This window comes from Sciurus vulgaris, assembly GCF_902686455.1.
Source record: "Sciurus vulgaris genome assembly, chromosome: 8".
Classification (NCBI taxonomy): Eukaryota; Metazoa; Chordata; class Mammalia; order Rodentia; family Sciuridae; genus Sciurus; species Sciurus vulgaris.
This window is the reverse complement of record NC_136468.1, coordinates 17,068,915-17,141,003: the sequence shown is the minus strand read 5'-3', so window position 1 is coordinate 17,141,003 and position 72,089 is coordinate 17,068,915. Positions and strand designations below refer to the sequence as shown.

The window sequence follows — 72,089 nt, the reverse complement described above, 5'->3', positions numbered from 1 at the left end:
TAATCTCATCATTTCACACTTCAAAGATTTTCTTGTGTTTTTCTGAAAGAAAGAATGAAACCGGGTATTCAGAGTTCTCTACCAGTCCCTTCCCGAATTGTACTTTTGTTTCATGTTATGCAACTTCCTCAGGGTACTCTATGAGTCCTTCCCAGGATCAGACATTTAGTCTGCCTCATATTGCCATCCTTCACTAGGTACAACCTTATGTCTTCCCGTCTCGTGTCTTACATCAGCAAAAAAGATCCAGCATCCTCTTACTTTTGATGGACACCCTTGTTTTCAGGTGTCCCCAGACCTCCAGGATACTTTTACCTTGCTTGAGGTCCCACATGAGAGGGCCCTTCGAAAAGAATGTCTCTCAGATCTCCAGTAATCTAAGTGGTCTTGAGAACTTAAAATTTTCAAGACGGCCAGGACACAAAGACCTTATAGAGAGTTTTAAGAGGACTTAAGTACATCCTGGGATATGAAAAAGTCAGTCAAATTTCAATAGAAGAATATTTACATTTGATGTCTTATACTAAGTAAAAAATTAAAATCACCTAAGTCTATAGCATCTTAAATTTAAGAGACCCTTTTTTCCCTTTGGTCTCAAATGAATTTAGGAAGTAACTCACACATAATTTATATTCTACCTTCATTGAATTAACACACCTTAGCAAAGTCAGCTACCAGGTATGTAAAGAGCAGAGAACCCCTAAAGTTAATCTAGCAATTGCAATATAAGAGAAAAGAGGAAAAGGGAAGAACTTAAAAATGTGAGTGATCTCCTTCACAGTTTTAGAGTTCAAAGATTCGCACCAGATCCCAAGAATGGTCAACTATCACCTTATTGAATCTGCACACTTGGAAATTCCCCAGTTACTCAGCAAGTAGGCAAGCTGGGTTTACGCTCTGCATTCTCTGAAAGTGAAGGAGGCAGGGGATATAGATTGGAAGCACAGAAGCATACATAGATTAAGCAACAGCCAAGGCAAAAAAGAAAGTGGTCTGATCAACCTGTCAATTCAGTGCCTCAGAGACCCCCATGTTGGGCCAAGGAAAGATACCGCCAGAGGAGTCCCAGGAGTTCCCAGAGAGGGAGACCACAACTCAGGACAAATGGGGTTCTTGAAAAACAATGCAGAAATCAATTTAAGGACATGTCAGTTAGAGGCACAGACAGAAATTTAAGAAATCAGAGACATATTCAAGGGAGAATGCGAGGTACCTCAAGAGTGAGCTACTCTGGGGGTAAAGCAAGGAATACACATTCAGCAGAGAATGCAGGCCATACTGAGAACAAGAAACATCAGCCCTTTGGTACGGGGCACTGATGTTTATAGAGGGACAGTACCTAGGGGCTGAACTAGAGGTGGAGTCAGGGAGAGGTTACACAGTTTTACCCCAGTTTTTCTTGCACTCAAGCCTTGTCTTCCTCACCATATTACTTTTTGTGGGCCAAGGATGTGGGCTATGGACATGCACTGCAGTGCTTACACGTTGTTTGTTTTACATTCTTATTTTTCATGGGCACTTCCTACATTGCAATAGTTTATGGGTGCATTTCTTTTGAAACTGCATATCTTTCTTTTTCTGTTTCTCCAAATTCCTATCTCAGAAGGAGCTAACAGACAAATTCACAATTCTGAAGTACAAAAAGTCTCAGAAATGCTCAGGACTCCACCCCAGGTTGGGTGAGACTGGGTCTCAAAACAGAAGTATTGTTGAAAGTTTGTTTTTTAAAGTAATTGGGGAAACAAGGAGAGCCCAAGATGAAACAGTAGAGACCACTGTGCTGAGTATGCAGCCATGGCTCGAGCTACCTGGCAGACAGCAACAGGTGATTAAAACAGCCCTGAGCACCTACTTTTAGACATCCATAAGTGACAGAGCCCTGAAAAACTACCCTTGAACCCATGCTAAGTCCTAGTCCAGGTCCTACAAAAGGTGACCCCCAAAAGGAAATCAATGGAAGATTTTGTGACTGGAAAAACAAGGAACATGTCTGATTTCCATGCTGATATGTAAATAGCTTAGAAGTCATCATACCCTCCTCAAACAAGAAAAAAAGCTTTACAAAATCAAAAATCATTAGAGCCATCACAGAACTGAGTTCACAGGACAAACTCCCACATTAAAAACTGGAGAGACAATGCTTGTCTATGATCCTAGCTACCGAAGAGGCAGAGGCACAAGGATCCAAGCTAAGGTCAGCCTGCCAACTCAGTAAAACCTTGCCTCAATATTTCAATAAAAATGTAAAGGGCTGGGCATGTATCTCAGTGGTAGAGAGCCCCTGGCTTCCATCCCCAGTACTGCATTTTAAAAAAAGGTGTAACTCCACATCATGTTTAATTACAAGAATGGGATCCTAATTAGAATGTTATACTCCATGTATGCATAATATGTTTTAAAAAAATTCTACTGTCATGTATATCTAAAAAGAACAAATATTTTTTAAAAAATGGAGACACTGGTGAATCAGTTTACTGGGAGCAGAAACTGATGGAGATGAAGACGATAGGAACATTCAAACTATAACTGACTAACTGCTGAAAGTTGAATGTGGATTGGTTTGAAAGTTAAAAGCTCTTAAGGACCCAGGCTCAGGAGCTGCCTAATAATTGCATGAATTTACCTCTAAAAGTCCTCCTAGGTTCTCACAGTGAAGATCACAGAAAAAATTTTCTCATGCTTAAGAGAAGAGGGAAAGTAACCTCTTCGAAATAAAACCAGAGAGGTCACTTTCCATCACAACAGCCTTCTTACAAGAGACACTACTTTTTCAGGACCTAATTTGACCTTGGTAGGGCAATCCAGCTTTCTCTAGCTTTCCTATCTCCTATAAAGAAGGGGCAGGGAAACACTTTTGAGGGGCTCTGATGGAAAAAGTAGACAATATGCAGGAGTAGGTGAGTCATGGACACGGAGAGATGGCAACTCTAAGAAAAAATCAAAAGGAAATGTTAGAAATTTTTTTTTTAAATACACTATAACAGACATGAATAACACCGTAGAAAAGGCTGGAGTGTAGCTCACTGGTAAAACACTTGCCTAGCATGCTGGAAGTCCTAGGTTTGAGCCCCACCACCAAAAAATATTAACAAAACTCTGACCAGCCAGGAATAATAGCATATGCCTGCAATCCCAGTGACTTGGGAGGCTGAGGCAAGAGAGTCACAAGTTCAAGGCCAGCCTTGATAATTTAGTGAGACACTGTCTCAAAAATTAAAAAGGACTGAGGTGAGCTCAGTGGTAAAGCACCCCTGTGTTAAATCCCCAGTTACCTACCCCACCCCCCCACACACACTTATTTCTTGATGGGTTCACCATTTGACTGGACATTGCCAAGAAAAGAATCAGTAAACTTGAAGATAAGTTAACATAAACTCCTGAAACTGGAATGTAAAATGGGGGGGGGGGGATGTAAACAAAAATATAATCCAGGTATGGTAACGTACCTTATGATTGATTTTGGTTTGAGGTCTGCTTTATCAGTTATCAGAGTAGCTACCCCTGCTTGTTTTCAGGATCTATTCTAATGGTACATCAATTTCCAGCCTTTCACCTTTAAGCTATGGCTATTTATGCCTGTAAGGTGATTCTCTTGCAAACAACATATGATTGGGTCTTGTTTTAAAATTCTTTCTGTCAGTCTATACTTTTAATTGGAGAGTTGAAACCATTGGCATTCAATGTTATTATAGAAAAATATTTATTAATTCTGCAATTTGATGTATTTCTAATGTTTAGTTTGCTTTGGTTCTCTTTCTCATTTGTTTATTTACTCTTCAAATGAGATTTGTTTGTGAGCTCTGGAATTTATTTCTTCTCTGTGGAGTATTTCTTTAAGTAAATTCTGTAGTGCTGGCTTAGCATTCATTTAGTCTTTCAGTTTCTGCTTATCTTGGAAAGTTTTTGTTTTTTCTTTGATTTTAAAGGATAATTTTGCTGGATAGAGCAATCTTGGTTGGCAGTTATTTTCTTTCAGGATGTGGAACACATCATTCCAAGCCCTCATGGCTTTTAGAGTTTTCAATTGGAAGTAATTCTAATTGGCTTGTCCCTAAGTGTGACCTGACATTTTTCTCTTAAGATTTTAAAAAGTCTATCCTGATTCTGTATGTCAGGTATTTTAATGTCAGACAAATTTTAATGTGTCTTGTAGAGGTGCTTTTTAAAATCTTGTTTATTTGGCACTGTGAATTCCTTCTGTATGTAGACGTTCATCTCATTCTCAAGGTTTGGAAATTTTTCTATTATTATTTCCATGAAGAGGTTATCCATTCCATTAGCCTGCATCCATGACCCTCCTCAATTTCAATGATACTTAAATTCTGTCTCTTAGTGTTGTCCCAGAATTCAAGTACATTCTGATCCTGGTTTGTCTCTTTTCTTTAATATTGTCAAATATTGAAGATTGGCCACTCTGTCAGTTCTGAGATTCTGTCTTTATCCTGGTCTACTCTATTAGACTTTCAACTGAACATTTTACTTAATTTATTGTATCATTCATTTCTAAGATTTCTGTTTGGTTCTTTTTAAATATCTCTGTCTCCTTATTAATTTCTCTTTCATAACCTGTACTGACTTCCTTAGTCTATTCAGTTTTTTCTGTTTTCTCTTAGAATTCATTGATTTTTTAATAATCATTCTATTGTGTTATTTTTCTGATATATTATCCACTTTAATATCTTGGAGTCAGTTGCTGGTGAATTATAAACTTTAGGAGGCATTTTGTTACCTTGGGTTTTTTTTTTTTCTTCCATATTTTTTGTATTCCTATGTTGAGTTTTATGAATCTGTTGAGATGAATTTCTCTTCCACTCTTATCTGTGGGCATTTTTAGGGCAATTTCTTCTCTTGCCTAGAGTAATCTAGTTTGAGACTTCCTCTTAGGTGTAGTATCCACAGTATTTGTGTTAACTGTTTTTGTATGCTTTGGAGTGAATGTCTGTAAGTGGGACCTGAAGGCCCCGCCCTAGCCATTTCTACTTGAGTCCTGTCAATTTATAATTTTTAAACAAATTTAAATGTTAAATAAATAAAACATAAATAAATAAATAAATGTCAAAAGAGCAAAATCACCAAACTAGAATTACACATCTAGTGAACTTATGCATCAGAATTCTTAAAAGGGAAATTAAGATGTTCCTGTGACCATAAAGGGATTGGGAGAATTCTCCAGAAGCAGAGGAGACTTCTACCCTTCCAAGCTCTTGACACATCTGAGAAAAATAATTCAAGGTTTAGCAAAAAGGAATTGGTTTATTAGAAATTGAAACTTGGAGATTCACATTTTCAGAGAAGAATGTGACCTATCTCAAGAGTAAGAAGTGTACATGTACAAACAGAGAAACAACATGTATCCCATTTGTTTACAATAAAAAAAAAAAAAAAAGAGTAAGAAGTGCTGCTAGGACTTAAGAGTTGTGCTTTTTTGCTTACTTGTTTTGTTTATAGTTTGTTGTTTTTACTAGACCTTTATGGCTCAGCCTCTCATCGTGTGTGTGTGTGTGTGTGTGTGTGTGTGTGACTAGGGATAAAACCCAGGGTGCTCTATCATTGACCTACTGCCTACCCCTTTTTATTTTTTATTTTGAGACAGGGTTTCTAAGTTGATGATGGTGGCCTCACACTCATGATCCTCTTGCCTGAGGTTCCAAACAGCTGAGAATACAGGCATGTGCCAGTGCCCCCTGCCTAAAGGTCTCTTTCTATTGAGCTCTTATTCCTACTTTGCTACATTCCAGAAAACTTATAGGGAAGTGGGAAGTTGCAAAGTAATTTATAGGTTAAACAGTGCATTCTTATATCCTGTCCTACTTCTGTCCTTTAGTCACCTTTGTCCAGCTCATGAACAGTTCACAGGCTGTCCATTCCACATTCCAATGGGGACATTTCCTCTTTAAAGATCTGGAGTCTTTTTTGCTTTATCCCTAAATTTCTGTCTCATTCCCAGACATATCAAAAACAGGGATACCAGTCATGGTACACATCTGTAATCCCAGCTACTGGGGAGACTGAGGTAAGAGGATCACAAGTTTGAGGCCAGCCCCTGCAACTTAGTGAAATCCTATCTCAAAATGAAACATAAAAGGAATGGGGATATAGCTGAGTGGTAAAGCATTCCAGTACAATAAATAAATAAACAACCCAACCAAATGGGGAGTGGAGAGACAGGGTACTTGTTACTTATAGATCCTCTTAATAAAAATTAGCAGAAGTTCTTTAAAAAGAAATAAATGACTTAGGCCAGGGAGTCAGATCTAAATAAGGGAGGGAAGAATATCAGAGAAAGAATAAATTAAAAGAAAATTAAAACCTTTTCATTTTCTTTTGGGGCATGGTAACACACACCTGTAACCCCAGCAACTTAGGAGGCTGAGGCAAGAGGATCACAAATTCAAAGCCAGCCTCAGTAATTTAGCCAGGCCCTGAACAACTTAGCAAGATCCTGTTTCAAAATAAAAAATAAAATGGGCTGGGAGTATAGCTCAGTGGTTAAGCACCCATGGGTCCATGGGCCCAACCTCCAATATAATAAAAAAGAAAAAGAAAAAAGAAGAAACCTTTCATTTTCTAGATCTTACTTGAGGGAGGATAGATTAGGGACCCTTGTCCCAGGCCCCACCCCACTTCCATCAGTAGAATCAATGTGAGGCCAAGGTCTTCCTGTTCATCCTGTCCTTGGAATTATCAGAAGAACTAAAATCCCTGAAGTGTAAACAAGAAGATCTTGCTTTTCAAGATTGCCCAACCATCCCAGGGATCATGAGCAGAGGCTCCCAAGTTGGATCTAAAGTTACCTACAAGGGAGAATGTCCTACTTAAGACCTCACATTCAATACTTGCATCTCGTGTACATAATGTAAAACCTGGAAAGAAGCATTTGGAGCATGCACAATAAACATTATGGCAAGATACAGAAGTCTGTCAGTCACTCCTCATTTAGCATAAACCACACTTAGCAGAAGTCCACCAAAGGTAAATGAAGAACTCAGAAGTGCATATAAGCCCAGATCCCCTCTGAGTCTATGGACAGATGTTTTGCTGTCTCCCTGTGCACCCTTGCATATCTTTCTTCAATTAACTCTCCTACCTGCTCCTCTGTGTCTTGGTGAATTCTTCTCCCTGTCCATGCACCAGCCAACACCCAGTCAACCAAGTCCCATGAAATTACTGATCCAATAGGTCTTTGTTCAAAATAATAATAACAGCAATGTACTAGGTGACTCTACAGCGTGGATAAGGGGAGAAATTTGGAATACTCTGTTATAATCTATCTGTACTAAGAGTGAAGCAGAATAGTGTTCATTGAAAGTGAACTTAGATTAGTTGTAAGTATATTATAAATTCTAAGGTAGTCAACCCCTGAAACATTTAAAAAAATAAGTACAATTACTGTGTTCAGAGATGAGAGAAAATGAAATCATATAATGTACTCAAATCATACCCAAGGATAAAGTAAAATACAAAGAAAGAAACCAAGTGTAATGAATATAAAACAGTTATACATATGGTAGATATTAACCTAACAATATCAATAATTGCTTTAAATGTGAATGATCTAAACAAACCAATGCAAAGAGTGTTAAAGGGAATCAACAAACAAGACCCAAGCCAGGTGCTGTGTTGTGTGCCTATAATCCCAGCTCTTCAGGAGGCTGAGGCAGGAGGATCACAAGTTCAAGGCCAACCTGGGCAACTAAGCAAGTGCCTCTCTCAAAAAATAAAAATGGCCGAGGATGTAGCTCAGCGGTAAAATGCTCGTAGGTAAAATTCCAGTACCAAGAATAGAAAAGAATAAAGGATGCAATGGGAGGCCCTGGGGCCAATGAAAACAGAAAGAGACAGAGAGGGAGAGATATTAATATTGCTTTAAACTCTGGACTATGGATGCTAGGCAGAGTTGAGGATGCTATCTAAATTAGAAAAAACTAAGTAATATTCTACATGCATCTGGCACTCCTGAATAACATTCTGCTTGTCTTACAGAATTGTAACCTGTAGTAGGCAGAATACTGTCTCTGTAGAGATGTCTGCATTCTAATCCAAAGACTCTGTTGAATATGATATGCTACCCGGTAAGGGGAAACTAATGTTGCTAATAAACCTGAGTTGCATGGAGAGTTGAAGCACTCGCAATGGTCTTGAGTGAGAGAGGGAGGAAGGAGTGAGGAGCTGAGTGGTACAGGAAGAGAAAGATCCCCCAGACCCCGAGGTCTTTCTGGAAGGTGGAAGGGGACCGCAGCCCAGGAATGCAGGACAACCTTTAGAAGCTGAAAAGGGCAAGAAGAAGATGCATCCCTAGATCCTCCAGTAAGACTGGTGTCCAACTTCTGACATCTGAGGCTATAAAAACAATAAGCTCCTGATGTTCTGGGACACATAGCTATGATAATTTATTACAGAAGCAATAGCAAACAAATACAGTCCCATTTTCCGACAGGCAGGCTTCCCATCTCTCAACCCTGATCAGTGCAAAGGTAAATTTATACCAAGACTGATATTTGAGGTCTCCTGAAAAATAGCTAAGGGCCCCACCCCATTATCCCACAGTGAAATCCACTGTTGAAAAGTGGACTCTTCCATTCATTGCCTGAATCTGAATCATAAAGGAACAGCGAAGGATCTTCAGACACTTGGAAAAAGTTCTTAACATTAGAGACCCAGAAAAATATACCAAATGAAGGAATTAGAACAAAATAATGTTACCAAAAGCTTGGTCCTTGTCTCCAATGCCAATTTAATGAGAAAGACATGGTTTTGAGAAAAAGGAAAAAGAAGCTTTCAAAGGAGAAGCACAGGGGATTCTGTCCCAGAAGCTGTGATTCTGCCCATCAGGGAGAACAGGGAGGATTTTTGTTTTGTTTTGTTTTTCTTTTATTTAGTTGAACTTTTTTTTTTTTATTTAAATTTGTTTTTGTTTTTCCAGACTGCATTTTGATTCATTATACACAAATGGGGTACAACTTTTCATTTCTATGGTTGTGCACAATGTAGGTTCACACCATTCATGTAATCATACATACACATAGGGTAATACTGTCTGTTTCATTCTACTATCTTTCTGTCTCTCACCCCCACCTGCCCCATTTTTCTCTACACCTTACAAAGTTCCTTCATTCTTTTCTTCCCTCCCCACCCCCGCTCCCCATGATATACTGTCATGCACTTATCAGAGAAAACATTCTTCGTTTGGTTTTTTGGGCTTGGCCTATTTCACTTAGCATGATATTTTCCAACTTCATCCATTTACCAGCAAATGCCATAATCATATTCTTCTTTATGACTGAGTAATATTCCACTGTGTGTATATACCACAGTTTCTTTATCCATTTGTCAACTGAAGGGCTTCTAGGTTAGTTCCACAATCTAGCTATTGTGAATTGAGCAGCTATGAATATTGATGTGGCTGCATCACTGTAGTATGCTGATTTTAAGTTCTTTGGGTATAGGCCAAGGAGTGGAATAGCTGGGTCAAATGGTGGGTCCATTCAAGTCTTCTGAGGAACCTCCATACTGCTTTCCAGAGTGGCTGCACCAATGTGCAACTCTACCAGCAATGTATGAGTGTGCCTTTCTCCCCACATCCATGCTAACACTTATTATTGCTTGTGTTCTTGATAATAGCCATTCTAATTGGAGTTAGATAAAATCTTAGGGTAGTTTTAATTTGTATTTCTCTGATTACTAGAGATGATGAGCACTTTTTCATATATTTGTTGATCACCTGTGTATTTTCTTCTGAGAAGTGTGCCCAGTTCCTTAGGCCATTTATTGATTGGTTTGGTTTCTTTGTATTTTTGGTGTAAAGTTTTTTAAGTCCTTTACAAACTTTGGAAATGAGTGCTCTGTCTGAAGTGCATGTGGAAAAGATTTTCTCCTACTCTGTAGACTTTCTTTTCACATTATTGATTTTTTCCTTTGCTGAGAAAAAAGCTTTTTAGTTTTAATTTATCACATTTATTGATTCTTACTTTTATTTCTTGCACTATGGGGGTCTTATTAAGGAAGTCTGGTCTTAAGCCAACATGCTGGAGATTCAGGTCTACTTTTTCTTCTATTTGGTGAAGGGTCTCAGGACTAATTCCTAGATGCTTGATCCATCTTGAGGTGGGTTTTTTGCAGGGTGAGACAGAGATTTGATTTCATTTTATGGCATTTGGTTTCCAGTTTTGCCAGCACCATTTGTTGAAGAGGCTATCTTTTCTCCATTGTAAGTTTTTGGCACCTTCGTCTCATATGAGATAACTGTACTTATGTGGGTATTTCTCTGTGTCTTCTATCCTGTACCATTCGTCTGCCTGCCTACTTTGGTGCCAATACCATGCTGTTTTTGTTACTATTGCTCTATTGTAGAGTTTAAGGGTTGGTATTGTGATACCTCCTGCATCACTCTTCCTGCCCAGAATTGCTGTGGCTATTCTGGACCTTTGAACAGGGAGTTTTAAGAGAGGATTGAAAGGCTGCATTCCAAGTGTGCCCTGCAGGGGTCCCAGGTGCACCCTGTCGGTGTGTTGAAATTCACTTCTTTAGTCCCTTCCTAGATCTTCAGGGGCAACATCTCCTTCCTGTGTAAGGGTGTGTGCTCAAGGACAGATAACAGGCCTAAGATGGGGAACAAAAGATAAACCTGGCTCCCTAATCCTGTTAGGGACGGGGAGAGGGAGAAGAGAGAGCAAAAGCATGTCCCTTTAAAAGTAGGCTTCAGTGGCAGATCAGCAGGGGTATATTTAAAGCATGAGGTGGACCCCTGTTACAGAGACTTAAGTAACGAAGGGAAAAATCATTTTGGAAGCACAATCATTATCTTCCAAGCAATAAGAGAAGATATTGAGCTATGAAATACAATATAGAAGCAACATAAAAAAGTCTGATTATCAAATCAAACTCATAAGAATCAGAGATATTAATCAACATCAAAATTTACTAATTACTCAAAGAATACAGGTAGTCATTACATGCAATAAAACACAGAAAAGTCTCAAGTGACCAGAGCAGATACCCAGGTCCTTTCTTGCCACTTCAGGATATTATCTACTTTAAATTTAACACATAAGCTTCTAGGTCACCTACACAAGACAGCAGTTACACAAGCACCATTTTTTCACAAGTTTTTTTCATATTCTAACAATTGTATGGCAGAGACTGACATTTTCACGTTGCCATAAGCACTCATTTTACATAAGCACTCATTCCAGATTTGCTTATCAACACCCTCCTCTTCAGACCATACCCATCCTGGTTAAGGCATTCCAAAAACAATGTCTTTTTTTTTTTTTTTTTTTTCTTGCAGACACTAGCCCATTTGTATCTACAATTTATAACAAGATATGACTTCGTCATCTTTCTTACTCTTTCCCCCTCTCCTTGGCAGTTCCAGGCTAGGTAGGATAAATTATAAATCATCTACCGACCCTTTTCTTCCAAGATTGTATAAAGAGAAACATTCAGAAAGCTACTACAGAGCCGGAGATAAGGCTCAGTAGTAGAGCTCCTGCAGAACGTGCCCAGGGTCCTGGGTCCAATCACCAGTACCACAGACACACACACACATCACAGAAAGCTATTAGGCACTTAACATGATCCTGGAAGCAAATATTTTAGTAGAAATGTTGGGGGGAAAAAATGCCCAAGAAATCTCCTGTAAAGTAGAGGAAAAGGCAAAGAAGTAAGAACACAATAAAAAAAAAAAAATTAAAAGATGGACTCAGGAGGTAAGCTAGGTAATAAGAATTTCTGAGAAAGGCAATGAAATTTTCGCCTGAGGAAGTGATGCTTAAAGTAACTGCAAAATTTCTTCCAACTGAAGGAGAGGGAGTTTCCTTAGAAACCAGCACAATGAAGGTGAGCTGGGGTGAAAATTGCAGCAAATCTCATTGCAATGACATTTCTGAATCCAGGATTCAACAGAGATCCTAAAATCTTGTGAAGAAGGTGATGGGGGACCACAAACACAGGAACTGTGCATCGGGGTGGTATAAGACTTCAAAGGAAAGATGATTGCAGAAAACAATGAAGTCAAGACTCTTTACAACCTACAGGCACACACACACACACACACACACACACACACACACATATGTGTAGGCACGTACTCTATGTTTTTTTGTATATACACTTTTATATATATAAGGATGGATAGATGGATATGCAGAAAGACCATGGGGGGAGATTAATTTATATTTAGCAATAGTTATTTTAAGGGATAATCTCTGTATTTTCACACGAATGTACTAAGTGTGAATTATACTAAGTATTACATTCACCTAATTCCAAATATAGATCAAAATATTTATTTCCATCCGTAACTCTATCCATCCTGATCACCCCAGACACACAACTATTTTTTATTAGTTTCTAATGTGTTCCTTAATTTAATATAATGAAAAAGTGCACATACTTATATATACACATATAGGTATATATATCACTTTAGACATATTTCATATTATATATTTAAATATATTTTATGTTACACAGTATGTTTATATAACAATATGCAATGTATGATATTTTATAATATATACAGTCTATATAATAAAAATAAAAGTATTGGAGTAATAAGAATTTCTTTGGGTTGCTACGGTTTGGAGGCTCATGTGGTGAAAGGCTTGGTCCTCGGGTGGCGGTGGAACCCACGAGGTGGGGCCACGTGGGAGGTCATTAGGTCACTTGGGGCACTGCCCTCAAAAGGAACTGACACAGTTTTCATGGGACCCTGAGTTAATTCTCAGAAGAGCAAGCCGTTTCTTTTGTTGTTGCTGTTTCCTTCTTTAAGGTCTTTTTTGAAGGTTTTTAAGAATTCTGTCCAGATGTGCGTGACAGTAGCGTGCTCGACACACCGCGCGCACATGGAGTGCACATGATTGAAGTTCCTGTGGTTGCACATGATTGGAGTTCCACTGGAAAGTTCTGTCCAACTCACCCCACTGTCTTTCCCATCCCCAGCCCCACTCCCTTTCCTGTTGCTTCCTTTCGATTGGTTCTTTTTAGTTCCACATAGCAGCAGACTCCATTTTGACATGATCATGCAAGCACAGACTATACTTTGTTCTACTTCAAACCCCAGTACCTTCCTTCTCCATCCCCCTCCCCGTTCTCTGCTCACTTCCCTCCATTGATCTTTTTGTCATTTACTCAGTTATTTTTTTTAAACTAATTTCTTGTGGGTGAACACCATGGTGAGATTCACTGTGGTATTCCCATATAAGAACACAAGAAAATTATGTCCGATTCATCCCACTGTCTTTCCTTTTCCCATTCCCCCTCCTTTTCCTTTTCCCCTTTGTCTACTCGACTGAACTTCTATCTTCCCCTCCTGCCTTACTGTGGGTTAGCTTCCAAATATCAGAGAAAACATTCAACCTTTGGTTTTTTGGGAATTAGCTTAGTTCACTTAGCGTGATAGTCTCCAGAGTCATCCATTTACCAGCAAATGTCATAAAGTCATTCTTCTTTATGGCTGAGTAATACTCCATTGTGTATATATAGCACATTTTCTCTATCCATTTGTCTATTGAAGGACACCTAGGTTAGAGCCATAGCTTAGCTATGGTAAATTGTTCAGAAGAGTAAGTTATTGAAAGAGCAAACCCACCTCCAATCTTGCTTGCTGTCTTCCTGTCTGGCAAGGTGCTCTCTCCCTGTTGCACATGCTTCTGACACAATGCCATCTGCCTTTAGTCCCTCACCAGAAGCCAAATACATGGTCAACTTGATCTTGGACTTTCAGTCTCCAAAACTATGAGCCAAACAATTTTTTTCTTTAAACTTACCTAGTCTCAGGCTTTTAATTATAGTAACAAAAATATGTTTAATACAAAGGTATTTTAGGGGTGGGATATTTCAGTATCCCAGAGACACAAGATATTCTTCCTATTCTTACTCTTAATTACTAGGAAGGAAGGTTTTCTTGGAATTAAAGAAAACCCTAGAACCCAAATCTAGGTGTTTTCTTCCTGTTGTGTTGCAAAATGCAAGTCAAGAAAGAAATGCCTCTGGCGGATCCAGGCGTAAACCCAACATGATGCCTCATTTCAGTCTCCCTTCTACCTCAACGTGTCAGCCGGGCCATCTTCTCCCTGGAAGCTCTAGGACAGGCTCCTTCCTTGCCTTTTCTTATTCCCTGGTAGTTCCCCACTTCATGTCCCTTGACCCAGATACATCACTCCAGTTACCTCCAGGAGTTCTCCCTGAGTGTCTTCTCTGTGTCCGGTCATTATGTTGCTGTGCCCCTCTAATCCAATGTAACCTCATTTTATCTTGATTACAGCTGCAAAGATACTGCAGTATCTCCCAGTAAGATCATATTCATAGGTACCAGGAGTCAGGACTGCGACATACCTTTTTGCGAGACACAGTTCTACCCACAGTGCCTCTGCACTTTGATCACTTTGTTTATTCTGGCATATCTCTCCCTTGCTTACTCTGCAATTCACCTTCGCCTGCTTCTCTGAAACCAAATGAGGCTATTTTAAGTTATGCCACTGCCTCAGAAAGCACCTCTTATGAATATGCCCTGCCCAATCCCATGTGTCCCAGAAAAACTGTGCACCCTGCAGAGCTAACCTAGTTCTCCAAGTGGGAAACACCACCAACCACATCTGGTAGCTGCCCACTGGACTTGATGTCCAAATGATGTAATGATCCCAGCATTAGAATGGGCAGAAGAAATAACGGTGCAATTGACAGTACAGCATTTGAGGAGAGAAAACCTGAGTTCCAATTCCAATACAGATAGCCAGTAAAAAACCAGACTAACCCAATTCTAAATCCTACAATCAAACTCTGCATCGATTCAAGGCTAGAAAGCTCTGCACATGACCCAGATCAAAGGCTGCATCACTGTTAAAATGGAAACTCCTGAAGAGCAGAAAGGGGAAGGAAAAGATCAGGAGGAAGAAGAGGAGAGAAAGATGCAAACAAGGAGGAGGCAAAGGAGAAGTCAGGAGTAGTCAGCAAAACACAGACAACCTCCAGGAAATCTGCTTTAATAATTGTTAAACAAATACACAGGAGAAAATAAAATCCCAGAGGGAGACTCTGTCTTCGAGCTTCCCTAGAGATGAATGAAAAAGAGACCTTGGCAGTTACCAGCAGGCTCTTCCCGCTATTTGGGTTATTGGGTGAGTCACACATGCTGGGTAGTGAATTTCCCAGGCTTTCACATTTAAATGGGAATCATGCAAGGCCTGCATTTGAGCACGGAGAATCCATTGTGTTATGATTAGGTCATGCTTGACCCACCTCAGGAACGTTTTCAGAGCGACAGAATATTTATTTCTCAGAGACAGTCTCCAGGGTTCAAGGAGGTCTGATCAGCATATGTACAAAGCCCGTGTGATCCTCACAGGGTCTGAGAAGTCTCTGCCCCCGCCTTAGGAGGCGGCTGTTATTGTTACTGCAGCTGCACTTGAGTGAGGACGCCCACCTTCTCTTTCTAAACATAGAATAAGAGAGTCATTAATAGAGCCTCATCACACCAAGAGAAAATTCTGCTTTATGCAAAACGTAATAACAATTTTGCTTCAGAATAATTGAATTGTGCTTCACGCATTTTGAACAAAAATTTTAGACCAGGATTTAACCTTAATGCTAGTAATAAAATGCCATTTTTTCCCCAGCCTATCAAAATTACTCAATAAACACATTGATTTTGACTTTGAAAATTACAAAATAAAATTATTCATGCAAATAGATCGTACTTTCTGATTAAATCACTGCAGGCAAATATTGGATGCCAAAACTTTCATGAACTCAGCTTTTGAAAGTCAGCAAATCCAGTTCCAAACAAAGGCACCATCCGGGCCTCGGCACCAGTTTGCGTTTTAACCAGCGCTGGACAGCTGCGGGTTTCTCCTCGGATTCAGAGTCCAGGGGACCTCAAGTTAAAGACCGAATGTCTGAGAAGGACAATTGGGTTATCCCTTAGGGATTGTCGACTTGGGTTTTCTTTCCATTCAAATATCAAATTATAAAAATTAAGATCTTTCTTGAGACAACTAACAAAGCTTAGCTTTGAGGAATATTTAGGTTTAACATCATCAGTTCACGCTTTAATTGCTCATGAGAATTCTTTTAGACGGAAGTGTAATTAAATAACAAGACTTCGGGTTGAAGCTTGTGGGATAAAGCTTGCCTAGCGTGTGCAGGGCCCTGGGTTCAATTCCTAACACTACAATAAACAAACACACAAAAAAAGAGTAACCATAAAAGGAATCTCTCTTCTGCTCTACATACAAAAATTATAGACCAAAGTGGAGTCAAAACATCAGCATCTTTGGTTTTTTTTAATAACCAGTGAAAATTATTTACATTTACCAATCAAACAAGGATTGCCATCGACATTGCTTTCCTAAGAGTCATTGCAAACTAACTCATTAAAACCTAAGATTAAAAGGGAAGTGTTGTGGACTGGGATGCAGCTCAGCAGTAGGGAGCTTGAGTAGCAGGCACGAGGCCCCGGGACCAGCCCCTGACATCACACACGCATACACACAAAGTGAAGTGAGAAGCCACAAGTGGAAAGGCAGGGTGTTGAGGGTCTTGATTCTCGGTGCCAACTTTCCTACCCTATCCATGGCTGCTTACCTACGCTCGATTCTTTACCTTTCTTACAGGAGCAAGAGTGAGACAACCAAAGACTCAGGCAAACCACGCTGGAGGCTGCAAAGGCAGGGGGAGCACCCCACACCCACACGAGCTACCTTTGTGGTGAGGGGGCAGCTCTGGTGTGAGGCGGAGGCTGTGTCCTGCTTGCGCTGGGACCCACAGCATCTGTCCATCTGCCACTCCCAGGTGTACTGGTGAGTCCCTTGCATAGATGGCTCCCATCCACCCACCCCCTGACACCCTGCATCCTCCCCGCTGTGTGAGCTAATCTGTGGTGCTCACCTGTAACTCCTCCACTGCACCACTGACCTGCCCAGTCCTGCCACTGGTGAACCCACAAGATGGCTGTTCTCCACCCTTGGGATCTTTCAGGACTGTGAAGAGCTACAGTTTCCTCAGCTGGTGGTGATTCACAGAGGGGACAGGTCCACACCCAAGGAGCAAACAAGCTACCCCATGATATAAGTATTTCAAATTCTAAATGAATAAATAAATTAGTTTTTTAAAAATATTTTTTTAGTTGTCAACAGACCTTTATTTTACTTATTTATATGTGGTGCTCAAAATCGAATCCAGTGCTTCACACATGCTAGGCAAACACTCTACCACTGAGCTACAACCCAGTCCATAAATTGTTAAAATACATTTCGAATAAAGTTGAACAAAATAGAAATTGCCACTGGAGCTAGGCACGATGGTGTAAACCTGTAATTCCAGCTATGTAGGAGCCTAAGACAGAAGGATGGCAAATTAAAGGCCAACCTGGGCTACCTAGCAGCACAATTTACAGTAGCCAAGTTATGGTGCCAGATTAATAGGTGAAGAAAACGTGCACATATACACAATGGTGTCTTATTCAGTCACAAACAAGAAAAAAGTCATGTCTTTTTTTTTTTTTTTTTTTTTTAGGCTCTTGTGTATGAAATAGTTTCCTTGATTTAATTCTCAGCAGAAATATTATTGGAGCATAGGAAAGTTATTAAATTTTGTATGTTGATCTGATATCCTGCCACTTTGCTGAATTCAGATCTAGAAGTCAGTAGAGGTTTGGGCCCTGCTGAGCATAGGATCCTGTCATCAGCAAACAGAATAGTTTGACTTCTTTTACTATGTGTATCCCTTTAATTTTGTCTTCATGGTTTTAAGGAAAGAAAATTAAATCTTTTTTTCTACTTATTTAATTATGTTCAAAGTCTTCCCAAATCATGCTCAACTCCTCACATTTAATTATTAGAGTAAATCAATATATGAATAAATAGCAGTGCCCCAAGTCCCTATCTGGACACATATTCCCCAAGGAAATTGTGCACACTGACACCAGGATATTTATGCAGGAACTGATTAGGTGTTTGCCTGTGCCACAGGATTAAAAAAATGACATAACCAGACTTAGGTCAAAAGACTAGAAAGTACCACCCAGGGAAGAGAACAGCCCATGCTTCCAAGTGACTGAGAAGTAAAATACCTGGAGTCAAGCACTCAATTACAGCAAGAGGAGTGAGTACACAAGACCCAGCTCCTTGAATGCAAGGTTTCCAATGGCCAGTGAATCCACTCATCCCACACCTGGTCAGTGGACACGCACACAATCTACTTCCAGCTGTGATAAAAGGACAGAGATCCTTTGCTCCATGGGTTCTGAACTGCAGAAGCTGGGACTGTGTCTGAGGGCCACTGATGCGTTCACAGCTAAGCAGTTGAGAGGACCTTACCTGCGCCCAACACAGGAGGGGACAGGGACAGATTGGTATGCTGTGAGCTTGTTGTGTGCAATTTAGTTGGTAAGCTTGTCAACACTTTCTGTACTGAGCCATGGTTCTTCCTGGGAACACTGGGGAGATTCCAGGCTGTCCTTAGACTTTTCCTTCACAGGAATATTTGACTTGTACAGAGATCTAGATATACTTGATGCTGTCTGCAATAGTCCCACAGTGGAAAAACACTGGAACAGGCAAATTATGGTACATTTATATAATGAAATACCACACATGCACAATAATTTAGATAAATCTTAAAATCAATATCATGCAAGCAAAAGAAGACACAAAAGCATACATACTAATTCATCTACATAAAGTTCAAAAACAAGCAAACTAAACCATTGTTTAGGAATACATGCATAACTGGTGAAATGCTAAAGAGCAAGTTGACCAACAGGATACAAAGTCAACACTGAAGAAAACAATGCCTTTCCTATACACCAATAATGAATTCACTGAAAAAGAAATCAAGAAAACAATCCCATTCACAATAGCCTCAAAAAAAAAAAAAAAAAACCCTAGAAATAAGTCTAATTAAAGAGGTGAAAGACCTCTAAAATGATTATAGAACACTGAAGAAAGAAACTGAAACAGACACTGGAAGACAGGACTATCTCCCGTGTTTGTGAATAGGACTAATTAATATCGTTGAAGTGGCCGTAAGACTGTGGATGTAACTCAGTGATAGTCTTTGCCTAGCATGTATGAAAATCTGGGTTCAATTGTCAGCATCACAAAAGAGAGAAAGGGAAAAGAAAAAAGAAATCCATATTATAAAAGTGATATACAGATTCAATGCAATTCCCATCAAAATTGACAATGACATTTTTCACAGAAGTAGAAAAAACAATCTGTCCTAAAATTCATTTGGAGGAATAAAAGACCCAGAAGAACCAAAGTAATTCTGAGAAGAGAAGAAAAAGGAGGAGGAGGAGGAAGAGGAGAAGAAAGAGGAGAGAGAAAAAAAAGAGCAATGTTGGAAGCACCATCACAATACCAAACTTCAAATTGTACTACAGAGTTTTATTGACAAAAACTGCACAGTACTGACATCAAAACAGACACATAGACTAATGGAACAGAATAGAAGACACACAAACACACACATACACAGTCATCTGATTCTTGACAAAGGTGCCCAAAAGATGCATTAGAGAAAAGATGGCCTTTTTATTTTTCACCATGAAACATTTATTTGTGTTTTAGAGTAGTAAGCATGGTTAAAAGCAATGCAGAAAAGTACAAAGTTTATTGGGTAAAGGTGAGCTAGCTGTTTCAGTGTTTGTGTAATCAGGTTAAAACAATAAGCATCAAGACAGCATCACTAACTGAAGGATGCAGCTGAAGGGTGAACATGGATACCCTGTATGCTTTACTGGCCTCCAAAGGCATTCAGGGGATCATCAAATACATTGGACTCCTTGTGTTCAGATCTTTGTCCAGGCGCTGCCTATGCAGATCAGCTTTTGGGTTTGGGAAGAACTGGCTACCATATGTGGAAAAATGAGGCTATACCTCTATTTCCCAAACAACATAAAATCAACTCAAACTGGCTCTAACACCTAGAAATTAGGCCAGAAACACTGCAACTGTGAGAAGAAAATTTAGGGTCAACTTTCCAACATATAGGCCCGAGCAATGATTTCTGCAGGACTCTCAAAGCTCACGAAATAAAAGCAAGAGTGAATGAACAAGATGGCATCAAATTAAAAATATGCTGTACAACAAAGGAAACAAGAATGTGAAGAAAGAACATACAGGATGGGAGAAAGTCTTTGCTAGCTACTCTTCTGACAAAGGATTAATATTCAGAATATATAAAGAACTCAAAACTCTTATCACCAAAACCCCAAAATACCCAGGCAACAAATGGGCAAATGAACTAACTAGACACTTCTCAAAAGAAGAAATATGACCAGGGATGGTGGTGCATGCCTATAATCCCAACTACTCAAGAGGCTGAGGCAGGAAGATTGCAAGTTTGAGACAAGACTTGGCAACTAAGCAATATCCCATCTCAAAATTAAAAGGGCTAGGGAAATCATTCAGTTGTAGAGTATCCTGGTCTCAATCTTCAGTACTGAGAGGGGAGGGAGGGAGGGAGGGAGGGAGGGAAGGAAGGAAGGAAGGACGGAAGGAAGGAAGGAAGGAAGGAAGGAAGGAAGGAAGGAAGGAAGGAAGGAAGGAAGGAAGGAAGGAAGGCAGGCAGGCAACTGGTCAATAAATTTTTTTAATTCAACATTTTTAGCAATTAGGGAAATGAAATTAAAACTGCACTGAGATTTTATCTCATTCTGGTTAGAATTACAGCCATTAAGATTATAAACAATAGTAAATGCTAGAATTCTGCTTCCTGGTTGCCATGGCCTGTGCTGCATTTCTTCCCCACATTCTTCCAAATGATATTCTGCATCACATTGGATCCAGAGCTATGGAATCAGTAAACCATAAAATGAACCTCTGAAATCATGAGCCAAAATAAACTCTTCCTCCTGTGTTGTTCTTGCCAAGGCTTTCAGGCACGTGGATGCAAAGAAAACTAAAGCAAAAATTGGCACTAAGAAGTGGGGCCATTCCTCAGACTGACCTGACCATGTGGTTCAGAAACTTTTGTATCTGGCTTGTGAGAGAGGAATTTTGAGAAGTTTAGAGATGCAAGCTGGAAAAGCTTTAAAATGTTGTAAGTGGAGTTTACTAGGCAATTCTGGTGGGAGCTCAGAAGACCAGAATGCCAATAGGACTGTGGACAGTAAAGACTGGGCTCATGAGCTTTCAGAGAAGGACTCCATTGGAAATTAGACTATAGATCATTTATGCTATGCTCTGGCAAAGAAGTTGTCTACATTTTGCCCATGTCTGGAGACTTTCTGTGAGGCTGAATTTAAAGGTGATGGACTAATGAATCTGGTGGAGGAAATTTCAAGGTTGCAGAGCATTCACGGAGTGGCATGGGTATTGCTGATGGCTTTTAGCCAAGTTTTCTGTGATCATCAAGAGCAGAAAACAGAGCAGAAAGATTTGAAAAACTTGCAATTTGGCCAAAAAACTGTGAGTAAAGGTGAAGCTAAGGAAGGTGTGATTGTTAAAGGGATTATAACCATTAAAGATATGCCAAAAAAAACTTTACCAAGAAACAACAGGAAAGATAGTTTGAAGGTAGCTCAGGAACTGGCAAGACCACACCCACCTCATGCTCAAAGGTGTGAAAGTAAAAATTTCTTTGAGGATAGACCTGTGGGGGCACCCTGCTTACACAGGGTACATAGGAAGTTATTCCACTGTGTTCAGTCGCTCACTCAGAGACTGCTGCATCCATGGTCCCAAGAGACTTGGCTGCTCAAGATGATACTGGACTTTGGCAACAACCACTTGGTGCTAGTTCTGCAGGAATGCAGGGTACTGAAGTTAAACAGTCATGGAGGCTTCCATTGAGATTCCAAAGGAAGGCCTGAGAGGCCAAGCAAAGTGTAGCAAGGATGGAAAGTGTAGCAGGCAGTCCCTGAGACAGCAATGCATGGAGATGTGAAAAAGAACCTGAAGCTTCAGAGGAGACTCCCAAGATTAAGAGATGCCAGTAACGTTGGATATCTGCCAAGGAAAGCTGCAGGAATTGAGCAGAAACAAAACGAGAGAGGCCATGTAAGCTGTAACTAGCAATGTCATAGGGGAACAGCTACCAAGCTCTTTGGAGAAAACATCATGATGCCATGTGCCCCAGATGCTGGGCATGGAGCTACAGGACTTATTTGCCCAGTTGGATATTGATCTTACTTTTCACCTCATTCTTTCTAGTCCCTAAATTTTCCTTGTAAGATGGAAATGTTTACTCTTTGCCATTATAATTTGGATTTGATCTTTATATGGGAAAATATCCAAGATTTGCCTTGAGTTTCATATGAGCTTTTAAGACTTAGATTTTTGGGAAATGCTGGAACTCTTAAGACTATATGAACTCTTGAAAATGGAGTGTGTTTTGCATTGTGAGATGGGCATAAGCTTTTGGCAACCAGAGGCAGAATGCTATGATTTAGATGTGAGGTGTCCCCAAAAAACTCATGTGTGAGACAATTCAAGAATTTGAGGAGCAAAGATTTATTTTGGCTAATGATTTTAAAGGTTTCAGACTCCATTGTGTCTGGACCTGTGATGAGGCAAAATATCATGGTGGAGAGCATGTTGTGGGGCAATGCTACTCATGTCATGGCATCCAGGAAGCAATGAGAGGGGAGTGGACAGGAACAAGACATGCCTTGAAGAATACACCCTCAGTTACCTACTTCATCCAATCAGGCCCCACTTCCTAACGTGTTCACCACCTCCACTAATGCCATGAAATTGTGAATTCCTCAATGAATGGATTCCCAAAAGCCTCACCTCTTATTACTGTTTCATCAGGGACCAAATCTTCAATACATGAGCCTTTTGGGGACATTCCAGATCCAAACCATAAGAACTGGTCAATAATCATAAGTGGTTTGTACTGATCTAACTTCTTGACAGAAAGTCTTGTTTTTCCAATCTTTAAGGTAAACACAAGACTGAACATACCAATAATGGGGAAATCCTTTGTACAAATTCCTTCATTTGTTTCTGCATACATTATTCAAGGGATCTTCACAATAATCCTATTATTGTGTTATTGATTCCATTTGACCCCTGATGAGGAAACAGTCCCAGAGATATTAAATGATCTGCTTATTACCAATCTCCTCACCAAGAGGGACAGCCAGAAAGAAAGGCAATATCTTGCACTTACAGTCCTAGTGCTTCTGTTTCTTCTTTCAATGGACACTTCAATATTATTACTTTTATATTTGAACTGTGAGGCTACTATTAAATAGAGCATTAGATCTGATAGAATGTTCCAGAAGCCTTAGCCTTCTTCCTGGGCTCCAGTCAACAACTTGGCATTAGGCATCATAGAGCTTATCTTACTGGCTGTAGGCACACACACCAGACATTTTCCAAACTAGAAGAGCTCTACCAGGATCCCTGGCATGAGCAGACCCATCTAGTACAACGAGAACAGACAATAAGAATAAGAGAATAAGGAAATAGGGCCCTTTGATGACCCAGCTACCCATGGCAGGCTCTACTATCCACCCACTAGCCACACTTAAAAAAGCTTATCCCATGGGGAATAATTATGACCACAGATGCCCTTGAATCTAGAGTGTAACCACAAGTGCTAGAGAGAGAAAATCTGTTTGAGCCAATTCTGCAGAAGGAGATTAAAGGCTTCCATCAGTGAAATCTCTATTATAAACCTCTCCTAGTTGCTCTGAAGACAGCTCCAGATTTCCCAGTTACATTAACCATTAACCCCAGTCCCCTGTACTGCTCGATAGGTTTTCATGTCACATCCTGCATCCTCAGTGGCTATGTCTCAACAAAGGCAATGAGTCAATGTCTCAACGAAGTTTGCCACCACTCATTTCCCTTACCCACAAAACTCCACTCTGAATATTCTAGTGTTCCAGGAAAGGTGGAAAATTCACTGAAAGAGTCCATTTGACCTGAAGGGAAACTATGTAGACCTGATCATTGGAAAACTGCATTAGACCCAGTAAACAGCTTGGAAGTAAAGATTTAAATACTGTCATGACAGAAATAAAATGTTAGATATAATGAATATGGTTTATTATAAAAGAATATTTCTTTGATCTTTGATGGATTGCTGTTCATATTTAGACCAGAAGAAAAATGTAGGCACTAAAATTGAATTGAGTGTCACAGGGTACATTTTACACATAAAAAGTAGTGCCCTCTGTACATACATTTTTGGAAAAGAGGATGCCAAGAGATCCAGTATTTGACAGGGTAATCTTTACTGGAAACTTACAGACAGAAATATGGTTAAGGGTGAAAGCAAGACTAGTGAATGCCCACAACTTCAATCAGAGAGAGCTTGTAGAGTGCTCAGGACAAAAGTGGCTTTCATTCAAGATAAAATGTAGCTGGTATATCTCAAGCTAGCATGGAGATGTCAGGCACATCTAAGTGTACCAGGGTTCAGGTGTAAAGCTCCACATACTGTTCCACTGGTTTTGTCTATAGTATACCATAAGACTCCCAGATGAAACAGGTCAGGGTTACACAGGAGGATCCTAGTGACCACAACTCAAGATGGCTGCAGTCAGGTCAAGCTGGATCCCTACAAAGCTCCTGTGCAAAACCTGTTCCTAATTAATAGAGGGGACTGAACTCTTAATTCCTCTAACATGCTCACAGATACCAATGAGTTAGGGTAGTCCCTTTGAAACAGTTTGGGTTTCCACGCATACATGGTATATTACGTGAAAAATTAAAACTAATAGAGTTACATATCTTCATTCAAAGTAAGAAGAGGAGCCAGCTCTGGGGAATCTGAGATGACCAAAGCAGTTCTTCTAAGTCTTTTTACACCAACCATGCCAGCATCCCATAGACAAGAATGCTCTATGTTCCTTTCTGAATTAACGTTTCCTACACAATTGATAACAAACAATAATACAAATCAGGATAAGAATATATGCTTGAGCTTCTATTCGCCTCAAGCAGAACACTACCTTATGATGATTTGAGTGACAAAGCAGAGAAAATGTGAAAAAGCAGCAGCACAGGTCTGGTGGAGCACTTTCCGAGCACGTGTGAGGCCCTGGATTCAATCCTCAGCAAAGAAGAAGAAGAACAAGAACAGTAGGAGAGGGAGGGGGAGGAGAAATGAATTCTTCTTTTTGGAAGGAACCCCAGAACATCTAAACCAGAGATCTCCTATGGCTGATTTCCCATGCTGAAGACTGTTCTCTTCCCCTCCTTAGTAATTCCACGAACATCTGTTCAGCTGAGAACCACATGCTGGCTTCACATTTAAAGGAATGCTGTTCTTACCATAGGCATCATTGAACTTTTCTGTTCCTGTGCATGTTTTTGTTTATGATTTTATTGACCCTAAAAATGGATATTGTGACAGATTTTTGGCAGATGGCAGTAAAATGTCTTATGCTAACAAAATCAGTATATTTGATGTTCCAAAAAATGAAAGTAAATGGTCCTCGTCTAACTGGTTCAATATGTGTCACTCTACTTCAGTTAAAACAGGAGGAATAAGTACAATAATAGGAAGATCTTAATGATCTAAAAACAGTAAGACAACCTGTCCTTCTCCACAGAGGAGACACTTTGCTACCAAACGTATTGATTAGGGAGTATCATAAAAATTCAAAACAAATTCCCCTGCTGGCATCAGGGTACTGGCTAAACATTTTATATAACAGTTCATATTATCAGTTCATATTATATATTTACTTATTAAACTCAAAAGATGTTATTAAATGTCTCTAAGTCCTTTGATCATGACATGGATTGCTGCATATTAACTAATATTCATTTACCCAAAAAAATTCAAAAAGCAGTAAACCAGAAATTGTTCAACAATTATCTACTATCATTTTAGCAATTATGTATTTATTATGGAATTTTACCAGTATAAAAAGAACTTCGATTAAAATTTAGAGTGTAAAATGCACACTGCTTTTCTTTTGTGTGTGTGTACTGGGGGGGGGTGGTACAGGAGATTGAACTTGGGCACTCAACCACTGAGCCACATCCCCAGCCCTAGTTTGTAATTTATTTAGAGACAGGGTCTCACTGAGTTGCTTAGGGTCTCACATTTGCTGTGGCTGGCTTTGAACTTTTGATCCTCCTGCCTCAGCCTCCCCAGCCACTGGGATTACAGGTGTGTACCACAGTGCCTGGCTTTTTCATTTATTTTTAGTTTTCAAATTTTATTTTTAAATGATATCAAACTTACAAAAAAGTTGTAAAAATGGCATAAAAATTTTCTGTGTATACTTCACCCACTTTCCCTAACATCAGTGTCACTGGGGTCCTGGGCCAGAGGCCTAACTTTGGCATCCAGTGAGTCAGGTCTAGACACTTGCCTCAAAAACTGAATAAAGAAGGTAATGGCGAAAACCAGGAAAGGAACTTTAATTAGTTTAACTACACTGTTGAGGGCAGCTGCATCCTTAACCCTGTCTTCAAGGGACTGACAATGATTTTGAGGTTTTACAGAAAGAAGAATGAGGACAAAGTTTGGGGGCTGCACATCTGGATGGTTTACATAACTGGTGAACCAGGTGATCTTGCTCAGGCATGGTCTGGTCCATTACATCTCAAGATTGGTCAAACATGATCTTGTCGATCACCAGAAAGTTTCTATTGCCTGGGGTGGGGGTGAGAGTGGGGGCATAGTTTCAACTCATCACGAGATGAGTGTCAATCAGACCTGTTGCTCCTGGTATCCAGGAGATGAATGCAAAATGTAGGCAGAAACGTCAAGTTTTTAATCTCATTTTTTAGTTACCTTTTAGACAATTGCTCACAAAAGTGAAGAGTCTAAGTCCCTGTTTCATTAACATCTTATATAGCCATAATGCAATGATCAAAAGTAGGAAACTCAGTGGTAAAATGCTTGTCTAGCTTGTGCAAGGTCTTGAGTTTGATCTCTAGCACCAAAAAAAAGATAGGAAACTAATATTAATATGATACCATTAACTAATCTAAAGACCATATTCAAATTTCACCAATCATTCCACTAATGTTCCGATCCAGGCTCCCATGTTGCCTTGAGTTATCATGTCTTCTTAATATCTTCCATTCTAGGACAGCTTAGGTTTTTTATTTTTATTTTTATTTTTCACAACTTCCACCATTTTTAAGAACACTAGCACCTTATTTTGTGAAATATCCTAGAATTTGGGGTTATGGTATACTAAAAATTGTGCTTTGTCTTTGGCCTCAGATCCTGACACTGAGCTCCTGAAATGGTTGGAATTTCCTGAGTGACAGGAATATCTTAGTTGTCCTAATGAGGTTAATCCTAACTCTAGATAGCTTCAGAAAACAGGGCTTCATGCCAGAAAATTCAACCATGTAATTAGTAGGTTAAAATTTTCAGCCCCATCCCCCAACTTCTGAGGAGAGGAGAGAGGAGCTGGAGATTAAGTCCAATCATGAATGACCAATTATTTTATTAACCATGCCACCCTAATGCAACTTCAAAGGAAAAAAAAAAAAAAAAAAACCTTTGAACTATGAGGGGTGTTTAGCTGGTGAACACACTGATGTGCTAGAAGGGGGGTCTCACCTGGTGAGAGGAGGGAGCTCTGAGCCCACCCTGTCCCAATTCCTTGCTTTATACATTTCCTCCATTTGGTTATTTTTGAGTTGTTAGTTTTCATAAGACTGTGGTTATAACACTCTCCTGAGTTCAATGAGTCATTTTAGAGAAAAATTAAACCTGAAGTAGCAAGAAGGTTGTTGGAACCCTTTCATCTCCATATCCATTAGCTGATGAATTCCTAGAAAAACTAAAAAAAAAAAAAAAAAAAAAAAAAAAAAAAAATCCCATTAAACCCAGTATGTCTTGTCTTCTGTGGATTTTGGTGTGATTCATTTAATTTAAACAAATGGATAATTACGCACTTCAAGTTACAGGTAATAGTTTTTGGAAATGCAACACAAATTCTTCCAAATGGAAAAAACACTAGTCTTTTCCATGTCAGAGTAGTCTGCATTTTTGTCTTTATCTCAAAGTCTTCGTGAATAAAAACAAAAGTACAAATTGGCAGCATTTATCATAGTCCTTTGGTAAACATGAAGAAAATTAAACACATTTCAATAATAATGTTGAACATTTAAAATCAAAATGTAAAAAAAAATAAAAAATAAAATCGAAATGTGGTTTTTAAATATAGCTACATTTATCAATACTGCAAAACAGTATACAAAAATAAGATAAAATAATAATATGCTATTTTAAGCACCTAATATAGATGACTTCTCATTTTTGTAATGTTAGCATGCAGAAGACCTCCAAGAAGTTTCTGAGCATAATAATAGGAATTTTTTTCATTTGCCAGAACTACAACAAATGATAACATTATATGGAGAACATTTTCTTAGAGTACAAACATCAACATCAAATCATATTTTATTTAAATAAAGACAGACATCCTAAATATCATTTTGCCTTTCACATGCAATCCCTTATGCAAATTTTATGGAATAGATAATAATTAATACTGATTACCGAGTTTCAAAAAGGCAGATATCTTTTTGGGGGGGGGTATTGGGAATTGAACCCAGAGGTCCCACTGGGCTATACCCCGAGTCCTTTAGACTTTTTATTTTGAGACACGGCCTCACTAAATTGCTTAGGGCCTTGCCAAGTTGCTGAGGCTGGCCTTGAACTTGCCATTCTCCTGTCTCAGCCTCCTAAATCACTGGAATTATAGACATGCACCACCACACCTGATAAAAAAGATATACATCTCTAATGGTGAACATTTCATGAGAATTTGTTTCTATTTACAGAAAAAGACTATGTGTTTTTAGCAGTGTTGACTATTTTCTCCTCCACAAAAACCACCATAATAACTGTTAGTCAAACAAAAATGAGAGCTGAAGAAATAGCTTGTTTCAGAGAGCACTCGCCTAGCATGCACAAGGGCCACAGTTCGAATCCCCGGCTCCTCAGTGGGAAAAAAAAAAAAAAAAATGAGAAATGAGTGTACACTGCTGGGGGTCAAACCCAGGGCCTCAGATATGCCAGGCAAGTGGTCTATCACTGAGCTATGCCACACCAGCCAAAGCACTGCCTTAATAGTCTTTCTTGTGTCCCAGCAAAGAAAAGTCCCAGGGTCTGGTAATTCAAGTCCTTCAAGCAGGGAACTGGTTGGGATTAGGCAAAGTTTGGGAAATAATGGTATAAGATTGGTGCGCAGAAAAGTCTTTAAATAAGTGTGCAGAAACCATCTATTGTCCTGATGAGACCTCCGGTTTGTCCAGGTGAGTACAGTTTTCTTGATAAGAGAGTGGCAACTTTTTGTCTTGATAACTTGGTTTGCAGGAGCTCTCTAAAGCAAATGATAAATTTATTTAGTGGTCCACAGTTTTATCTTTCCAAGTTAGAATTTCCTGGGGTGAGGGTAGTGTGTTAACACAGTTAATATCAATTCTCAGAAGCATGCCTACAAAAATTGAATCTAGAAAAAATAATTTGATGACCAGGGATATGATAGTGCCACAAATACACACAGAAAGCATATGGAATGATAGCATCTAATATCAGAATACAATATTCCTTGATTTGCACATTCTTTTAATTTTATAGATGCATACAACAACTTTTTTGGCGCTATGGTTGAGATTCATTGAAAACAATTTTAGGAAATAGAAATTGGAAGCCATTTTTAAAAAAAAAATGAGAAAGTCAAGTTGAAAATATGGCAGTAGAAACTCAAAGGAAGAGTTCAATGTTCTGTTAGAAATAATTGTGATTATAACAGCCAACAAAAGAAATTATTGTGAGTTTTAATACTTACATTTTTCTGCACAAAAACCAAAGCTATAGAATTTAAAATAGCCATTTTTAAGTTTATTTACTGAGTACTAATGTGGTATAATATCTTAGGTAAAATTGACGTTGTATGTAAAATGATTCAGGAATAAAAATTCAAAGTACATAACACATTTAAAAGCATTAGAGGGACTAATCAATTTTTTGAAGACAAAGCAGTTATATGTAAGAAAAATACACTTATACTAAACAAATCAGTCTCTGGACACTGACAGTTCTCTCGTATAGGCAATACTGAAAAAGGACTAAGACATTTCAATCCAACTGAGATTCCAATCTGGAATCCAAACTAAATTTCAAATTCAATTTGCTGTTTTCTATGCTAGACACAACAATACCATCTTTAAAGAAAAAAATTAAAATACCAAAGCAATATCGTGGCCTTTCAGTGTCCTAGATGGTAGATATAATTTAAAGAATTCCCACAGACATGAACTACTACCACAACTATGTCAAAACTAATAATGAAAACTGACCCATGAAAAAAGTAAGGAAATTTATACAGATAGGATTTCAATGTATATGGAACTAAAATCTACATTTATATTCATCCAGTTGAAGTACTGCATCATATTTGCTAAAATAATTTACTGGACACATTTCCAATAACTTTTATGGTTCTCAAGATAAAGTTTACCTTTTTCTAGCAACTTCCAATAGAAGATTTTATAGTTTTATCTACTAATGTTTATCAGAGGTATATGACAACATAAGAAAAACTACATGCTTCCTTAGAAAATCAGACACTGGAATAAGTCAGCACTGAAACTATCACTAAAAAAATTTCTGTCTATGAAAGTAAGATTTTTAACTCTTTTATCACAAATTATTAAAAACTAGGATGGGTTTGTTTAAATCCTTTAAATTTTTAAACTACTCTAGTGAGTTTTAATTTTGATTGAAAAGTTATTATAAATTCAACAATTTAACTTATAGAATATATATAGAATGGCATCAGGTTTACTGTAATCTTTGTTATCAAGAAATAATACACTCCTAAAAATTATAAATTTGAGGAAAAAAGAACTGATTAATCTCAAGGGAGGGACACATTTTTCCTATTTCACACAAAGTATACATATGAACATATACTATGAACCAAAGCATAGTCCCCAAAATGTTAAAAATATTAATTATCAAGCAAACTGAAAATGAATCTATGCCAAAGTTCATTCAACTTATCAATAAGGAGCCCAGCAGGATGATAAACCATTTCAAAAGAGAATTTATGAAACTGAGATTTTTACAATAAATGAGGAAAAGGTAATACTAAAACAAAGTAGGTAAGTTAGATTGAAAGAATGGATTTTTTTTAAGCTGTCTGTTTTATCTCAACTCCCTAAGGTCTCCCTCCCAGTGATGGGAACAAAGCTCTTAAAGCTGTTCCAGGAAACAGCCCCAAACAGAAAGTAAAAGGATAAATTGAGCAAGATAGTGCTCAGACAGTTAAGATATATAGGATATAAGATTACCAGAAACTGTTGACCAGAATCTATGCCCTGTTCTAAAACATTGTGAAACATGTTGTATGTTATCAGCAAACCCAGACCCCCTTTGGAATTTCCCGGCGGCTTTGTTCCCCTTTTCCCTTCCGTGTGCGACCCCTCCTGATGTGTGGTTTCTGCCTTTATAAACTTGTAAGATTTTCTGCTAGGGACTCGACTCCTCGACTCCTGCGTGAATCACGAGTTGGGTCCCAGCGCACTGGAATAAAAGCCTCTTGCGGTTTGCATCAAGTGACGCCTCCTGCGGTTGATTGGGGTTGCCGTCGATCCGTGGGACAGAGTTAGGGTCTCATTTTGGGGGGTCTTACAAGATAAATACACATAATGGTTACAGGCATAAGTTGACCAGACTCTTTCAGTTTATCTTTCTGAAGAAACAAGAAAGAAAACCATCGCACCAGATCAGCTTTAGAGAATTACAAAGTCTCTGGGTTTTAATGCATGATACAGAGAGATTTAAGTTCTCTGAATCAGATGATCCTTAGGTAGGCTTGTTAGAAAATGTTCTCAGAGTGATAATAGTCCCCTTTTGCCATATTTTCAAGTTTTCAACAAATTTCCTTGACAAGGGGCCAGTGGCAGTCTTGCATGTTCTCATGAAAGCAGGATTCAGCACCTGGTTGTACCAGAAACAAAGTAAAGTGAAATGGACTCAAACCTACAAAGCCCACATGAGGAAAGATTTTATCAAAGATACTGCAGTAACATGGCAGAGAGTGAGTTTTTCTCATAGTAAAACTGTTAATAGCATCCTAAAGTTATAGGGCTGGGGCCTTCGGAGAAACTGAGGCAGCATAAAGACCCCCCTCAAACCCCAATTCTTGCTATCAAGTCACAAAGATTTTAGACATGTCACTCAGAGTAATGTTGCCGTCTAGCGGGACATAAAGACACATACACCTCAGATTGTCATGAAGGAGCTTCTTCTTTATTCAGATCCCAACAACCCCCCAAAAGCAGTCTCACCCTCAATATATAAGCAGTCTCATGCATAAGCAATTTCGATGAGATATGTCCACTCAATCCTGTTAAAGGTCAAGCAATCACAAGCTCAAGCATACATGTAGCCAATTGTAACAGCTTCCTGTTTTTCTCCAGGCATACCAAGCACGCCCTTTGGCTTCCTGCCAGCCCACAGAGTAACAAGCAATGAATTTATTGCAGGGATAGGAAAAGGGAAAGGGAAGGGAGAGAGAGGGTCCTCCCAGAGAGAAGAGGGACAGTGGGCCTCTCCTGCACTCCAGTTTTACTGGTTGTCCCAGAGAAGTTTCCAGAGACTCTTGCCCATGTCCACCTCTTGACTTTTGACTGACAGCAGATGACATCAGACTTCCAAGTCCCCACTGCATGACAACTCTAGGTCACCTTGGCCCATGCTGACTGATTCTAATTGGATGCTTAACCATAAATTCTTACACATTTTACGGGTAGGAGGAATTATCCTTATCTCCCTGAGTTTCAGGATCTGGTCTGTAAAAAGGGTCACAAATCTCCCCCTCAGGGTAACTTGGGTTCCTCTTATTGACATTGTTTCAGGCCTGTATTTCTCCTGCAGATAACAGGTAGTCTGCCGAGGGATGCGACATATCCTGCCCACTTCAACCAGGCAGGGCTGCAGGTAAATTGCTTCTTGGAAGCGAAAATGGGGGCTGGGGGGAGTCAGCACAGTGGGCCCATTTTATGAAATTATTCCCTTAACCTCCTGTTCCCATCATTGCAGTGGTCTGTCCCCTAACAGGAGACCAGAGGTCTGACCTGGCATTCAACAAATCAGATCCAGTTACCTCAAAAATAACCAAACAGAAAAGGTAATGGCAAAAAGCAGGGAAGGTACTTTAATTGGTAGAGCTATGATGGGAAGACAAGGGGACCCATGTCCACTTCCTGACAGTTACTGTGAGGTTGTACAGAAGAGGAATGAGGGCAAGGGTGGAGGGTTTGCATAGCTGGAGGCTTTTCACAACTGCCGAAGCAAGTGATCTTGATCAGGCCTGATCTGGTCCAGTGTTATTTCAGGATTGGTTAGGGGGAGCCTTGTCTTTGCTGTTGCCTGAGCAATAGTTTTGACTCATCTCCAGCTGTTTACAGATCAGGCCTGTTATTCCTGGAATCCAAGGTGACTCAGGGCAAAGGAGATTAATGCAAAATAGAGGCAAAGATGCAAGACTTTAAGCTTTTAGCCACCCATTAGACATTTGCAGGCAAAACATTAAGGAGTTCTGAGCTCTGAGCAGCTGTATGGGCACGGGGCATCAGGCAGCCCCGCATGCGCCAAAGAACAACAACCAATCAGACACTGGCAGATAAACCCTAGCGGTGCTAGCAACCTCCTGTCAATCAACAGAGTCCCTAGCCAACCCCAGGGGCACACTAAACCCTCAAGCCTTCCCCTGCCAATTCCGGAATATAAAGGCCCTGGTCAGCCAGAACCACTCGTTAATTCCCCAGCCCTCCACCCTGGTCAACTGGTGAATCTTGCCCGAGGGTCAAACCCCTATAAAGCCTTATTCAGCTGCTTTTGGTCTGACTCCTTTCTGGTCACCCGCATCTGACCTTACCCTAAGTCCTTGTTACTAAAGAACTTTTGAAATTCTATGAAATAATCTTATCCCACACTTGGACCAGCTTTCCTAGTGAAAGGAGCAGACTTGGATGTCTGACGAATAAATGACAAGCCCCTAGTGGACGGCAAGCCAAAAAGACCTAAGTGTCACGAGAGCGCTACACCAAGGAGATAAGACACCATCTGGACCAGAACTGGAAACAAGCCGAGAAGAAGGGTGTATAAACGCCCCTTTCAGACAGCTCCTCGGCTCAGCCCAGATCTCCTGACCAATCCACGTCAGCCAGGTTCGGGAGCCCCACCGATCATCCATCCAACGAGACTGCCGAGACTCCGCGGCTCTGACGGCTTCACGACCAGCAGAGCCTGCCCATCCTCATTCTGGACCATCAGCCTGTGGAAGTTCTCCGAGACCAGCCGTGGTCTGCTCTCCGACTAAGATAACGAGGAATTCGGGGTTGTCGGAACTGACAAGGCAGAGAGGACTTTGGACTATTTGATTGAGGTGTGTTTATTTGCCATTCGATTTGATTGATGTGTGATATTAGGAATATTAAGGTTTGTGTTATCCCGAGTGTATCAAATAAAGCCAACTTGTTTGGAACCAAATTCTAGTCACTCGCCTCTCTGCCGCTGGCGACACCTGGCTATGACCCTCCTCCATGATCTCTCCCCTACACCTTCTCTACCTCTCTCTCTCTCTCTCTCTCTCTCTCTCTCTCTCTCCCTCTTTTTCGTAGTGCAAAGAAAGAGGGCCTTCTCTAACGTCCATTCTCATATCTAGCACTGCCTAACTACACAAAAGGCATTTCACACTTTCAGATCCAAGAAGAATGAGGAATTTCAAATCAAATGTGTTTAGATCTTTAATGTCTCCCCCGGTCAAAACTGACCTACAATGCTTCAAGAAAAACCTAAAGATGAGGAAAACAGGCTTATTTGTTTCAGATATTATTTCATGAACACTGACCTCTAGTCCCATGTTTTTGAGACAGAGACCAGAACTGGGAACAAAATGGTGGATAAACTCTCAGGCCTCAATTCACAATCTGACACTAAAGTCTTTTCTTAGCCCTCCCCACAATGCATGGAATCTTTCCCCAGCTCCCTATTCTTAAGATCAACAGTAAACACCAGACTCAGCAAGATGTCCGAAAGTATCTGAAAGTCTTCCACAAAAAAGAAACTCCTTAAAATTTTTACCATGAGAATGCCAGACCTTCTTCCCCAGCTACTCAATAAAAGCCTGGGCTATCCTTTTGTTGAAGGGCAGTTTTAACTTCTCTCTCAGTCAGGACTGTCCCTTTCACCTGGAGGTGAAGCTCCCCTTTCTCCTTTTCTTTTTGTGATTAAAGCTCTGCCGGTAAATTCAAGCTCACTCAATTCAGATCCTGTTTTTTACCAGAAAAGACTCAGAAGTTCCCACCTGAGGGATCATTTTCATATCTGTCATGAGAAACAAAAAGTCGGGTGGTCTAATTTCAGAATACAGTGTTTAGCTTTAAATGTAAAATGACTTGGGATGTAAAAAAGGTGGCTGGAGGGCAGAGCAGAATGAGAAGTTACAAGCAGTTAACTCCAGAATATGAAACTTCCCAGTCCCTTGCCGCACAGGTGAGAAAGGGGCCCCTACCTGACCAACACAGATAAACAGAGGTGCACCTGCCAAAACGCACTCAATTCAAGGAGATGCTCCTGCCACAAGAGAACAAAAAGAGATGAGGACAACTAAAGGCATGTGTCCTTAAATAACCCCAAAGGAGACAGTGAAACCTAGGTGGCATTCAAGGAAGATTGCACAGCCCACAGGACTCAGCTTTTGAGGAACCAGGGCAGGGACCTTGGGCTCTAGAGGACAAAAAGCCTGTTGTACCCAATCTGTGTGTCCCTGACCACCAGGCATCTGATCTTGCAAGACTGTCATTAAAGTAAAGCCTGCCTTTGACTGAACCTCGTGCATCTTGGTCCATTCCTTGGGCTCCGGCAGGTGAGCGTGAGCCTCACATAGGTCATCTCATTTAATCATTACTACAAGGTAGGCAGGCGCTATTACTGCCATGTAACAAACTAAGTACATAAATCTCAAAGAAGCTGATACCTTACCAGTAATGTTGCAGGATTTGAGCACAGAGACAGGGCACAGAGCCGGCTTCCAACAGGAAACAGCATTTACTTTTGCACCAGTACCAATTCGGGAGATTCTCCTCCAAAGGCCAAGCCCTGAATGCCGCAGGGCCTCCCCTTAATAAGTAGCCCCTACAGGTCCCGCTCTCACCGCTCCCTCACATATTAGCCCTTTTGTCTTCCCTATATGGAAAAATACACTCCGCATGGGTTTTCTACACTACAAACTCACAAGGAAGGCGCAACAGAGCCGCGCAGGCGCACTGGGGTGGGCCGCCGGTCCGGCTTGCGCCCTGTCAGAGGATTGCGCATGCGTGCTGAGCGTGCCACGTTGCCGTTCTCTTGCTGGGAAATGCACGCGTGCTGGTCACTGAAGGCGCCAGTCGTCGGACGAGCCGCGCATGCGCGCACAGATGCCAGCTGGGCTGCGCCATCTTGTCTTTCTTTGAAGAGGGCTCCTACCACAGTAACGATAAATTGCAAGGCCTGGGTGCAGACTCAGGGCTCGATTACAGAGCTAGAGCTGATTTCTCATAGCCCGGCCCAGAAGTTCTTACCCTTTTGTTCTGCTAGTACATCCATGAATTTGTGCTCTGGGATGCTCTCCAGAACCCATTCACTATTTCCTCTAATCCAATATGGCTCAACCTCAGCATTTCCTTTTTCGTTTTTTTTTTTTTTTTTTTTTTTTCAGGAGGCTGTCCTATGCACTGTAGGCCTCTTAAGCAGCATCGGTGGCTTCTACCCACTCGATACTAAGAGTATCACACAATCCCGACCACTAGTCAAGACAAAACCAGGCCCACTTGAGAACCACTCTTTCACTCCTTTGAATTTGCCTCTTCTGTGTTCCTTTCACTCTCTCAGGAAGCACATAGAATCTAAGCCCATAAAACCTGCTTCATCCCTATGTGGTCTCCCTGGACTTCTTGCAAGCCCCCTCAGAATAGTAACTGATCTCCTCACTGTGAACCTTTGTCGTTCTTGGAGGGTGCCAGAAACTCCCCACATCAGCCACCTCTGTGAGCCCGCTTCTGCAGTCTGCCTGATTCAGTGGCTACTCAAGACTAGGAGTTAAAATTGAATTGGCTGCCCAAGAATGATTTACTGGAGGCTTCTAGAAATGTCTCCCACAACTGAATTAACTATTTTGATTAATTTGACCCGTCAGTTTGTTGGGAAAGAAGGGAATAGCCTTTTAATTTATTTATTCACTTAATTTATTCAACTGAATAATTCACTTCATTCATTCATTTGTTTATTTAACTGATACTGGGACTGAGATAACATGTTGTTGGTTTAAATTGAACCAGTTAAAATGATCATATTAGTTGTGGATTTAAACTCAGGCTGAAAGCAGCTACGATATCAGTACAAATGATATCCTCTAGTCCCCAAAGAATATAGCTCAGTAAATAAATAATCACAATTTTTAGAAGCTATTTCTATTCTTTTCTTTTTCTTTCAGAAAATATAAGATAAATTTTTTTCCTTCAATTTCAAAAACTATTTTTAAATGCTTGTGGAGCTCTGGTATTTATGCAAAGGTGGCTTTCAGGCAAGAGAGAGTGTCATTCAGCACTGTGTCCATAGAACTCAGTATAATAAATGTGTGTCATTGTACATCCATGGTGGATTTCCTGTGTGACAGGGGGAGAATAAGAGGAGACAGACCAGAGGGTTCACTTCACACTAGATTTCTTAGGAAGCTCGTAAAAAGGATTTACTGTATTTTGATTAATCCATCTTTCATCCACCTTGAGTGTCTCCATGGCAACTGGATACTTGTTTCCCAAAGATGGGCTTTCAGACTGTGGAAGGTTCATTCAGCTCCATACAAACCCCCCTGTATTCCTGAGAACCACATCTTTGAAATTCAGCATGCATAGACAACGACTTCCAACCCCTGTCTGTGTGGCTGATGCCAATGCTACTATCACTTTATCAATGACAAGACATGATCGATTTTTGAAGCATTTTCTCAGCGCCAACACAGACATCTGTTTTGCCTCTATTGCTCAGAAACACTAAGTATTTTAAGCTTACCCTAAAAGAGGCTAGCTGAATAGTCATTATAGGATTATTTTATTTTATTTTTAGAAAAAGGAGAAAAGATTCATCGTCAAGTGTTGGTTAGAGTATTTCAGGGCATGGATCTCAATAATCTACCAATTGGATGCTCTTGTAAATAAAAAGTAACCATTCATCAAAATTAATTATTCCCACTACGAATGACAATTATAAAACAGAATCTAATTCAAGGTGTACTTACATGCGAAGGACACACACATTATAAATGAGATTGCATGACTTACCCGAGGGTCTCACGTGAGTTAGAAATGAAGCCGAAGGCTGGGTGTGTCCTTCAGTAGTAGAGTGCATTCCTAGCATGTGCCAAGTTAGATTTGGTCCTTAGCACCTCAACAAGAAAAGAGAAATGGGCCTAAAATGAGAATGAGTAAACCCAAACTCCAGCTCACAGCTCGGCTTCCGACCTTGACTCCTGGGGCATCCTGAACAGCTCTCTGATCATGGGCTGTGTGTGAGTCTCTCTCCCTGTGAGCAGGAATTCACACTTTTCTGTCCCTTCCCCAATTCTCTACTCTACAACTCATAAAGATGACATGTATGGGTGGATAGATGGGTGAATGAAGAGTTCTATGTTAAAAATGTAGGGCTGAAGGTATTGCTTAGTGGTAGAACTTGTGCTTACATGTAGGAGACCCTGGGTTCGATCTACAGCACATTAAAAAAGAATCTGTAAATTATAAGCCGGTATTTTTTTAACTATATGTCCCCAAAAGACATTATTGGGGGTTGCAAGGAGGATTTTACTTTACATGCCTTATAGTATACTACATCTTTTTCTTTTTCATGAATGTCAATTACTTTTATACTCAGTGAAAAGATTGAAAACATTTTGGTTTTGGGGGAAAAAAAATTAAACAAAGCAATCCAAAAAAAATAAGTGATCTCTAAAGTCCAAAGTATAAACCAAAGTAAAATTTTTTTCTGAGGGAAAATTTTTTTTTTTTTAATTTGACCATTCATGCAACTGGAACGCAGTAAGTAGGGTTTGCACAATTTCTCCCATTCTTTTACCAAAAAAAAATCACCAACTGGTTGGTAATGCCTTTATTAATAATTGAATTAATAAAACCAGGTTATTTTACCCATATTATGAGACTAATGATCTCAACTCTTTTTTCCCCCTAAAAGTAACATTGAATTAGTCTGACACACAGTTTAGGAATCATAACTTGAATTATTGGAATTCATTCGAGAAGCCCAGTCTCACTTAAAATTGCTGCTGTCTGCAGAGTAATAAATGTGATCGATGGCTTTCTGCAGCTATGCAATTCAGCTGCTCCTCCATTGCTGAGGGAGAAGCCTCTTTGTGCGTGTGCATGAGCATATTTCTTGAACATTCTGCAACTGTTTGCAATGGGAACTAGTTTCAAGCCTCCTGTTCAGTTATTTAAGAATAGCCTGTTATTTTCCAATTACCATGGATCAATTTAGATTGTCTATAAGAAAAATAATCTCATTGGAGATCAATGACTTGGGAAAAAAGTAAAAATACATACAGACAGAGCCCTCTGCAGTGTTTCTCTCTCTCTCTCTCTCTCTCTCTCTCTCTCTCTCTCTCTCTTTCTCTCTCTCTCTCTCTCTTTTTTTCTTTGTCATTTTGAGCTAGAATAAAAAACTGGTTCCTACTAAAGAAACCACAAGAGCATCAAAATAAACACATTAAGACCAGAAGTCCCAAATTAGTCTCTGTTGTCTTGCAGGAATAAATGTTTAAAGAAACTTTTAGATAAAGTAAATGTAGATTTTAGTCAGCGCTTTCCCCATCATCTCTGCAGCATTTCCCATTCTCCTTTCTCTCATTTCTACCCTCCTTTTTCCTGTCACTGTCATTTCAACCCACACTTCTACTGGATGCATGTCCTGCTATTGGCTATAACACATCTGCATACAGTACAGGAACAAAGAAGAGAACCCAAGAAATAGGCTGTGTTATTGTGTTCTGAGATATTTAACTCCTGTCTCAAATCACCTCCCTCATTTAGTAAATTTATTATTATAAATAAATATTAGCAAAGAAAAACTCAACTGCCTGTGAGTCTGGGTCAAATTTTTATCCTAAATATAATCTCAAAACCTTGAAACATGAGATTTTTTAATTTGGAGAAAACCCATAGAGCCTATTTCGTCTATGGTGACATGAAAATAGGCTGAAGATAGGACTTACCCAGCCTGCAGGGTGAACTGGTAAAGATGCAGCCCCTCACTGAACTCTTCCCCTCTTAACTCCTCTGCTTTTCCACAAGAGGAACAGCAAAGAAAGGCATGCTCATGAACTTCCTCATTTGCACACAGTTTTGTGAGGTGAATATTATTATCCTGATTAAGGATAAGAAAATTGAGACTCTGAGAAGTTACCCAAAGTCACACAGCCACCAACGGAAGTGGAATTTGAATCTCAAATTGGAACCTGAGGAGATTCCCGGAGCAGCCTCTGTTTTCTCCCTCAACCAAGTTCAGGCTATAACCAGAAGTTGTTAATGAAAAGAGAGTATTTTAGAGGCAGTTTGGAAGGATCCACTGAGGAAAACTCAGATCACACATCGCACAAGGCAAAAACCTAATGCAATTATTTTTTAGATATTTCTGTCACTCTCCCTCCTCCCCAAATTTCTTTCCTTCAGAGATAGTTGGTTTTTCCTACCATGTTACAAAAGAAATGAATTATAGTTGGTTAATAAACACAGAAGGCATAATTTATGGGAAAATGTCCTCCTTGTCCATCCACCAAGGCTGCATATTTTGAAATGCTGCATACATTCTACTAAAAACAAAAAATTTTTTTAAAAAATAAGTTTTTTGGAAATGAAACACATAGCCAAGCTAAACACACACACACACACACACACACACACACACACACACACCTCCCAAATGTCAAAAACAGAGTGAACTTCAGTCTAAACAGTAACTGGAGATTGAAGCCAAAATGGCCCACAGAATTCTGGGAGCTGGATGTGAACTTGAAAAGCTAGGGTGTGAAGTGCAGAAACCTGCTCAGGAAGGAGCCCTCTGCACACAGAGCTGAGCCAGGGCCAAGTGACAGAGTTGCTCTGTCCCTGAAATAAGGATGTGGCAAATACTCCTCAATTAAGTTGATGGAAAAATACAAAGGAGAATATCTATGTGACCTGAGGTGGGAAATATTTTCATAAGCAAAAATCGAAAGTACAAACCAGAGAGTAAACTATATTTCAATGTGATTAGGACAAAGGAGTTCTCTTTCTTTCCCCCATATTTTTATTGGTGTATTATAATTAGAATAATGTTGGGATTTGTTGCAGATCAAGGTTTACTATTCAGTGAAGGATGTGGGAGCAGGGGTTGACTGAAGAGTAAATGTGAACAGGTTTGTGATATCTACAAGAAAGAAGGAGGTAAGCAGCAGCAGCCTCCTCTCCTCTGTTATAGGGGAAGAGGGCATTGGGACAGAAACAGGGCGTATGACTGGGCCTAATCTCCTTGCAAAGCTACTGTTGACATATCCTCTAGCTAATGGTATTTCAGCAGGGGAGTCCTTATCTATGGAATATTGTTAAAAGTATAAATCTAATTTTTTAGGATTGCTTACTGTAAACAAGCCAGAATCTATGGATTCACAGGTATAGTTCACAAGAAAACACCATGTAATGGTTACAAACATCTGAGTATAAACTGGAGGTGTTTCATGACCCAGCTGACAAATATTGATCTGTCCCTTTTCTAATGAACTTAATTGACCACTTGGGTAAATGATATATGCAAAGTTTCTACACTATAAAATCACTATATAAAGTAAAAGCTTTGAAATTAATAAACATCTTATATAGAGGTATACTTTGCAACTATGTAAATATCCTGTTTGTCATCAAATTTTAGCCCATTCAATTGACATCTATTGATAACTGTTCCCTAAAACAATTATTCTATAGTAGTTGGGAAACAATGATGTTTTAAAGAATCAAATATTTTTTTCTGTATGTATTAATCGGCTTTCTTCTGTGAGGAAGACCCCTATCTTCTTCCACATTTATTTATTTATTTATTCATGTATTTATTTATTTATTTATTCATTCATTTATTTATTTATTCATTTATTTATTTATAGCAGCAAGGACTCATCAATTCTTATTTTATTCTTTAGGTCATAATATATTATTGCCATTTACTTTGATATGCAATGTTTCCCAGATTAGGCCAGATTAACCCTTCTTTGGTTGTTGTCATTGGTTTACTTTGTTTTGGGTTTTACGATAGGCACTCCTAAAGTAAAAGTGCACAGAAGCTGAAAATGAAGAGAAACATGATGCTTCTCTTAGCAATGTGGTCTCAAAACACATAAAGCAAAACCTGACAGTGTCATAGCATGTTTGAAATAAATCACTGGGTCAGTCTGGGAGCAAGACATGGAACTTTATTGACCGTGGCTCGTTGGAAGGGCAGAAAGCAAGTCACCTCTGCAACCTTCGACCCCTTGCAGAAGGTAGGGCATCTCTTTTATTGCCCCAACCGCAAGCTACCAATAAGTCAAAACCATAGCAACATAGGAAGTGGGTCAGAATGACCCAGTTCAGGGTGCAGTACACTGCCCAAGAAACATGGGAACTAGAAGCAGAACATCTTATAATGCATTTCTTTTCTTTTCTTTCTTTCTTTCTTCTTTTTTTTTTTTTTTTGTTACTAATGCTTGAAATATTTTATTAATGCCTTTTACAAATAAACACAGTAATACATTGTATAAGAATAACAGAAACATTTTTCAGCCGCCATGCATTGTCAAATAGGGTGTGCTTAGCAGGAGGTGGCAGAGGCGGGGCTTTCTCACCAGAGAATCATTTCTTACATGAAACGGAGTTTCAGGGTTAAATGAAGTTCGTCTGCTCAAGGCACATATAGTCTGACCCATAACAACTGAATAACTAGGAAAACTCAAAAAAACCAAAGCTACTAAGAGCTTTTAACAATCCTCTTTGAATCTTATCTATGAAACAAACAAAAATCATTTAGGATAGAAATGTGAGTAGCAATGAAGAACACTCTCCTGGGACCAGGACCCCAGCTCAGTGATAGAGTGCTTGCCTGGCGCACCCAAGGCCCTGGTTCAATCTCAGCACCACAAAATGAAAGAAAATTACAAACAAGCAAGCAAAAACAACTACCCTCAACAAGTAGAAAACATACCTTCTTTTTAAGGAACCATGAAACACTTTTTAAAACTTCATTTGGAAATAATTTTAAATACATATGAATTTAAGGTATTAAAAATTATTTTAAATTTACAAAGAACTTGTCAGGGCAAAAGAGCAGTACTCCTCGCCCATCTCAACATTTACTACAGATATTCCCATAACAAAAGACAGAGCAACAAAAGAAAAGCATAACAAATTGATTTCATCACAGTTCTATGTGACACAGAGACCTTCAGAAAGGAAGCTGCGGGCATGCTCTGTGTTTTTATTCTAAGTCTGATAAAAGAAATGAATAGTTGAGGAAGAGCATACACACAAAGGGTAGGATCCAAACGTGATGGACAGAGGAACCCAGGTGACTTGTTCAGATCCCTTGGCCTCTCTGTGTGGCACTACCTCCACCCAGGCTGGATGTAGGTCAGGGACTCATGACCTAGAAAGCTCTCTAGGTTTTACAGCTTGTTTTGGGGAGAGGAGTTCTAGTTTTGTTTGTTTTTGCAGGACCTCACACCTGCCAGGCAAGCACACTACCGCTGAGCTGCAACCCCCAAGCATAGGACTTCCAGAGCCTGTGACTTACCACAGGGGAGAAAGAAAGATGGAGGAGGTTGGAAAGAACAAAGCACCTCTGGAATATCACGTCCTGAACCCTGGCAAACACTTATGTAGCCTTTGCCCAGATTTACCTACTGCTTATATTTTACCTCATTTGTTTTGTCCTTTTGTGTGTGAGTGTGTGTGCATGTGTAAAGTTTTTCTGCATCATTGGAGTATAACTTACGTCATGGTTCTTGCCCCCTACATACTTCCATGTGCTTTTTCTAAAAGTATATTCTCGAGAGAATCCAAGATGGCGGACTAGAGGGAGGCTGCGTTCCTTGTCGCTCCGTAACTCCGGTTTCAAGCCGAGGATATCTGTTTCTTGGTAAGGCAGTTTTTGCTGCTTATCAATTCTCTGGTGTTTACCCATTTGTCTGCTGTGATGACCTGCAGTCTGCCAGCATATCGACGCCTTTTTTGGGTGCAGATTGCTCACTGTCAGGCACCTATCATCCGCCATTTGCCTGCCTCTCGCCTGTCCATCTCCTGCCTTACTCCTATCCATCACCCAACGCAGGAGGTTCACCTCCCCCCCCCCCCCCCCCCATCGTCTGACAACAGTCAGCAAACTGATCGCGGACTGCCAGTGAGCACCAGCTGCCTGCTGTTGCCTGGAAGTTCTCTGTCACAGTACCTGCAGGTTTGATTACACATGGCTGCCACCATTTTGAGACAACAGCCAGGCCCCGTAGGACCCCTGACCGGACTGACTAAGTCCTGCTTCCAGGATCCCTCAGCCCCACCGATCACTCCCTGCCTCTGGGGCCCTCACATCAACTGACTGCTCCCTGCCACCAGGACCCCAGACCAACTGACTGCGCCCTATCACCGGGACCCCAGACTGATTGCACCCGGCCTCCAGGATCCCACAACCACACCAAACACACCAGACCTCCAGGACCCCTGCCTGACCAACTGCATCCCACCTCCAGGACCTCCAGCTGACCATGTCCACCCCCTAGCTGCAGCTCCCCATTTGCCAACACATTTCAAAGCCAGAGCAGCCATCTTGGATAATCCTGGAAGCCTTAGCTCCGATCTTTGGGTGGGGCAAATCCCATCCTGAGATGCCTGCTGGAGGCTTGAAGCTCATTGTCAGGTAGCTCTCATGCATCAGGCTACTGAACACTGGGAGGTTTCATTACTATATGACTGTTATGTAGATTTTCTTTTTTCTCCTTATTGAACAAGTTTAAGTTTGTATTTCTTTACTTTTCTTGCTCTCTTTTCCTTTTGTTTACCTGTTCCCTCAGAGTCTCTTTCTCCCTTTTTTGCATGCTAACATCCAATTTCTTTTGATTACACTCTCACCCTTTCTATTATCTAGAACTTCTGTATAATCTTTTCTTATCCCATTAACAGCTACATTCTACATCCCTCTGCATCCTCTTTGTCCTCCACTAGAAACTGCAGACCTGTTTGTTTTATTGAAGATAATATTTTAACTCATTCTGTTTATTATGACAACTTTGTTATTGTCCTCATAGGGGCTATTTGGTCTAGGATTGCATAGTGTCTGAATTGGGCACTGCTAATATTGATCTCCCCTTAAAGAAAGGGTTTTGGAAACCTATAGAGCCACTATAAGCCTATAGGGGGAAATCTGCAATACCCTAGATCTGCACTGCTAGAGGGGAAGATACATGAACAACATGAAAAAACAAGGGAAGAAAATGATCCAAACAAATCTAGATTCTATATTAATAGAATCCAATGACAGTATGTTAGAAGAAATATCAGAAAAGGACTTCAGATTATACATGATTAAGATGATTCGCGAAGCAAAGGATGAGATAAGACAGCAAATGCAGGCAATGAATGATAAAAGTATAAATATTCTCTAATATAACAACTGTACAGTTATCAACCTTATACATTTACTTTGGTGCCTTAACCTTCTGTGTATAATCCAATTTTTCCCAATACTGCATCCAGTCTAGGGTTTGGTATTGAACGTAATTGTCATTTATGACTTCTGTATTATGGAATACTTTTTTAAAATGACCAAATTTGATCACAAAGTGGTAGAATTATATGTAGAAATATATATGAACACATATAATTATATACACACACACACACACACACACACACATTTTAAAATATAGACATTTATTTGGGTCACAGTTCTGGAGCTGGGAAGAACAAGGGCCTGACACCTGTATTTGACTGGCACTGGTGAGGGCCTTCAACTTACATTACAACGCAGCACAGGGCATACAATTGATGGAGACAGCAAGCGTGCAAAGGGCCTCTTCCTCTTATGGAGTCACTAAGCCGTCATGGGGCCCCACCCCAATGACCTCATCTAATCCCAATTACCTCTCAAAGGCCCTCCCTTTAGCCTATGAATCTGGGGCAGGCACAATGACTCACACCTATGATCCCAGTTCAGCATGCCCCTGGGTTCGATCCCCAGTATCAAAACACACAGAACAACACCCACGTGGATTTTGAAATTAAGTTTCTAACACATGAACTTTTTGGCACATTTAAACCATAGTAAGGCAGAAACAAATACCTATGGAGAAAAGGCTTCTCTGAGTTCCTCCATGACATATGGAACAATAGTTTTCAGGCAGTGCCTAAACCCATGTCACTCCCTTTTATAAGGCAGTGGTTTGCCACAAGCTACCCCATTTTGAGTTTAAGTGCTGAGGTGGAGTGACTCTATGAAAGGAGCAGACTTGGATGTCTGATGAATAAATGACAAGCCCCTAGTGGACGGCAAGCCAAAAAGACATAAGTGTCACAGGGCGCTGCACCGGGAGCCCCACCGATCATCCATCCAACGAGACTGCCGAGACTCCGCTGCTCTGATGGCTTCCGCGGAGCCTGCCTGTCCTCGATTCCCGGAGGAAGTTCCGAGACCAGCCGTTCTCTGCTCTCCGACTAAGGTACATCGCATTCCGGGTCTTCGGAACCAACAAGGCAGAGAGGACTTTGGACTATTTAATTGAGGTGTGTTTATTTGCCATTTGATTTGATTGATGTGTGATATTAGGAATATTAAGGTTTGTGTTATCCCGAGTGTATCAAATAAAGCCAACTTGTTTGGAACCAAATTCTAGTCACTCGCCTCTCTGCCGCTGGTGACACTCTACACCTTGTATAAGTAAATAGCTATCATCTGCCTGGCACAACCATAAGGTACAAACTGATAAATAAATTAATTGTGCTAACAAGAATGACCTCCTGTGAACTTACTGAATTAATCAGAACCACGACGATGTATGGGCATATTAAACTCATGTTGAAAGACCAAGCCCACAAGTTTACTGAAAACACCAGACCACCGAATGAAAGCAACTATTCACTCAAAGACATAAAATGAGGAGCACCCTAAGACTGGACATGTGGGCACCCTCACCCATCACCTGGTCATTCATCATGAGTCTTGCCCAGGAAAATCACCATAACAATAAACCTTTAACAGAGCACAGATTCTCCTGCCCTTGACAACCATGCATGGCCCACTCCAAGCTGACATCTCAAGCTGTCCTCCAAACGGGTACTCTGAAACTGCTGTCTGGACGTTGGCCTAGAAAAAGTTTCTGCACTTTGACCTCTCTGTACCCTGCACAAGTTCTTGGCTTATCTGACCACCTACAGCAACTCTCTGAATTCGTATCTGCTCTCTGCCTTTGCTCTCAGTTCAGCCTCCTGAACCTTTGTGGCCACCTTAACCCTTTCCTAGCCTTTCAGTTTTATGTGTTTAACTATGTGAAGTCTGATGAGTGACTTGAGTGTTATGGATATTAGAAATTAGGATTGGAATAAAAGAACCTGTGATTGGCCAACTTGACTACCAGGTAACCCACAAGTATTCAGTGAACTGCCACTGATGAAAGTGGTGTATCCTGTATATTTATTATTAGTCCATAAATCCCAGCATTGTAGAACGACAAAAAGTGTTTGGTCAATGTTAATGACATAGCTCACTCATAACAACAAATAAAAATTGTGACATTTTTAGTTATCTTAAGAGATGTAAAAGAAAGTATGAGAATACAATTTTTAAAACTTTGTCGAATAAATTTTAAAACTTTGCTGAAATGGATGATTTTCTTTCATGTGTGTATGTGTGTGTTACTGGGAATTGAACCCAGGTATGCTCTACCCCTGGATTGCATTCCCCAGTCCTTTTTATTTTGAGACAAAGCCTCACTAAACTGCCTACGCTCTCCTTAATCTGTGGTCCTTCTGCCTAAGTCTCTCCAGTAGCAGGGATTATAGGCATGTGCCATCTTGTCTGACAAAATGAATGGTTGTCTTTTTGTTGTTGTTGCTAGCATTTTATGTTTCCTTATTCTTGTTGGTATATTATAATTATACATAATTATGAGATTTGTTGTTAGGTGTTTATACATGCACACAATATAACAAAACAATTTGGTCAATAACATTTCCCAGTATTTCCCCTTACCCTGCCCTCAAAATGAATGATTTTTTAAAAAATAAAAATGGAAATATAAGTTACAAATTTAATTTAAAAACTGAGTGAATCAATAAACATTAAAGAATTGAGAAGATGATAAAAAAAAATTCCCCTTCCTGCTCCATAGCACTTTTTTTAAAAAGATGGACACAATACCTTTATTTTATTTATTTATTTATTTTTATGTGGTTCTGTGGACCAAACCCCGTGCCTCACATGTGCTAGGCAAGAGCTCTGCCATTGAGCCACAACCCCAGCCCCTAAAGTACTTTTTTTAAAAAAGATGGTTAATACACACATTTTATCAAGCTGTCAAGAAATATATAATCCCTATATCATATAAAACACATCAGAGCATAAAAAGGAAAAGTCACCAAACTCAATTGACTTTAGTATCAAATAGAACAAAGACGATATGATCTCACTTATGAACACAGATGTAAAAATCCTACATAATAAAACAACATATCAAATTTTATACGTCACTCTTCATTACTAGCAGATTCTTGATTTGTGAATTCAATGACTTGCTAAAATGTATTTGTAACCCAAAAATCAATACTCCCAGAATTTTCATGTTCATTCACAGATAGGTGCAAAGTTATAAAATATTGAGGTCATCTAACCCACATATTCCAGTTGAGGTCAAAGAAGGTGACACCCTGCCTTCTTGTTTCAGATCTTAAACAAGTGTTCTTTTTGTAGTTTATTTAGTGCTATGTTCTTTACATTTTTTGTGCTTATTGTTGGTAATTCCACTGCTTAAAATGGTTCTCAAGTGCAGGATGTAAGTACTACTTAGTGTTTCTATGTTTTTAGTGCAACTTGTTAAGAAAATATTTCCGTTATGTAAGCTTCAACCAGGTAAGAGTTCTATACTGGTACTGGCTGTGAATTCCATGGTAAAGAGTAAACAGTAGAATATAAGGTTTGTCTGTACAAAGACACCCATTAGACAGTGTTATGCATTAACTGAGTGACTACAAGGTTGGGAGCAGGCCCTGTAGGAACCTAACTGTGTACTTCTTCTAGGAGCAACACCTCAGAATTCACTAAGCCAGTTTTTACCAGAAATTTCTAGAATAAAACTACTATAAATAATCAGAACTGATTGAATACATAGTACCAAAGTTGGGAGGGGGTAGATAAACAAAACAATATATTGCAGTCAAGTAAAGTCTCTCTCATGAATGCAAGAATGCCTGACATAGAGCTTTTGATGTAATTTACTATTAAATTAATATGTGCTTTGATCTCAACCTATTGAGAAAATCAACATAATCTTAATAGGTTGAGATTGAAGTACTGATTAAAACAATATTCATTATGATAAATGCTCTCATCGGAGTAGGGATAGAAGACAACATCTTTTCAACCCAAAATTCAGGTTGAGGCACATGAAGTATAGAAACAAAGAGTTCATTCAAACCAAAATGAGCGAGTCTGGGGAAAACATGAATTCTAGTTGCCCAGAACAGGTGCTGGCAAAGTGGTATCTGAGGGTTCTGGGGATTTGTAGATATTTTCTTTTAAGAATAAGGAAATTACAGCACACCAGTTGTTACAATTGCATTGGCTGAACAGGACATTTATTGGCCATTGTTCACTTATTGTTATGAATTCCAGATATGAATTGCAACAAGCAGGAAAATGCTTTGACTGGCATTATTGTTATCTTTATGGTGCAAAGCAGTCTGCACAAACTTTCTGAACCACATGAGAATGAGCAAGGTAACTGCAGTCTCAGACCTCGTATTTCCCTGGGCCAAAGAAATTTGTGACCTCATTCTTATGTCATTTACATCCTTTCTCATCTTTAAACTCATCAATGATTTGGAATATTCATAAAAAAATTAAGGTCTATTACTGAAAAATTAAAAAGTAGATAAGCAAGTTTGTTGTAGAACCATATAAATGAAGGCAAAACAATATATGGATTGATAAATATATAAAGGACCCCAGAAACACACCCAATCACATATGAAACATTAAGGTCTTAGACAAATATCAATACAAACCACTAGAAAAATAATGAACAACTCAATACATGGTGCTGAGTCAACTGCATTACCATATTGGAAAAATAAAAATAAAAAGTAGATTTCTATTTCATATAAGGAGGAGAAAATTTCAGAAGACTTATGGACTTAAGAATAAAAATAATTACTTAAAACTTTCAGAATAAAATGTAAGAGAATATTTTTGTAGCTTTGGAGTAATGAAGAATTTAACAACAAAAAATTTAAAAGCAGGAATTATAAGGATTAAAAATATAAATTGTAGTACATTAAGATTAAAAATTTCAAGCAAAATTAATGTCATAAGCATTGCTGAAAGACATATCACAAAGGATTCATATTCAGAATAGAAAAAGAACTACAACACTTCCATGAACACCTTATGAAGGTTTTCTCCTTGGGGTCCTAAACCTTCTATAGTATGGACTTGCCCAATTCATCAGTTACATCACTATCTGCTCAAACAAACTAAACTATTTAAAGCTTTACTGTGGCCAACTTTCTTTCTAACAGTTCAAATTAGCATACTCCATAAACTAGAAGTTTCACATTTTTACTATCTCTGGCACATGTATACAAGGAGACCTATGAGAAATATACTAAGTTGTTTGTAACAAGAAAAATATTTTCCCTAAAATATTTATCAGTTGAAAGATGGATAAATTTTGAATAGTGTTATAGAGCATAACACTATTTATTCTTTCAATGAAAGAATGTTTCAATAGACATCAGTATTCCTAGGCAAGAATAGCCAAAACAACCCTGAGCAATAAGACTCATGCTGGAGGTATCACAATACCCAATCTCAAATCACACCATAGAACTACAGTAACAAAAACAGCATGGTATTGGTATAAACACAAATAGGAAGACCAGTAGAATAGAAGACATAGAGACAAACCTTGACAGAGGTGCCAAAAGCATACATTGGAGAAAAGATAGCACCTGGGGAAAGTGGATATCCATATGTAGAAGAATAAAACTAGATTCCTATCTCTCACTCTGCACAGAATCAATTTCAAGTGGATCAAAGACCTGGAAATTAACCCAGAAACACTGAAACTGCTAGAAGAAAACATAGGGTCAATATTCCAACATATTGGCTCTGGCACAAACTTTATTCATAAGATTCCTAAAGCTCAAGAAATAAAACCAAGAATGGGTAAGTGATATGGCATAGAATAAGAAAGCAAAAGAAACAATTAAGGGTATGAAGAGAGAGTTTACAGAATGGGAAAAAAATATCTTTGCCAGTCACTCTTCTGACAGGGGATTACCATTCAAAATATATAAAGAACTCAAGAAACTTAACCCCCCCCCAAAAAAAAGACCCCACAAATAACCTAATCTTTAAATTGGCAAATGATCTAAACAGATATTTCTCAAAAGAAGACTTACCAATGTTCAACAAATATTCTTAGCAAATAGGGAAACACCAATCAAAACTACAGTGATATTTCATCTCACTCCAGTTAGAATGGCAATCATCAAGTATACCAATAATAATTGCTGCTGAGGATGTGAGGGAAAAGGTACACTTATACATTGTTGGTGGTACTGCAAATTAGAATAACCACTTTAGAAAGCAGTATGGAGATTCCTCAAAAGACTAAGACTGGAATCACCATATGACCCAACTCTCCCACTCCTCAATATTTGTCCAAAAGATACACAGTCAACATACTATAGGGGCACATGCATACCAATGTTTATAACAGCACAATTCACAATAGTTAAGTCAAGGCTTCAGCCAATTGAAATACCTATCAATTATGAATGGGTAAAGAAAATGCAGTATACATACAATAGAGTTTTACTCTGCCATAAAGAATAATGAATTTATGTCAATTGCAGGTAAATGAATGAAACTGGAAGAACATTGGTGCTAAGTGAAATAAACCAGACTCAGAAAGTCAAGAGTCACATGTTTTCTCTCATATGTAGAAAATGGTTGGGGGGGATTTTTAAAAGAGGAAGATCTCATGAAAATAGAAGGGAGATCAATAGAGTAGAAGATGATTGAGAGGGAGGGAGAAGAGGAGGGAATGAGGAAGTACTGGGTAATGAAATCTACCAAATGATGCTATGTCCATGTATAGACAGATCACAGTGAATCATATAGATGAAAATGAAATGAGAAATAAAAATATGCCATTTACAGGAAAATGAATGGAAACTATTTTAATTATAATGCACCAATTAAAATAATAATAACAGTAATAATAGAAGAGGAATTAGTAGGGTAGAGCAAGCAGATCAGGGAGTAGAAGAAGGATAGGTAAAGGGGAGGTACTAGGGAATGAGATTGATCAAATTATGTTACATGCAGGTACAAATATGGCATAATGAACCCCACTATTTATTCAATTATAAAATACAAATAAAAATGTATAATGATCCAAAAAAGTAAGAAAAAATATACAAGAAAATAAAAATTAAAAAAACAAAATAGAGGTTGGGTCTGTGGCTCAGTGGTAGAGCGCTTGCCTCACGTGCATGAGGCACTGGGTTCGAGTCTCAGCACCACATATAAATAAATGAATGAAATAAAGGTCCATTGACAATGAAAATTTTAAAAAAGAGCAAAATAAGTATGTAAATGTATCACTGGGAAATAGATCTAAATTACAGATTATATGCTTAGTATTATACCATTTATGTATTTAAAAATATATTTATATATCTACAAAAAGTATAAAAAGATGGATTGACTCCACATCATATTTGTAATGAAACAATGTAGAAAGAAAGTAGAATTCAACTGTATCTAAAATAGGTATTTTCATTAAAACTTTTGGAGAAAAATGACAAAACATTAACACTGGTTAATTCTGAGTAGTGAGTAAAAAATATTTGTTTTATATTTTATATATTTCTCCATACTCTATTTTTTAAATTAATTCAAGAATAGTTGAGCTGGAGTTTTAACTCAAAGACAGCGTACTTATATAATGTGCAAAAGAACCTGCATGCAATCCTTAACACTGCAAAAAAATACAAATAAATATGCTCTTCTGATAGAGGGTTAATATCTGGAATATATAAAGAATTCAAAAACACTTTACACCAAAGAAGCAAATAACCCAATTAATTAAGTGGGTAAATGAACTAAAGGCATTTCTCAAAAGAAAAAATACAAATGGGCAACAAATCTATGAAAAAATGTTCAACAGCATAGGGAAACACAAATCAAAACTACATTGAGATTTCACCTCATACCAGTCAAAATTGCAGTCATCGAGAAGACAAGCAATAATAAATGCTGAGGAGAATGTGGAGAGAAAGAATCACTGTTGGTGGGATTGTAAATGGTAGTATACAACCATTATGGAAATCACTATGGAGGTCCCCCAAGACTAGGCCTTCAACTACCATATTAGCCAGCTAGTCCACTCCTTGGTATGTATCTGAAGAATCAAAGTCATCTTAGTTCAGTGATACATGCATACTTATGTTTCCAGCATAATTCACAATAACCAAACTGTGGAACCAGCCTAGGTGTCTATCAATGGATGAATGGATAAAGAAAATATGGTATATGTACATGATGGAGTTTTATTCAGCCATAAAGAGAAATGAAATGATGTCATTTGCAGGAAAATGGGTAGAACTTTAGGACCTTATATTAGGTGAAATAAGTCATACTCAGAAGGTCAAGGGTCAGATGTTTACTCTTATATGTTGAAACTAGAGAGGAAAAAGGAAAAGAAAGTTTGATGGGGGTGGAAACTCATGAAAATCAAAGAAAGATCAGTAGAATACAGGAAAGGGACCATGGGAGGGAAGAGGGGAAGTAAAAAGGAAATATGGGGAATGATATTGACTAAATCATTGTTATATTGTGCACATGCACAAACTTGTAACAACGAATCCCACCATTACATACAACTATAATGTAGCAATAAAAAATATGGGGAAAAAAAAGTAGAGAAAATGTAAAATGAAAAAAAAATGTGAATAAATATATATAAAAGAATGTAAACTAAAGTCATAAATGTTGAATTTAGACATAATAAAAATACATTATCATCAAACTTCAAAACCCTTAATGGGGTCCAGAAGTTTCCTATATAAGTTTATTTTTTTAATGGCCTGTCCACATGATAAACTATAAGGCAGCACTAAAAAACATTTTTATTGCATTTTTAGTAACATGAAAAGTACTAATGATTTATAGCACTCAGTGAAATAAAGCAAAAAATTTAAATGTGTATTTACTGAGTCCTCACATAAAAGCTCAAGGATACAGGTGAGATTGGAAAGAAATATAATTCAACAATTTATTATTCTTATCTCTCAGATATATGATTCTCAAACATAGATTATTTTCTTTGATTTTTTCCCCATCTTTTCTAAATTTCTAGTTTCCTAAAGATATACTGAAATTAGAAAATGTTATCTTTAAGTTAAAAACAATTTTTCATGGGGGCTGGGAGTAAAGCTCAATGGTAGAGTGGAGTGCACATTTATATCCACAAAGTTCTGGGTTTGATCCCCAGCACCCCCACCCCTCCAAAAAAGTATTTCTTTAAGAAGCTTCCAAGTTAAAGATCTTGTTATTGGGCGGGGGCTGTAGCTCAGTGGTAGAGCACTTACCTGGCTAGCACAAGGTCCTGGGTTCAATCCCTAGCACTGCTAGATGAATAAATAAATAAAAGTTTAAAAAAGAAATTTTATTAACAACTTTGTCCTGTTTTTATTTTTCTATTTCCTCTCATTACTGGCATTAAAATAGCATTTTAACTATGAAAGATCCAGTTCTACTGCCACCCAAGAGAGTCAATAATTCAGTGGATAGAGAAATGAGAGAAGAAAGATGTTGTTACTGTCACAGGCCCAAGTTGGTCTGCTCGCCGCTCAAAGCCAATACTTAGGAGATGAGAGTTAATGACAAGAAGGTCAGGTTTATTCAGGGGCCACCACCATTTGGGGGAACTCAGTTACATGAAAGGGCTTTTCTAGAGAGGGTGGTGGTGCAGGAGACAATGGTGAGGAAGGCTCAATACTGAGCAGTGTTTTCATCATTCAGGGCAAAGAACGCCCCCCCACACCCACCCTGCCAGAATATCAAAATTGATCTTGACCTTCTGGGGTAGTTCCTATATATTTTCTTTAGACTGTTACTTGTCTGAAAGTTAAACTTCACAATAATTTACACCTGTGTTAGCTGATATACAGAATTAAAGAATAAGAAGGGACATTATAGATTCTGATGTTATCTGAAGGTCGCCAGATTTAGGTTCTGTAAATCTAAAGAAAAGCTATTTCACGGTTAACATCTGAATCACTTAGGTAGAACTCTTCTTTTGAAGTCAGAATACCAGGCAAAAGGAGGGGAAGCAAACATAACTCTGCAAAGGGCCATTCCCAAGGGAGAGGTCACTGGGTGGCAACAACCAGGCAGGCTGGAAGACTAGGAGGCCAAAAGCCTGTGACCATCTTGCCTCGTGCCACCAAGAGAAGGTTGATATAGTGTGTTATCTCAGTCTCAGGCAGGTGGGTCCCAGAGCAGTTCATTCATCCTTGGCAATGGCCAGTTCTGGAATGTGGGTTGCAACGTCTTATCTTGGTATGGACCTCACCAGGAGTCCCTGGACCTGTGAATCCAAGAAAGTACCATTGTTTGGAGGCTAGTTGTTTGCAGGTCTGTGCATCTGATTTCCATCACCACCCGTCTCTGCTTTATATTTTCCTAACAACTACTTTTTTCCTGTAACCTGGGAGTGTGCACAGAGAAAAGGCCCAAGCATTTTAAAAAAATTCTACAGTTAGTCATCAAGATATGGAGCAGGGTGTGGGGGAAAACAAAGTTACTCTGATAAAGGGAAAAGAAGAAAGTCACACTCAGGGTGTCATGTCAGCATGCTGTTTTCTCTGTGTAAATGGTGTAATAATTTTAATCAACTCTGAGATATTTTGGATCAGTCCTCATCTGTAACTGGGAAATATTTAAGGCTTTTTTTTTTTTTTGTGGTGCTGGAGATTGAACTCAGGGCCTTGTGCTTGCAAGGCAGGCACTCTACCAACTGAGCTATATCCCCATCCCTATTTAAGGCTTTTAAAATAGTAATCCGCTCCCAGATTGAAAGGCAGGACACCAGCCACTGCAAATGTCTGTCTAATCTTGAAATCTTAAACCAGTTTACAGAGTCCTGGAGAGAGCCAGAGCCCAGCAATAATCCTACCATTCACTCACCAGGAGTAATAACCATCTGGTCAGTTAGTCTGACTGCCTTAGTTTGCATGATAAAGAAGGTCACAGAAAGTCAAGACAATTGAGAGCAACTCCCCAGTGGCAGAAATGATCTGCAAAGGACTGGCAGAAATGGCTCAGATTTTAGGACTACAGCTCTGTCAAGAATTCTCTCACTTGGAGATTGCTCTTCTCCAAAAGGAAACTACTTACAAGATAAAATTAAAAAACTGCATCTCTTTAGCTGGGTTCAGGCTTTTTACGTCCTGTTTTGTTTTCTCCATTACTGCACAGAGAAGAGTGGCAAAAACACATAGAGTGTGCATGTGGGTGCTTTTGGATCCCAGATGCAAAGAGTTTATATTCTGCAGTTTATAGTTCATTATCACCATAATGGCTTTCTTTTCTTCCATTCAATTAAAAATATTTTTTTCACCTTTAGATCTAAATTTAACTCCCATCCCTTTCCTCCTTCCCACTCTAGTATGTTTGATAAGTGTTCTTAAATAGAAGTATTTTATGAATGACTAATGAATCAAGCCCTGTGCTAATATGTGAGTGACTATGAGTATCTTTTAATTAATTCAAACTCTTCTGCTACTTAGATAAGATACACTATTCATAGGAAAGTCTGTCTAAATAGTAGTGAGCATTACTGAGACACCTCAAAGTAGGTAGAGTGGCAAGGCTCTGCTTATTCTGGGAAAGGGCTGGCTCTTTGCTCAAATTTCCACCAGAATGATTATTCAGACAGGAGCAAACACAAGCACATAATTCATTCATTTGACAAATATTTATTGAGCTCTTGCTTTGTCTAGCTGAGCTAGCAACTGATGGCAAGCCTTGGTCTCAGTTCACGCCCTGCCACTTATTGGTGGCACAAACAAATCACCTAAATTCTGGTAAGTCTCTTTATTTGCAAAGGGAAGAAATTGAGACCTTTCCCACCTGCTTGGAAAGAGTGTTTTGCAGATAAAAATAAATGGCTGTACAGGAAAATATATTGAAAATGTAAAACAGCATAAAACCAAGGATCACTGCTATTATTTTGTTGATGTTATCCAAAGATAAAAAGAGCTGGAGCAGATGCCAAGTAAGCCAGGTGACAAGAGAAAGGATCAGCTGAGGAGCCTCCGCCAGCCAGCTGTGGCCAAGCTTGTGGAAACTAACAATAAGACCCTTCTGTGGAGCTGGGGGTGTAGCTCAGTGGCAGAGCGCTTGCCTAGCCCCTGTGAAGCCCTGGGTTCATCCTCAGCACTGCGCAAGCACACGTGTACACACACACACACACACACACACACACACACACAAATGCTTCCAAGGAGTTGAAGATCCGGAAAGGAAGAAAGTGTCATCACAATCTCAGTCTTGACTTGATAAAATACGACTAAAAAGTGATGCAAAACTACAGGGCCGTGACAAGCAAGCAATCCCAAATATTCTTTTTGCCCCAGTGTGGAAATACTCCATTCCCAGAGTTGAGCAATTTCATGTCTACCCCAGAAGCAAACTTCCACGGAAATGAGGAAATTCTGGAGTGGTATGGGGAAATAATAAGGACCTTCTAGAAAGAGCACACCGGGCTGGAGGTGCAGAACTACGAAAAAAGAACAAAGAAAGGAGAGGTCGAAAGAACACGCCATGCACATGTAAGTCAGAATGATGAAGTTTTTCTAAAGGAAGGAGAAAAAAACTAATAGGGCGTCTACATAGTCCTCCCCCTCTTATAAAAATATACCAAGTAAAAATGAAAATTAAAAAAATCTTATTGTATGGATTTATCTGTAAATAGATAGTTGAGCAAACGTGTCACTCGTATTAGAAAAAAAGAGTAAAAATAATAAAAGGTGCATTGCAACCTTGAAACAATATGCCAAGTGAAATGAGCCAGACACCAAAGGATGAATATGGTGTGACTCCACGTCTATGAAATCTAGAAGGGGGGAATGCGCAGACAGACAGTAAAGGTTACTGGGTGCTGCGGGGAGGAAGACTGCACAGCTACTGCTTAATGGATACAGAGTTCCTGTTTGGGGTGCTGAAAAAGTTCTGGAAATAGTGCCAGTGGTTGCACAATTATGTTATGAACACCACTGAACTGTAGACTGAAAATGATAAAATGCAAATTTTATGTAACATACACACACAGGTAAGGGGGCTCAATGCACTGATTTCTCTTATTTATTTTTTGGTACCGGGGATTGAACCCAGGGATACTTAACCTCTGAGCCACATTCCCAGCCCTTTTTATATTTTATTTTGAGACAGGGTTGCTTAGAGCCTCACTAAGTTGCTGAGGCTGGCTTCGAACTCACGATCCTCCGGCCTCAACCTCCCAAGCCACTGGGATTAGAGGTGTGTGCCACTGTTTCCAGCACGCTGATTTATCTCCAAATGCGTAGGAGACAACAGAACAGGTCATGAGGGTGTTTGGAATCCCAGAATTATGGCAAAGGACAGTCTCTTTAAAGTGGTCTGGTAAGGCTGGCCTTGACAACCAGCCTCCTCTAGTGCAGGGACATTTCTCTCCGAAGGACCAATAGAAGACTGAAAACCTCACGGAGGAAGAGTCTTGTCTTACAGATCCTTCATCTTTCTGGTAGCAGAATAGAATCTGGTGTCTAGTAGATCCTTCACAAACATCTTTCGAATGTGTTTCTAGAATTAAAGCTCTTTCAGGCATTCATTCAAAGATATGTCTTGAGTACCTTTTAACTGCCAAGATGCCGGTAAACAAGACTGTTCGCCTGACCTCAAAATGCTGACAGTCCACAGCAGAAGAGGTGGACTATCTGGCAGGGGCTAGCCAGATGCAGTGGTGGGCCCCTGCAATTCCAGCACTCGGGAGGCTGAGGCAGGAGGAGTGCAAGTTCGAGGGCAGCCTGGGCAATTTAGCAGGTCCTGGTGCTTCAAAATAAAACACAAAAAGGGCTGAAGTAGAGGTCAGTGGTAGAGGGCTCCGTGTTCAATGTACCAGGAACGAAGGCAGGTGAGGAGGGGCCGAGGTTCCTGAAGTTTGGTTGGATGGAGGAGTAGGCCTAGGGAGGGGGAGCACTGAGTGTATGTGCAGATGCAAAGACAGCAGGAAAGGAAAGAAACGGCAACGTTTGGGAAAGAGTCTGTCAACTTCCTCCAATGAGCCACAGAAAGGTTTAAAGGGCTTCAAGTCAAGGGGGAAAGGAAGACCAGATTTACACTCAGAAGACCCACTCAGTGTTTACCAAATATCATCGGTAAGGTGCACCAAAATGTTATCTGTGGGATTTCACTCCATTTTTATTTTAAAAATTTTGTTTCTATTCTGGTTGGATTTTTTTTTTATAATAAGCATATGACATTTTTACAGCCAAACTATTTTCATTAAGGAGAAATAGGAAGAAGAGAAAGGAGGAAGAGGGAACTAAAATAGACTATTCTGGTTACAGTGCAGAATGGATTCAGGAAAGCCTGTAAAGCATATATCAGACTGTGTCATATTCCTGCTGAAAACCAGTGTAATTATATTGGAATCCGAGCTACTGGGTGGCCAGTGAGACCTGGCCCTGCCCAGCTTACCTAAAATTCCCTCACCAAACGCCACCCACAGTCCAAATCTGGGCCTGGTCCACTGGTTCACTGTGCTCAGGCCTTTGATGGACTGACACTATGAAGCCTTTCCTGACCTCCATCCCTGATGCTCTGTCCTCAACTGGCTACATTTTACTTCATAGTGCTTATCACACACCATTAACTAGTATACTAACTATTTATTCATGGTCTTTCCCATCAGAATGTAAGCCCCAGGGGAACTCGGTCCAGAGCTTTCTCTTCCAGTTGTCAGACAGGGCCTAGCCAAGAAAATGTGTTCAGTAAATATTTGTTGTGTGAATAAAAGAGAGGACAGGGTCACTGATGACATGGGTTTTTACTTTTTATGCTTGAGAGTGCACATGTAGTGCCAAAAGACCAAATTATTACAACAACGTTGTTTAAACATTTTTTAAAGAGATAGGCTCTTGCTGTGTTGCCCAGGTTGGACTAAAAGTGTAATAAAGACCTTGAGGTTGCTTTTGCTGAAAACACAAACTCTTATTGGGCTTGCGGATGCCAGTGGGTAGCTAAAGGAAAGTGGAAGCTTGGCATCTTGACTCCCTTTTGTATCTGCCTCCTTTGCTCTGAGTGGACCACCTTGGATTCCAGGACTCCTGGGTACATTAGCCTCCTGAGTAGCTGGTACTACAGGCTTTAGCTTAAAGATGGGGGGAGGGCCTGATATTGGAGAATGAAACCCGGGTGCTTTATCGCTAAGTTACATCTCCAGTCTCTATGTGTGTACACGTGTGTGTGTTTTGAGACAGGGTCTGGCTAAATTGTTGAGGGTCTAGCTAAGTTTCTGTGGCTGGTCTTGAACTTGCAATCCTCCTACTTCAGACTCCTGAATCCATTTTGCACTGGAACCAAAGGTAGGACCCACCATACCCCACTAGTTTAAAAATCTTAACCTGCTCAATTTTGACTCTAGAATCAGGCAACATTTTATTCCATAAAATAAATACTCTGATGGGCTCAGTGTAGTAGTTGGTTTTATAGAGAGAAAAGGGCTTTTAAAAAAAAAAAAGCTGGAACGAAAACCAACATATGACCAACTAAAAGCAGTATTAAAAACCTGGCATTTCTGCCTCCATTTTGCATCCATCTTCCTCGCCCTGAGTCACCTTGGATTCCAGGAACAACAGGTCTGATCAATAAACATTTTGCAACAAAATGAAACTCTTGGGCAATAGCAACTATTTTATCACCAACGAGGCCCCACTTGATCAATCCTGAGATAATGATGGACCAGACATTCCATGCCTGACCAAGTTCACCTGGTATGCCAGCCGTGCAGACTCCTTACCCTTGCCCTCATTCTCCTTTCTATAAAACCACAAAATCATTATCAGTTCCTCAAAGGTCTGGAAACACTGGGCCCTTTGTTTTTCCAATATGGACATGCTGACTAAAGTTCCCGCTTTTCATCACTATCTTTTCTGTTTGGTTCTTGGGGTAAGTGGTCAGACCTGATTTATTGGGATCCCCTCAAAGTCAGGCCTCTGGCCTAGGACTCCAGGAATAGTTATTTTAGGCCACTTATTTTGCAAGATTAAAACATTACTATATTTACTGAAACAGCCTTGTTTAGGAAATTTAGCTATTGTAGCTCATTTCTCTGAATTTCTTGGAAGCCAAGATGAACAGCTTAGTTTTAGTTTGGTAATGTGGAACTTTATAAGTGCCTCCATTTTGATTTTTATTCTGATATATTAGGGTTCAGTGTGGGCAGGGTAGAAGCCTGGTCCAAAACAATGACCTCCTAAAGTTTTTATTTAACTGTTGGATTTCTTAGGCCTAATGGTAAGTTTTAGATTTGGAAAGAAGAAAAAAATTGGTTTGCATGTATTGAGTTTGAGGTACTTGGAGTCTTTGGGTCTGCCGGAAGAGACCTTGGAAAACTACCTGCTTGCTAAGGAAGCATTGCCAAAGTTCATAAATGTAAGGTAACAACAAAGTGATAAAAAATCTGGTCATAATTTCACACAAATTTATACAGTAAAGTAAAAGAAGAAAAAAACAATGAAAATATCTCCTAGGTCCTTGAGAGACCAACGGATGTCCCCTGAAGTTATCTCCTCTAACTTCTTGAGAGGAGTCTAAATTAATTTCTAGGCAGCTATTCACAGCTCCAAGGAGCGGATGGCCTATGACTTTGTACTATAAAATTCAAAGTTAGGGCCACTTCTTGGGCCCATTACATCTTCAAGGAGACACACTTGAAGGGGACAGGGGGTGGCAACTGCTTCCTGCCTCAGAGAATCTTTCAGCATTTTATTCTTGCAAAACATACAAGAGGAAATCCTCAATAAGATGCTGGACATGTGGAGCTCTCACCCTGGAGATGAAGTCAAGAATCATCAGCATGTGATGCTATTCAAAGGAAAGCTCTCTTTACTTCTTTCATTATGGACAGAACACAGCTCCTCCACCCCCGGAAATCCTTTCATTGTGTTTCCTCCCGTTCAAGTTTCATGACTATGAATTATGATTGTTCTCTTGGTTGGTTTCTTAAGTATGAAAATATTTGCTTGCATTTTTGTTTGGGAATCCTTCAGTGTCTGGAGGAAGGAAGAAGAGGACGGGACTACTCTTGGCTCTCTTTTTGAGTGGCTCATACTCAGCGGTTGAGTCCTCCCGGTTCTTGAGATAAGGAAATCTATTTTCCTTGTTGAAGAGTTAAGCTCTTCCTGAAGTCTAAAATGAAATAAAATAAGTCAAGGGAGCTTTTATCCTGAGAAGAAAGAATACACAACACCCTACAGAGTGTAGAGCTGATGCGAGAGCTAGGGAGGAACAGATGAGGGTGTGGGGAGGCAGCAAAAACTTGGGGGCATCCAGGAAATGTGTTCAGAGAAAAAAAGAACACACACACACACACACACACACACACACACACACACACTATGGGGTGCCGATTTTTCTTATCAGCTTTGTCCAGGGCCTGAGCCCAGTCTGCCCTGGAAAGGAAATTCTTGCCCTTGTACCTCAGGAGCTGTTGCTGCAGGTAGAAGCAACCCACCTGGACAGAGCATCCTTAACTCTCAGCACTCATTTTTTTTGTTTTGTGGTCCTGGGGGTTGAAGCCAGGGCCTTGCGCATGCGCTCTACCTCTGAGACGCAACTTAAGCAAGCTTTGAAGCGCTCTGGATTCCATAAGCAGTAGGGGTCCCCGGCGTTGAAGGGGCTCTCCACAAGAGGGCATGTGTGGCAGGGGGTGCGAATGAATGGAACCAACTCCCTGAGATTTGTGGGAGTCTGACTAATGCCGTCCAATTATGGCACTTTGGCATGCTGAGTGTTCTGACCTGAAGGAGACTAGAAAGTTCTCAGAAGCAATTAAGTTCTCTCTGACTTTTCCCACCCTCCTTGCTCCTTACTCGCTATGTCCCCTGAAGCATGCCACAGAACTAGAATTCTCCTTCCCCAAAGCAGGTCAGAGACCAGAATTATCCCCGCCAAAGCAAGCCTTAAAACCTACAGAGGCACTCTGACCTCTCCCTCCCCTGAAAGTAGGCCAGCCATAAGTAGGCCTCGTTCCCTGGAGAGGTGTGGGGAGTGCCCCGTGGAGGGGCCAAGAAGAACCCGGACAAACAGACCTTGCCAGGTTCCCCGTTGGTTATTTCTTTTAGATCCCACCTCTTTTGCCCGACGACATTTCTACATGACTGTCCATTCCTCATCCAACCTAAGCATAAAAACACACAGCTGACCCTCGGTCTTTGGGTCCTCACTTCTAAAAGCTCCCAAGTCATATTAAAACCTTGATTAGATAAACATATTAAACTTTTGTTAATCAGTCTCGTTATAGGGGTGTTAGCACTGGTCTCCAGTAATACCCACATACTAATCCCCAGAACCGGTGTCACCTTAGAACACAAAAGGGACTTTGCCGATGTGATTAAGGACCTTAAGTTAGGAGCAGTATCCGGAATTACCAGTGAGAGCCCAAAGCAACTATCCTTACAAAAGGGAAGCCGAACTTGGGTGTAAACAAGAAAGAATGCCTTACCTTATCCATTTTCTAGAAATTAGCCTGTAGCTTGACAGAGTTATGAAACAGCCTGTGAGAAACAGAAAGTCTGGTGGTCTATGTTCAGAATCTAGTTTCCAGCCTTGATTAGATCCAATTGTCGCTCTTCCCTTTTGCCCGCCCTAATTCTACAATTGGCCAATCACATAGAGTGTAACCCCGAACTCCTCCAATCAGAGTGAACGGCGGCACTGCCTTGGGTTAGCGATATAAGCAGGTGGTCTGGCCCCAAAGCGTGCTTGCTAACCAGGTTCCCCCGCCCGTCCTTTACCAGAGTTAAAGGGTTGCCTTGCCCACCCACTTTGGAGCACGTTTGATTTCTTGTGGCACCTCCCTATTTCTTACAATTTTGGAGCCCAGCTTGAATTCAATCTGAGCTATATTCTCTGAGCCTAACGATACTTCCTCGAACTTTTTGGACATAGAAAGATCAGGCAAGCAGCTCTCTGCCCAATTTCTAAGTTTTAAGTAGTTTTCCTATACACCATAGAGGCATCACAACCCTGTAAGTAAACTGTTCATGAAATAGTTCCTTCAATTTACTTCTTAAAAGATTTCAACAGAGGCTTGTGCAGGGGAATACTTGATAAGGAAGAATTTTTTCTATCCACTGAATGGTATTGTAAACTGCATATTTTACTGAATGAGAAGGAAAGCCATTGGAGAGTCCTGAGCATGGCAGTGACATTATCTAGAATCTCTCTTGCTTTCAGTGGAGATGAGAGTCAGGGTAGCTGAGAAGGGAAGCAGCCAGACCTTCCTACTTGTCCAGCTGGAAGATGGTAGGTCACCCAGAACAGAAGAGGAGAAGAGAAGTTATTGGAGCCTAACCTGCTTCCAAGGTAGATAAGTAGATTTGCTGATGTAGTTCCTGCAGTTATGCAAATGTACGGTGAATATCACCTTTTGTTCTTTGGTTGTAAATGTTAAATGTTTAATGATGTAAAAGACTATTTTCTTGGAGTGTCTTTGTGAGTCAGGCTTAGAGAAACAAACACAAAATAAAGGTCCTGGGTAGCAACAGACCTATAATCAGCAAACTTTGGCACAAGACAAGGGCTAAGGAATTGTCCAGACTCCACGTGGAAAACTACAATAGACTTGGTCAACTGGCTTCTTAACTTTGCTCCTAACTCTTGGTTTTTCAAGGTCTTTTTCTTTTTCCTCAGTAACTCATTCTCAGTCCTCATAGGACTTTCTTGTCCTAACTCTCCACTCTGACCATCCTGTCAATAATTGCATAACAGAAGGGTTTTTGTATTCATACCCTTGTGTGACCCTCTCTTGTGCAAAATAGGGCTGGCCTATATAAAGATTTTGCCTATGTCAGGAGAGATATATATAGATAGACTTATAGGAATGCTGATGGAATATGACTTTCAAGGCTAGGTCATAAAAGATATTTTGGCTCTGACTTACTCTCTTTAGGATCCTCGCTCTGGAGATACCAGCAGAACATGTCTTTTGTTGAATGCACTCCTGCAGCCTTTTGAAAAAAGCCCATGTGGTTAAGGAATTGAAGGTTCCTGTCAAAAGCCAACATCAATTCACCAAGCAAATGAGTGAGCCATCTAGGAGGCAGATTCCCCAACCCCAGTCAAGCCTTCGGATGACTACAGCTTCAGTTAATAACTAGACTATAACTGGTATCAGAGGCTTAGGGTGAAGGCCTTGGCTCTGGGTTTCCAACAGACTAGCTTTCAAGAGATGACCAGTTGTGAAGACAGAAAAGAAACATTAATCCATATGGCTATAGTATGAAGACAAGGGGACAGTGTCCTCAGCACTTTGGGGTTCCAACCTGAGCTTCAGGTTTAAATAGAGGAAGGAAGAAAAGCAGGACACAAGAAGCATGCCTGGTTAAACATTCTTAATCAAATTTTAGTCTTCTCGGAAGCGGCAAAACAATTATGGGTCTTTGAACTGCCCAGAGACAGAGGCTGACACCTCCCTTGGGAATCTGTCCGTGCAAAGTTGCCAAGAAAACAGCCCAGCTGTATGGTGATGCCCTGTTCAAAGGGAAATTCCATGGTTGCCATGGCATTTTTCAGTTCTTGACCTAAGGTTCAAACACCAGCCACCCAGGGGTGGAGAATTGTGGGTGCAAGCTAATGACTATAATTGGGCTATTCAGACTTTGGACCTCAGTTCTATTTTAAAGTAACTTTCTCACAACGAATCCCTTTGATGTAAAAACCTACATAATAAACGTTCAGAGCCTGCTCATTATCAATCTCTCTCCTACCAGGAGGCAGGTTGAACCATGGGAACCCACTTTCTCTGTTTTTGTGTATTTGTCTTTTTTCCAATCATCCTCATCAGCTCGATTCGGGGAAACTGAGTAAACATTGTGCCATTTGAGACATAGTCTGACTAATACTATCTCAGGTTTGGTCATGCGAAGCCTTGTCCCTGATAGGAAAGTTGCTGTTGCCTGGGGAGTAGTTTCAGATCTTGTTCCTAAGATGTTTGTCCATCAGACCATTGTTCTTGGAATCCAAGGTGATTTGCAGAGCAAAGAAGACAGATGCAAAATGTAGGCAGAGGTGCCAAGTTTTTACTCTACTTTTAGTTACCCACTGGACATCTGCATTCCCAAGAGTCAGTGCTCTTAGCAAACACAGCTTCTAAGTCCTTGTTACATAACTTTGCAAGAGACCCTGAGCCAGCAGTACCAAATGAAACCACTTAAATTCCTGATCCACAGAAAACTCGTGAGATAATAAATATGTATTGTTGCTGTAAATTGAAAGCTTTAGAGTAGAGTAATTGGGTAGGTAGCGAATCCATCCACTTATTCTCTCAGTTGCCTCTGGTTTCTCCAGGATCAGGATTGAAGGTAAGATTGAAGAAGATAGGACTAAAAACTTATCCAATTGGTGCTATTGTCCTCTGTCTGGAAGATGCCCCAAGTACTACCTCTCTCATTTGATGCAGTTTGTGAGTTCTTTGAGAAGTCCCTGCATGAACCCTGATGTGGCCAATGTCTGGCTGTACGCTACTCTTTTCTTTCTACTTTTTTTTTTTTTTTTTTTTTTTGGTGGTGGTGCTGGGGATTGAACCCAGGGCTTCATGAATGATAAGCAAGTGCTGCATCACAGTTGTACTCTAGTAATGCCCTTGTCCCCTATGCAGCAATTGTCCCTGATAGTGTAACTCACAGTTTCCTATTTCAGAGATCCTCTCTCCCTGATAGGTTTCCCTATGGATAGGCTACTTATAAGATTGCCAAGAAACAGTTGTCAACACTTGTCCACTTAACGAACAGAAAACACATGTCAGTCATGCAAGGCAAGGTGGTGGGTATGTAGAGAACCAGGCTTCCTGCCCCAGTGGAGAAAGAGGCACCAGTTTCTGGCTGATGGAACTTTCAGATTCCATGATACACATTTGAAGCAGTCCCTGGAATCCTTTCACTAAGGTAGACTCCAGTGACTTCAACAAAATGGATTCATCATTTTTGCAGTTCATTACTGTTATGATTTAGATATTAGGTGTCCCCAAAAAGCTCAATGCAAGAAGGTTTAAAGGCAGTGATTTGGGTTAAGAGAGTCTTAACCTAATCAGTGCATTAATCCCCTGATAGGCGTTAACTGATATCTATAGGCAGGTAAAGTGTGGCTGGAGGAGATGGGTATTGGGGGTGTGCCTTTGGTGTATTTATTTTGTGAGCTGAGCTTAGCTCTCCCTCTGCTTTCCGATTGTGATGTGAGCTGCTTTCCATTTTACACCATGATGTTCTGCCTCACCTCGAGCCCTGAGGAATGGAGCCAATTGTCTATGGACTGAGACCTCTGAAATCAAGCCTCCAAATAAATTTTTCCTCCTCTAAAATTGTTCTTGTCAGGACGTTTGGTCACAGCAGCAAAAAAATATCTGATTAAAACAATTGCACATCCAGCAGAGGAAACAAATGTCCGTTTCTCTATCTTATAGGCATCCCTAATCTTTCAAACCAATCTTTTGTGTTTGTTTGATGTTTATGTTGCTGGGTATTGAACTCAGGACCTTGAGTATGCCAGACAAGTGTTATACCATTGAGCTACATCTCAACCCTTCCAATAATCTCATTCAAGAGTTCTTTGGGCTTGATGTGTGGGAAGAAAAAGGGTTATTTCTACAATAACTGTAACTCTACAATAATAGTCTAAACTTGTTGCTCAATGTGGTAAAGCACTATTCCCAAATTTTCAAATAATTTCCTTTGACGGTAAAGTAAAAAACTTTATTTCCAGCTGCTGCTGCTGCTGATGGAACCCAGGATCTGGCACCTACTAAGAACATTTTCTACCTCTGAACTACATCCCCAGCCCCAGAATACTGTCTGGGAAGGAAGCATTTAAAAAAGTACAGTTAAATACTGTTATGCATATAAATGTATATAATTGTATATAGATTTTACATAGTTGAGGTATAATATTGCTTAAATTTTAATTTCTAATTTTTTTTTGGGGGGGAGGTACTGGAGATTGAACCCAGGGGTGCTTAACCACTGAGCCACACCCCCAGCCATTTTTATTTTTTATTTTGACATAGGGTCTCACTAAGTTCCTTAGGACCTTGCTATATTACTGAGGCTGACTTTGAACTTGTGATCCTCCTGCCTTGGTTTCTCCAGTCATTGGGATTACAGGTGTGTGCCACAGTGCCCAGGTCTAATTTCTTTTTATTTCACCTATTTCAAAAGTATTTTACTTGTGTTCCACATTAATTATACTTTTTATTTCAATGAGCATAAAGTATTCCAACATTTTTGTATTTTATCACTTATCATCATTTCTTCTATCCCCTAAAATATCAGGACATTTATAGTTCAAATTATAGTTTTATATGCATTTTCACAATACAGCTCTTTTGCCTTATTTTAAATTACTTCACTGAGCTAAAAGTTCAGTAGTTGAATTACCAAAGTGAATCAGAGAGTGTGAATATTCTTGTGGCTCTTGATATGTAATCCTTAGGGGAATTAAGGACACTGTTGAAATTATTTGTTGTTCCCAGGAGACACCTTTGCTGTCCAGGCATTATCTGTTCAGTTGCACATTTAGCAGGATTAGCTGCCAAGGACAGGAAGCTGTACTGTGTTCCAGTGTGTTCAGCATGTGTTTGGGGACAGGTTGGCTATCCTGTGTAACTGGAGCCGTCACCTCAGATACCACCACTGAGGGTCAGGCCTTCAGGGGAGGGAGTAAGCAGATGTAAGCACAGCCCCTCTAGGTGCCCCAGAACAGCCAAAGTGAAGTGACGGAGGGCACAGAGGGAAGAAAGAGAGTTGGAGATATAATCAGGAACCAGGCCACACAGGGCTTCCGGGCTTCTAGTCTTGGTTTTGTGCCACTCACCGTAGTAAGTCATCAAAAGCTGCAAGCCAGGAAAACATGGAGTTGGTGTCCAGCCAGGAGGTCAAGGTGACTAAAGCTGGGGTGTGGGCGGGGAAGAGTACAGAAGATGAAACCAGGAAAGTAAAGGAGCTGTAATTACTTCAGGCTATGAAGAACCTTTGTATAGAGGAGTTTGAGCTAAGAAATAATGGAATTTGACCTAATGGTTGAAAACTTACTCTAGTTGATGTTGACTGGGCTGGGGCCAGAGAAGTAGGCAAGAGAAGTAAACAGGTGAGAAAGGACATGGCATGCACCAGACTAGTAGCAGCAGGTTGCTAAAAAGCAATCCAATTGTATGTTGTGGAGGAAAAGCAAGCAGGATCTGCTAATGGGTTAGATGTGAGTTTGAAAGAAAGTGGGAGGACAAGAATAACTCAAGCCTTTGACTTGAGCAACGGGAAGAAAAACGTTTTTGAAATTGAAAAGATGCAGAAGGCTGAAGTGGCTCAGGGTTAGGTTTTTGTGGGCTTTTATTTATTTATGTATTTATTTTTGCTTTGTTTTGTGTAGGAGATCAGGAATTGAACTTTGAGCCTGTTGAACTGAGATGTCCATTGCAGTCATGAAAGAGATCAAATAGGTAGCTGGACAACTGAGTTTGATGTTTCAAAGAGAAATTTAGGCCACAGTTATAAACTGGCAATTGTCAGCTTATTGACAACATTTAAAGCCATTAAGTCAATGAATTACTCTCTAATAGAGAATAATATATTAGAGAATATATATTACAGAGAATAAAAGAGAAGCAAAGACTGAGCCCTAAGGAACTATGATCCTCTATCACTGCCTACCACTCCCACCCTCTCTGCCACGAAAGAAGTAAATCCTTGATGTCGTTTGGTTCACTGTGATCTTGGTCCCATGACAGAACACTGAAAATGAAACTAAGACAGAAATCAATTGCCCTCAGGTGGTTGGACATATAACACTTAAGTTAGAAGTTTATATTTTTCATATTTTTATTGGTGCATCATAGTTATACATAATGGTGGGATTTGTTGATACATATTTGCACATACACATAACAATAGTTTGGCCAATATCATTCCCCAGTATTTCCCCTTTCCCCTCCCTTCCTACTGATCTGCTGCGACCTGCACAGCCAAATCCTAGAAACCAGTGAGGTCCCATGGGGGATTAAGAAAGACACACAAACACTTCTAGAGAGAAAGTTGGGACCAGGTGGTACACACCAACCTTTGATGTAGAAGCAATGACCCAGAGCTAGCTCAGCATGTTTATTATATGGGGTCTCACAATCATGAAGTTAGTGCACATTGCTATTTGTGCACTAAAAAGTTACAGAACTAGAAATATTTTTGCAGGTATTCTACTGTTGCAGTGCTAGGAACATTCTGTTTTTATCCTGCTATACCCAGGAAGCCATTGTCTAGAGTTTCTGCAAAGCAGGCAGGTTTGAAGTTTGCAGTGCTTGCAAGATATTGTGATTATCTTGTTATGCTCAGAATTCTCTATCCCAGCAGCTGGAGTCTGGGCTCAAGGTTAAGACTGTTATTATTCTATACCTTTGCACAGACTTCCTCAGGTAGGGCGTTACCATAGCTCCTGAGCAATCTTGTCTTGCACCTTTACACAGAAAATTCCCAAAGCAAAATGCAGCCACAGCTTCAAGGCAGTCAAAGACCATGATCCAAATCACCACTCTCCACATTGATCTCCCTTTGATTTTCATAAGATCTGCCTACTTTCCCCACCTTCCCCCCCCCCCTTTTCCTCTTTAGCTTCCACATATGAGAGAAAACACAGGACCCTTGATTTTCTGAGTTTGGCTTATTTTGCTTAACATAATGTTCTCAAGTTCCATCTATTTTCCTTCAAATGACATAATTTCGTTTTTCTTTATGGCTGACTAAAACTCCACTGTGTATATATATACCACATTTTCTTTATGCATTCATTTGGTCATGGGCACCTAGGCTGGTTCCACAGTTTAACTATTGTGAATTGTGCTGTTTTAAATTTGAAATTTATAAAGTGAACATATTATATACACCCTGTACACTGGAGAATGAGAGAAAAGACACTAAGAAAATCTACAGAAAGGGAGGAATGAATCAGAAAGTAAATCAAATCTCTCCTCTGTATCTTGAGTGATATTCCTCTTTTTCTAGCTAGCTCGAGATTCCTAAATTGCACTCAGAATAAAAGTAATTTACTTGAGTCCCAAGATCATCTCTAGTAACCTGAGGTGACCCTAGATCCTAGGTTGCATTTGAGGTTGAGAGCCAACTGTGGAGCCCTGATCACTTCTTGTCCTTGGGTATAAATGCTTAAGATGAACTAGTGCAGAAATAGAAGTTCACAGGAGGCAGAGATAGATAAGCTCAAGGCAGGGTTACTGTAAGATGAGGAAATGGCAAAAGAAAGAGAGATACTCCCCAGAGAGTCTGGGTGGGAGGCAAATTGGGGACCAGAATGCCCTTATGAAATGACTAAGCTTTTTGCTTTTGTTAGTACAGGGGCAGGAATTTTAGTGGCACAAAACCCGGCCACACCTTTGGGCCCAGTGCTTTGCATAGCTGCTTCCTGTGTGGGGGAAGTCATACGCCTGCCCTGTGTTAAAATGGAGTGCACACACCTGCATACTGGATCTTTTTGCCCTTTTTGGCTTAGCA

At 39.9% G+C, this 72,089-nt stretch overlaps 1 long non-coding RNA gene across 5 annotated transcripts; it reads right to left on the bottom strand.

The window, feature by feature from the left end:
• Positions 1–20,736: 20,736 nt before the first annotated feature.
• LOC306667494 lies at positions 20,737–47,380 on the bottom strand. 5 transcript variants are annotated; one of them, XR_013765568.1, is made up of 5 exons: positions 47,245–47,380; positions 38,277–38,380; positions 27,834–27,993; positions 27,496–27,718; positions 20,737–24,830 (listed from the first exon to the last, which is right to left on the bottom strand). It is a non-coding gene; the product is annotated as an uncharacterized lncRNA (long non-coding RNA). The 5 variants fall into 5 exon arrangements; XR_013765569.1 differs by lacking the exon at positions 20,737–24,830 and adding an exon at positions 40,217–40,368 and having other exon boundaries at positions 25,194–27,718; XR_013765571.1 differs by lacking the exon at positions 20,737–24,830 and adding an exon at positions 25,194–26,854.
• Positions 47,381–72,089: the final 24,709 nt, after the last annotated feature.